The following is a 72,089-nucleotide window of genomic DNA, read 5'->3' as shown; positions in this document are numbered from 1 at the left end:
CTACTTCTATTATATTCACATTCTTACAATTGATGAAGTAGAGGTTGCCATCTCTAAGGCCTTTGACAATATATTATCTATCCAATGTCTTCATAAAATATCCATTCTTATCAAATTGAGCCTTGCAAGCATGTAATTTAAGTTTATTCACCAAAAGAACGTTTTTCTTCATCTTTGGCACATGTAAGACTTCTTTCAACTTAATTCTCTTAATTTGGTCCTTCACAATGATTTCCACAATAATGGATCTAATTCCAATAGCTTGTATCATGCCATTGTCTCCCAACCAAACTTTGGTTGCTGAAATTTCTTCATAAGTGGCAAATAAACACTTATAGATTGTCATATACTTAGTAGCAATAAAATCTATAATCCACTTAGACATAGCAACTAAGGAAGCTCCTTCACTTGCCATGAAAGCATAGTCATCTCCATTTAAGTTATCACAAGCAGTGTTTGCATTCTCCTTATTTTCTTTCTTAGCTTTGTATCAATTCCTAATAAAGTAACTTGATTTCCCACAAATATAATAATTTTTCATGTTACTTTTTGAATTATCACGTTGGTGAGAATAGCTACTTTTGCCTTGTCTTAAAAATAGAGCTGAATCATTACTTTGATGCTCTTTTTTCTTTTCTCTTTATTACTTCATAGGCAAGCCTTGATGTGACATAATTCATGGTAAACTCCTTCATATTGATTGACTCTAATTCCACAATGAGGTGGTTGTAAGATTTGAAAAGACTCATGAGCAATGTCAACACAATGTCCTTATCATCAATTGCTCTATCAACAACTACTACTCTATTTGCAAGTACTTTTATCTCATTGTCATGAGCCATGAAGTCATCTCCTTCTTTCATTTTTACCATTAAGAACTTTTTCCTTGTCCATAGAATATTATGAAGGTTTCTACTCTCTTAGATATTGCAAAGAATCTTCCATGCTTTTGTTAATTCATTGTAAATAATTATATGTAAAAAATTGTTATCATCCAAATTTGATGCAATCATGCCAAAAGCCTTTCTTTTACAATATTTGTATTCTTTTTTCACCTTGATATTAGTATCATCACTTGGAAGCTCTTCACTTTCATCCATAGTATTCCAAAGATCCAATGAAGCCAACGAAAGCTCCATTTTCTTCTTCCAATTATAGAAGTTTTTACTCCTAAACTTCTTAATCACTCTCAAATTCTCACCCTCACTTGAAACCATGTCTAAGAAAAGAATGTATTAAAGAAAAAAAATAAGAAATAACTCTCAAAATCAACAAGAAGGTGTTATTGCCTTAGAAATCCAAAATGCCTTCTCTGTGAATAAACAAGTGTTTTCACTCTTTAATAACTCTCAACTTCACTTATAAAACTTTCCACAAGTCTTATATTCTATTTTAACCTCATATATAAGCTTTTCTACTCTACAATCATCTTTCTTTTCTTATGAAATATTTCTAACCTCAAAAAATACTTCTTATTATTATAAGAGGATCTCAAGGGAAGTATATCATCTTTAAATGATTTTCTAGTCTTTTTGAGTAACATAAGAGTGTATTGATTTTTTAGTTCACTGAGATTCATATTCTTAATAAGTTAGCATAATGAATAGCTTTAGTCTATAAGAAAGTTGGTATTTGGCTTACAACCTACATTAAGAATATTATTTCTATTATTGTTCAATTATATATTTTTTTGACTTCATTATGTTATAGAGTGCATACTATTATAAATCGTTGATTCATTCTATAGAACGTTAAGAATCTGTTAAATTCTTGAATTAAATATTATCTTTTTTTTCTTTGTTCTTAGACTTGTTATTTGATTCCATATTTCTTTTTTTACTTGAGTTTTGAATTCTTTGAACTTTCCAAAAGTTTTATTTTTATTTTGCAAGAAATAGATCTAACTCTTACAAGAATAATCATCTATAAATACTACAAAATATTTGGAATTTTTCAAAGATGTTTTTATGGATCCTACTAAGTCAAAATGTATAAGTTAGGATATCTTTTTAGAACAATAAGATGAAATTCTTAAAAAAATTTGTCAATAATGTCATCTTGCTAGATAGACTTTACACATCTTTTAAAGTGTGCCAAATAATGACAATTCTTGTACTCAAAAAAATTATGATAAATATTATAATCCAATATAATATAAGTACCTATAATTTTTGTACCATAGTTGTACTCTTACTTCTACTATTACTAAATTTGCTTTAATGAGTTTTTGATCTATTCTTTTGTTATAAAACTAACAAAGTCCATTCTATTTGTTTCTTGTTTTTATCACTATTAATTTCATAATATATTTATTATCTAATATTAAGCATTATTTTTTTATAAACATAAATAATTTATCATTTTTTATCAATGATCCTACTAAAATCGAATTGTCATTCAAAGTAGGGACATACAAAACATTTTGTAGATTTATTGCATCAAATCTTGAAGTTATATTAGCAAATCTAATAACTTCAATCTTTTAGGATTTAATATCTATGATTTTTATTGTCCTACTTAGGATCTATATATCTATTAGCTAGAGATTTAAGATTTTTCTAATGAAATAATTATTAGCTTTGAAATTGATGTACCAGTTCATATTTTGGCAATCAAGGAAATTAGTCTCACTTGTGTTGTTAGTATATCCACCATAAATATTTCCTTCTATATAAATGATGTTAGAGTTGTAGTGTTGATTTTATAAGAAATTTTGGACAATGTAATTTGGCTCTTTGTATAAGTAGCAATAAAATAATTATATGTTTATAATTGTATGTTTATATATTGTCCAAATCCAAGTACATATAGTTGCAGGCCTACTCTAACAAAGCTCAATGGTCTTTCTAGTCTATTTTGAACTTAATTGATTATATATGATTTTGGTCCTTTAAAGTGTTATAGCATTCCTTGAGCTAAGCTTCTTCTCCTTCTACTTCCTTCTTGTATGAATAAATTATGTCTACATCTTCCAAGATGAATGCATTAGAGTTGTACTAATAATACTTCTTTTTATATGTAATGTATGTGATGCCTTGAATCACTATTTTGTAGCTTTAGAATAATCCACTCAAAATAATATTTATAAACATCTTATCTATGATGACTTTGCCAAATGCCTTCACTTGATTCTATATATCCATTCCTTCTATTAAATAAGTATTAATATCACTTTCTTCTTTCATTGTCATTCCATTCAACTTATTTGTTAATAGAATGATTTGTTATTAGTCCCCTACATTAAACATTCTTTTAAGTATGTCCCATGAATCTGCAAGGTTATTGAATTGAGATATTATATCTATCAAATTATCTTCAAGTGACATGGTAAGATCTAATTGAGCTCTTTGTTTTGATTCTCCTAACTGCATTTCAATATAAAATATCTCTAATATGCTTGCAAAAAATGAAGAAACTAACATCTTTGTTTCTTCCATACCTCAAAGATTTTCTCTCTAAGATTGTAATCATCTTTAGCTTCCAGATATAATAGTTTTAAACTCCTAGAAGCTTGGTCAACTCTCCTACCTCACAATTTGAAGACCTCTTTCTAACTTCTACCATCTTTACTCTAATAGTTTATCTACTAAGATATATTTAGTTTTTATCACTTTCTATTTCTCTTCCTAAATAAGGAGTGAAGTTCGTTTGACTTAATACTATCTTAACTACACTCTAATACCATGTTACAAGGATATACTCAAGTAACTTAAGATTTTTCATTAGATGAGATGTCATTTTATACATTGAGTTAACCTAGTCACAATAACTAATAAAAACCATTCCTCTCATCCTAAATTGGATAAAGGGGAGGTCTTTGTTGTTTTCAACATAAAGTGAGGGAGTGAGCAAAGTTATAGGGGAAAGAATAGTGCATGTTGGATATCCCTAACATACAACTCAAGCACACACATAATTCATTTATTAAGAAGTATACAACCGGTCAACTCTTGAAGCGCCCAAAAACTCTACACAAGAAACTAGACCAGAAGCCAACTAAATTGAAGGTAAATACAAACCAGCAAAAACTGAAAAAACATGGAACAAAAGAAAAAGATGAAATGAACATGATCCAAAACCAGTCCAAACCGATATACCAAAGAACCTCCATCACTAACTCCAACAACCAATACAGAGCATTAACGTGCAAACAACACCAAATAAAGGAGACATGTGCACATATGATCTGACCACCATCCTGGCTCCAATAATGTTGGTTCGATTGCCAATAATGTTGGTTCGATTGCCAATAATGTTGGTTCGATTGCCAATAATGTAAGTGAATTCAGAAACAAACATACTATTCTACAATGGCTGCTGAGACAGATATCGTTGCAAAGAGCATAAAAAACATGCTGATGACCTACAAGAACACGCATATCAAGCTGAAGTACAATCATCGAGTCTGGAATGTCCACAGCACCCGCACTTTCTCTCAATCGTCTTCCACAACCGCACCACCAACTCAGTCCCACCACCCCCACCCCATCCACGATCATGCCTGCCTTCTCCAGACTTCTGTCGCCTGTATATTCTCCATGCTTCGCACAATCAAAATCCCCTTCATCTACGCGCTCCGTCTCCCGAATCCTCACGCACCATGTATCAGGCTACCGTTGACTGTTCTGCGCGCCACGAACCGATTAAAAACAAATCCACCTCTTCATCAACGCCTCAATTCCAAACACAGCAACCCATCCACGATCCAAACTCCCTACCATATCTCAACACCTCAAATCCATCCCCCACTCTCTCCCAGTCCGAAAACCACATCCTCTCCAACCCCACCCACGTACCTTCCACACACAGACAAGCGCTGTGAACTATTTACAGGTTCCTTCGCCATGCTCACCCGCCTCGCCCTCCGTTCCGGATCCTTCTCCACTCTCATCGCCGCCACCTCCTTCTCCATCACCGTCACCTCTCGCCGCATCTTCTTCGCGTCCACCTCCATGGCTTTGCTCAGGGTGTCCACCTTCCGCGACAGCATCTGCATTCACCCCCTCACACACCTCATCATCGCATCCAACCCAAATCACCCCCATCCTTCCCGCACCACCGCTCTCCACCCCCGACCCCACCCATCACGTACCTCTATCGCGTTGTCCTTGTCCTTCAGACTTTGGTCCTTCTCCTGCGACGCTCGTCTTAGCCCGATCACCTCCTTCTGCAACACATCGTACAGCACCCCCGACACCGTATCCTCCCCGCTCTTCGCGCCACCCACCCACTCCCCCCCTGCCTCTGCCTGTGCCCTCGCCCCACCCCCTTCTCCCACCCCACCACATTCCGCTCCCTCGCTACCATCCCCTCCCCCTCCCGCCCTTGCCTCCACACCTTCCCTGCTTCCACCTTCGCCACTCGGACCCGCCTCGCCATCACAACTCTCCCCACCCATCCTAACTCCTGCCCGAACCTCTTCGAATCCGTTCGTAAAAGCCTTCAGCGTCACCGCCTCGCCTCCCGACCCAAATCCCCGCCCACTCTCCGACCCACCTCCGCCGCCATCCAACGACTTCGACGTCAACCTCCCATTCTTCACAACCGCCCCACTCATCGGTCGCAACTGGCTCACGCCGGATCGCCCACCTCGGGACTCATTCGCCACCCCCTTCGCTCCTACTTCGCTCCCCCCCACCTTCCGTGCACTCCCATTGCTCGTCACGCTCGAACTTCGCTTCGCTTCCACGCCGCTCCCTCCACCACGCCGAACCGCACCGCTCCCACCCTTCACCCCTTCCTCCAGCACTTTCAAACGGAGCTGAACCTTCTCCTGTACGTCACCAAACCACCACCATCAGCCTCCGCCCGCCCTCCCTCCCACCCCCCCACACACCGCCTTCACCCACCCACTCCCCAACCGCACCCACCTTCGCTTGCGCTTCGCTCTTGCACGCCCTCTCCGCACACGCCAGCTTCTCCCGCACTTGCTGCATCTCCCCCTGCTCCCACACCCCACACCCCACGCCCTCCATCACCTCCATCACCTCCGCATCCCAATCCACCCTACCATTACTACCACTGCCCCTTCCACCTCACACCGCGTCATTACCTGCATAAACCGCCGCTCTTCCAGCCATTGCTTCACAGGCATCACCTTCTCGTTCTCGTCCTTCCAGTCGTTCGCAACCACGCTAGCCACTCTGTTCGCGCTGATCTTAGCCCGCGCGAGCTCACGCTCCAACGTCCGCTTCACTTCCTACACAGCCCCACCGCCGCGCGTTATTCCACTCCCACTCTCTTACCCTCCACACCCTCTTCTCCTTCCCCTACCGACTACACTTCAAACCAACTTCATCTCCCTCCGCCACACTGCGTCATCACCACCCCCCGCATTCCCCCTCACTCCTCATTTCCTGCGTCCCGCTGCCCCCTTCTCAATCTCCCGCTCCCAAACCATCTCTTCCCTACATTCCCCAACCAACTCCGCCCACCATCTTCCCTCTTCCTCCTACCACAAAACCCACGTCACCACTGTCGCGCTTCCCCGTTCTCACCATCAACTCCTGCACTTGCCGTTGGAAGTCGCGCGCTGCATTCACCGCAGCTCCCCCCGCCAGTACCGCCTCCTCCAGCTCGCGAATCGTGCCGCTCAGCTTCTCCACCTCGTTCACTTTGCTCCTGTGCATCTTATCCAGGATTTTATTCTCTTCCTGCCACCACACTCACTCTTACTCTTACTCTTACTCTTTCACGTCCCTCCACTTGCTGTCCACAACAACCCCACACTTGCTGCCCAAACATCACCCACCACCAACGCACCCACGCCATCCGCCCCCATATCCTCATGTACCTGACATATCTCGATCTGCTTCAACAGCTCCTGATTCCGGTTCTGCAGGTCCTCCACCATCGCGGCCTTCGCGTCCGCACTTCTGATCCTCCTCTCCGCCTCCACCAGTGCCGCCTCCTTCGACTTCGTCAACCGCTCCAGAGCTCTGTTCGTGTCCTGTAGCTTCGATATCTGCCACCACACCACTTCCCCACTGCACTCACCACCCCGCACATTCTCTCCTCACAACCGTCCCACACCACACACACCTCCGCGTTTCCCATCGCTCCACAACTCAATTTCCTCATCTGCCTCCTCCCTTCCATGACCCGCTCGCGTCTTCCTCAACACAACCCCTCCCAGACATATCACCACACCCACTCACACCTACCTCTTGACGCGCCACCTTCACCTCCGCCTCCACCGGAGCCAGGATCACCTCCAGCGACGGCACCTCATTGTCCTTCTGAGACGCCTGAACCCTTCGCACTGTTGCCTCCGCTGCACTCTGTGCCGCCACCGCTGCTTTCCTCTCATCATTCAGTCTCTTCACTTCCAGGTTCTGCCAAACCATCCATTCCACAAAAACTTTCAGACCCCACTCTCATTCCAACCCCTGCATTGCAAAACGCAACCAACCGCCTCAACACCACATCACTACCTTCTTCTCCACTACAACCACCGTGGCTTTCAGCTTCTCCTCCACTTTCTCCAGCTCCTCAGACAGCTGCACACCACCATCCACAAACAACCTCAATCCTTCGTCTGCGCGTCTGCGCGTCTGCGCGTCTGCTTCATCCCTGTCTACCTCCTACTGCACCCTCCTGCACCCGTGTCATCGTACGCCGTTGCCTTCGTTCGCCGCCGATCACTTCCATAACTCGCTCACCCAGGACCACCATATCTCACATTGCACACAAAATCAACATCACAACACAAAAACGAAGCAACAAAAAAAAAACAATCCACGCACACATGCCAACAGGTACCTCGTCCACTGCCTTCTGCTTCTGACGATCCGACTGGCGGAGGGATTTGATCTCTGTTTGTGCTTCCGCCAAAACGCGATTCTTATCTAAAACAATGACACCACGTGATTACCATCCTCATTCGGGGCAAACCAAACTCTCAACTAACATGGTTTCTTTGAGAACTGGGCGCAAGGTCACCATAGACTCTCCCGAACTGCTGGCTTGGGTGAGGTCGCGTACTAGAGTGACTCGAATGGGTTTGGTACACCGCTCACTAGGACAAAGCTTTTCTGTCAAGAAGATGTGGAACGGATTGTTGGTGAGAGGGTTAAGGACGTCAAGAGGACATGCTATTCAGTGATGATGTGGTGAGTTAGTTGAATGCAGGGTGACTGTTCCAATTGTATTAGATGATCCTAGTGTATTGTGCTGGTTAAGTTAGAATGCTTAGCTTGTTGTGCTGGCCTAAGTTTTTAATACGATCGCCCAGTTGCCTTACCCTTAAGTTCGTTTTCTAATCGTGCCAATTCCAATCGCACGGGATCGGAGCCTGTGAAATGATTTACAGAGTCTCCACTGACATAGGTGGGGCGCGAGCTTCGGCGCCTGGGTTTCTCCTCTGTCTTCGGAACAGTAGGGAAGAGATGCACCTGGGAGGTATCAATGCTTCGGCTCCTGTCACCTTGTGAGCTGTTACGGCCATCGAGTGAGTTGTCGTCATCATCTACGCTGCTACTCATCGAATCCGCCATGCCCTTGCCTACGAACTTCTTAGGCACACTAGAAGTCATTGTGCCTTCTTTTGACCTCCCACCCGCCGGCCCCAAATTCTGCTCTTGCTGTCACAGCTCATAACATTTAACGCACCGTTGGAGGGCATGGATGGGCGTGCAAGTACAGCAATCCCACCCTGATGCGCAAGAATTCATTTTTTCTTGTTTCTATTCTATCTGTTCCCCCTTTACATATTATACTGGCATTAGCCTCCCATCTCCCTCCTACTAGCTCCACTTCTCGCTTCGCATCACCCGTCCATCAAGCGTCTCCTGACCGACAATATCACCTGCATCGGGGAGTACAGACTCCTGTCTGGTTCGCTGCAAATCGAACTCCTCCTCCTGGAATAATCCCCAAGACTGCCGCTTCTCCTTCAACATGCCACTAATTTTTCCCATTCACACCCCGCTACTTCAGCTCGTTTCCCAACTAAACCCAGCACATTTCGTCTCACTTCCCCTGTGTCTGCTGCGATAATCGCTACAGCAGCATCAACAATGATGTCAGGTAGGGTGCGATGCTAATGAGGTGCCGTGATGAGTGCCTGCCAGCCAGCCACGCCGCAATAGTGAGCGAGTGAGTGGGAATCAGCAGCAGAGGGCTCATCAGGGAATGCCCTCCAGTGCGCGATAGTAAAATTCCACGTCTGTTCCCACACATCTCTCCCTCCCACTCTCTCTCTCTCTCTCTCTCTCTCGCTTGCTCGCGCTGTGTGCTGTGCTTGACGCTGGCGAGAAGCGATGGAATGGGTTGCGGTGCATGGAGAGCGCCGCTCCTGGCTCTAGCCCACCAGTAGCTCTGCTACAGTATTCTTTCTGACACTCGCAAACAGAGCCTCTTCTGTAACTTTTCATCCTGGTATACTCATCCGGCAGTACTGATCGCGAAAGGCGATGCGTGCTCTGTTCTATTATGTGAGCGGCTCTTAGTGGGACCAATCTCACAGTCCACAGGTCATGTTCTACCTCCTTGGTCCCATCTCCTTTGCACCATGTGGGTGCCATTTGCATACCCTCTCCCATGGCTTGGTTTCACAGAGAGTTTGCAGTGATGGAGCCCTTGCAAGTTGTTGAGGTTTACTGGCCCCAGTCCAGCAAGCACATTGACTGGTTTCCAGATCACTCCTCAGGTTGCTCATCACAAGGCCTTCTGCAAAATTGTCTGCTTTGATCTTTGCTTCACCAACTTCACTTGGTTCCATTCAAAGCAAAGCCAAGTCTAGCCAGGGCAGAATTTAGATCACTCTAACTCAAGGAAAGCTATAAAAGGTGATGGATTTCATGCTGACAGTGGTACTACTCTGTTGGTTGAAAGCTAGGAGCAGCAAGATTGCATGCCAAACAGTCATGAAAATGTGCCATTGAACTCTTTTTCTCCTCCCCTGCCTTAGCTAAGCAGATTGTGAATTTTATACAAAATGTTGGATTAAGCTTTTGTCCACCATCCTCACTCTCATCCCCTATCATGGTCAAATGTACTTGGCCCATCTCCCCATATGAAAGAACCTATTATTTGTACAGGCAATGCCTATACTGGTACAATTCTTAACTTGCCCCTACTCACAGGGAGTTTATGACACATCATTGTCATGGGAAGTAACTGTGGACTCATAATCACATAGAGTATGTGTGACCTTGACTTGGCTGAATTTGGGTATAAAAAAGGGTTTGTTCCTTTGTGTGGCATAAAACTAAGGGTGCTGAATAAAGTCTCGTTTACCCCATGGAAACAAAAATGCCCCAATGCTTTGTAGTATTTGTGGGCACTTGAAGATAAATTGAATTTGAAAATTAATCTACAAGTGCTCTTATTTGTCTAAACTATAAAAAGATGATAAGAATGTTATCTAAAATGTTCAAAAGTGTGGTGGAAAATTTAAAGAGTCCACAAGAATTGGAAGGAAAAAGAAAAAAAAGTCAGAATATTTGTTTGTTCAGTAGCCTTGGTTACTATAGTGAAAATGCAAAGAGTGCATATGAGTTGCTGTGATTTGTCAACATGTTTTACATTATCGGAAAGGCCCAAATGAAGAAAGGAAGCAGAATGCACGTTTTTTTAATCTCAAGCACGTCTGTGCAAGTTGAAATTATAAACTGTAGAGGTAGTTCTCCATTTCAATAAAATAATAATACTTGCCAAAGAAATAAATACATAAACTATTAAATTCAGAAATTTACAATTCAGAAAATCTTTAAGATATTTTCAAAACAATAATTATTGATTAATCTGTGAGATAGCTTTTCAATCTTTTAATTATTATGCATATTTTTAATTTTCATATGATTGCTTGTAAATAATTGATGAATCATTTAATATCATTATATATATGCATGTGTATATGTTTATATATGTATACATAGCATATTGTTATTGTCATCACAATTTTGCTATTGCCACCATAATTTGTCATCTACCACATGTCACCAAAAAAAATGTTATTGCCATTACCATTTATTCTTTTTTATATTTTTGATTTTTTGATAGTAAATTTAATTTTCTATCAATATAAATTGACATCGAAAACATATTAAAAATATTAATATTTTTGTTATATATATATATATATATAATGAGTGGCAAATCATGATGGTAATAGCAAAAACTGTGATGACATGTAGTGCATGGCAAATTGTGGTGACATTTGCAAAAATTGTGTTGACATTAACAACACTCTCTCTAAAATGTTTAAAATAGTCACCCACAAAAAATCAAATTTCATCCATGTATCCACATGCTGGTCATGTCAGCTTTTGTGAATATGCAAATGCATGATTCTACACATAATAAGTCCAAAACCAAATGAGAATTTGGACATGAAACACATGAAGTGTCATCTTGTATATGAGTTGTATATAGATACTACCTTGTCTCATGTTCTAGTATTTGAGTCTTTTATTTGTGGGTGGAGTATGGCCAAGTTGTGATTGCTCAATCTGAGTATTAAAGTGCAAACATTCAGTGTCTTGAGCAGTGTGCCAACTTGAATTAGGGACTCCACCTCCAAAAAAATATATATATTGCCTTTTTCTGCCACTGAGCTGAACACTTTACTTTGAAAACAGTGGATGGCAACAAATAGGTTACATGAAAGCCCTCCACGTTTCCAAAAGCTAAAGATGTTGGCTTTCTTTTCTCCCCAAACACAAGTCAGATTTCCATTCATTGCTCATGCACAGCATGAAACAAGCTTTATTGGGTGGAGGGCACTATAAAAGTTTATTTCATATTTTTCTAAAACAACAAAGTTGAATCCAAAAAAGCACATGTCATTGTGCAATAGGCACAAAGCCTTTTTTTAGGTTAGAAGCAAAGGACACTGTGGCATCAAAACCTGATTCTCTGCCATATCAGTCTTAGGCCACAGAAAATGTTTTTGGCTCTGAGCAATCACAGAAACAAAAACAGCTTTCAAAATTTAAAACTAAGATTGGCATTGGCAAAGCGGCACCCCTCCCAATGAGGCCAGTTTTTGATCACCGACACAGAACACCACAACATTAAAAAAACTACATATATATATATATATATATATATGTATATATAAATTGAACAAAACCAATGAGATGAACAGTGACTTGGGCCTCATGGAACTTACATAATTCCAGAGCAAAGATGACAAGGGTGGTAACATAGCTTTTTCATTCTTTGATTTAATCAAGGAATCAGCATCTATGTAGCATTCATTTCATAGAAGGAGAAGTTCCCAGATAATGTGAGTTACTGGATAAGCAGCAGTAAAAGCAGCCTGTGGCATGCTTTGCAATTCAGTGGCCCTTTAAAGTGAAAAGGAAATGGATGCTTGGAACTTACCCACACAATATTCCATACCATGCTATAATAGTAGTAATAAAAAAGTTTTGTGTAAAGGATAAAATAATAGGGATTACTGGGTTTGATGAACACTACAATTCTTAATTGAAGTGAATTCCAGGTTATGATTGTGGGTTTGTTGACTAGTCTTGTGTGCCCTGGCAGCATCACACTGTGTGAGGATATAGGTTTCAGTGTAGCCTGGCTCTGAGATGCTCCTATTTCTACAGCCGTGTGTACTGCCAAGTGGATCATAAGATTTGGGATATAATCAATTTCAAAATTGTCTGACATTTATCCCAATAGTTGACAATTTTCTTATTAAAAGGATATATATATATATATTTATATTTATATATGTATATATTGGTTTGACTTAAACTAATAGAACAAATATTGGTAATAAATTTTATTGTTTTTGTGGCAAATAGCAAGGCATTCCATGCATCATGGTGGATTTAACTTTCTTGATCTAAAGAAAACTCTCAAAGCACTATGATAAATGTTCTGAGACTTCACACTAGCTTATGACTTCTTAGAGAACATCATTCAATATACAACTATTTTAACACAATCTTTCAAAAGCATTAGTAGATAGGCACCAAATAAAAATATGTTGGTAAAATCTTTGTTAATTTGCTCTACTTTATCATAGATTTAGTTAAGAGTATGTGAGGAGTAGACACTAATGAAAAAAGACCTCAAAAATAAAAAAATAAAAAAATAAAATTCTATATAACTTACAAATTAATAAATAATGTAAATTTAAGAACCAAAAAATTCATGTGCACAAGGTATATATGCACCAAATTTAAAAAAAAATGGAAATATTTGTTAATAGGTTTAAACTTCTTCTTTCAAAATGACATATATAGAAAATTGTATATTTTTTTCCAATTCTTCAATAAAGATCACGTTACAACAAGGTTCTTTGAAATCAAAGCTACAGATAAAATTTGAATATTTTATCATATTAGTTTATACTAGCTAATACTTATATTTTAAGTTTCTCAAGCAAAATCATGGACTATGAATTTAAATACAGATCATTTCATAATGTATAGTAATATAATCTTAAAAACATTCTAGGCAAGCAAAGCAACCTACATACTAAAGAATGTTGGACACATTAATTGAATTTTAATCAATACTCAATCCAATCCACATACAAACATCTTACATGCATATGTGCATGATAATATCCACAAAAGGTTCTACACCCAATGCAAAACAATCCTCTACTTGTTTTTTTAGATCTAGTAGACATGCTAGGGTTTTATCCCAATGGTTTTATATAGAAAACGATTTGTTCTCTTGCAATATATAAACACAATAATGTTATAATAGAATAGAAAAAAGAAAATAACAATCTCACAGACATCAATGTTTTAATTAAACAGGAACTTCTTAAAGCTAAACATATCTGAAGTGAAAACTAGCTTCCTCATAGCAGTGGCCTTTTATAGTGGAAAGTACAGGATTTCTAAATTGGGAACTTAGTTTAGCATGTGCCTTATATGATTTCCTTTCTAAACCTACAAACAAGGAGTCATTTAAAAACAGAAACTAGGGTTTCCAGGATCTAAGCCATGTGAACAACTGTGGTTTGGAACTTTGATATTTTAAATTGGTATTTTGAGAAGAAGTTAGCCCCACCCTTGTGCTGAAATTATGATGTGCAGATGCACTTTGTTTTAAATTTCGAGCATTCACATCTCACAGATTTCATACGGCCAAATTGAAATGAGTGTTGTCACATGTAAGGTAGATGACCCATTTCCAATAACTTAAGCATTTTAACATATTTTCAGTGCACATTAAAAATAAAATAAAAATGCCCCCATGTAGGGAAATAGAAATGAGGAGCATTTCAAGTGTTTTCACACAATTTTGCTCAAGAATGGAATTTACATAAATGTTTTAGCTGAAGATTCTCTTTGATCCATTTCCAACATATAGGCAAACATAATTTCAATTAGTGGTGGTTTACAAAACTAAGAATCCAACTTTTACAAAACCAAGAAGTGTGGCACTTAACTATGTTGTCAAGAGAAGTGTATTACCAAATTATACTATTATTCCACCTCAACCAATCAACAATTGCCACCTATTGATAATTCATGAGTATCCATTCCAAGTATAATTAGTTTTTATTTATTGCTTGGATCTTAACATCATTTTAACCAATCCCTGACCTATTTCCAATCAATGTGGATATCAAACTTAGTTGTCAAACTAATGGAATTAGGTAGGTCCTTATGTTGGAAATGGGAAGGTGGTCGACAATGAGTTGGCTATCTTACTATGGATCAACAACTTATGATCTATTTTCAGTGAAATGTAACCATTGGAAGGGCGGTCAATCATGTCTCCAAAGAAGAGAGAAAGCCCCAAGTGATGAAGAAACAAAGAAAACATTGAAAGAGAGAGGAGAACAAGCGGAATTGATGAACAAGCAAAAGCAAGAGATATAAGAGCGAGTTCCAACGAACATCACAAAAGACAATAAATATGTGATGCCATTGATTGAGCCTTAGTAGTAGGCCCCAAGGCTCTTTGATTCATGATCCTCTTAATGCCAGTGGGTTTGGCCATAGCCCACGTTTGAGTTGCCCTCTCTTAACTCATTCCCATCTCCATCCACAAAATCCAATTTCACAGTATTTGAATTGAAATATGATACTTAAAAAAAAATGTGTATACTGAAATAGTATATCAAAAGGAAGAAATGACAACACTCATTTTATTTGGTAATGAATGGCCTTCTTCTTCCCTTAGGAAGAAGTCAACATTGCCTTGTGTGGCAGAGGCAAGTTCCAATCAGAAAAGGTTCCACCTGAGCACTGGAGGTAAATAATAAAATAAAAATAATAACAGAAAAAACAAACAAAACAAAACATGAAGAGGACCATCACTTTTGTGGCAATCTTGAGGGACATGCCATTGTTTTGTTGCCCTGGTCGAAACCCTAATTGTGGTGTTGAGATGAATGAGTGCAACATTGAGAGGGAATGTATGAATATTCCTTCATCAGTGAGGTGCAATTACTTTGAAGCTTTTTTCCTTCTTATTCTACTATTCATCTGATTGAAACCTATGCAGAAATAAGTTTATATCTTTCTTTGAATCTCTCTCTCTCTATACAGACATGAATATCTATCTATCCGTGTGTATGTTGTCCATTTCAATTTTGTTATAGTTAATAATAATAATAATAATAATTCATTATTATTATTAATAATTTAGTTTTCTAGTGAAAAGACAATGAATTTGGCCTTTTTCTATCTGTGTTACAAAAAATAAAATAAAATAAAATGCATGTAATAATCCCTTGTGAAGAATCATTGTAAGAATCATGCTTGTTGTAAATCAAATCAACTACCTCAAGCAAGTTACTATCCTCTTTCTTGCAACGAGAAACATTGCACAAACTATAAGTACCTGAAGATATAGAAAGCTACACAAAATAACACATTGCTGGATTATATGATAAAACATTCATAGTAATGGATGCTTAGACCAATCATCTTTTTTATATATAAAATTTTTTGGCCCACCATCTTCAAACACTTCGAAAACAACTATGAGAAAGAGAATAAATAAATAAATCATTACAATAATTGAAATGTTTCAATGTTTACAATAATGTCATTTAGTACTTAGTGTCAAATTTAGTGGCACTTGACAAGACACACAACATATATTCTTGCCAACTTTCATTTTATTTCTGTTTGTTTTATTTCTAAACTGTATTACTTATCGGAAATTTCTTAATCTAAGTATCTCAATCCGAAAGCTCATTTTAAAAGTCACAACACTTGTTACTGTTGATTAAGTAACACTTAGATTGTGGTTCTAACAAAAAACCTTGATACTAAAATTTTATGAGCTTCCAATTTTAATGTGCTTATATTATATTTTGATAAAATTTGATACTCTTTAGAACCACTTCTTTTGAATCCATGCTTTTTAAATATTTCCTTAATTCTTTTGAAAAAAACAATAAGATATTGAAGAATGTGTTCCTTTCTATAGAACCTCTAAAGTCTAAGCAAAAGCTTCTTTCTAGTGATTGATATATATATATATATAAAAAAAAAAGAGAATTCACTAACAGATACACTATTTTATTTATTTATTTATTTAGTTTGATTTATGTGCTTTCTTGAATGAAATTTTATCTAGCTTTTGCAAAACTAGGAGAAAAATTTATATTACTAAACTTTTTTTATTAATTTAAGAATCTTATATATATATATATATATATATATATCATCTAAATTTAGAGAATATGGTAATCTTATTTTAAGTGAGTAGAAATAAATCTTGCTGATTTTTTGAATTTTTTCCTTTGTTATTTGCAGATTGAGATCTTTGATTATATTGATAATGTTTAATAATTGTTCTTAAAGTATTTTGAGATATCCTTTACATAGTTTCTTTGGTCTTACCACAAGTATACCTTAAAATCATGCCACAAGCTATTGGTTTGGCACAAGAAGACATGGACTCAGAAAGTATTAATAAGACTTCACTACAAGATCAAACACAAGACAATTGGAAGGGTTCAACACAATCAAGCTTTGGCAAGACCTACAACCACCAAAAATCTTTAAAAACTTGTATAATTCTACTCCTTGAAGAACTAGATTTATTACAAGAGTAGAAAGGCTAAGACATCCTTTGTGTGTATAATCTTTTGTGAGAGTTTGAAGGTTATCTTATTTCACTGTATTGTAAAGACATGGTTTCATGAACAATATCTACACAGCCTCAAAGAAGTCTTCTAGACTTTCTTTTTTATTGCATTTACATTTACAAGAGTTTTATTACTATACATATGGTATTCTAGTCGTCTACATTTTGTTATAATAATAGTAGATGCTTCATTTGTCTCATTTAAATAAGTTTTAAAACAAATCTAGTTTTAAAGTTTGAGTCTTTCAAGAGCCTTTGTGCATCTTTGCTATTCTCTACAAGGTGATTTATTGAGTTTTATTGTTACCTCCAAATGATGTATTGTTTAGCATTTTCAACTGAAAAACTTATGCTACTTATTCTTACACTTTATACCAAGGTCTAAAAGTTCCAGTTATTGATTGACAGACCTTAATGTCATAACACTTTCTAAAAGAATTACACAACATTTACCTTGATTGGAGACTATACATATAAATTTGTATGCATAATATGAGGGCATTCTTTTCAAAATTTGTTTAAGATTTAAATCAAGATTCTAAAACATAATATCCGTACACAAAAAAGAATTAAAAAGAAAATTTAATGGTATTATAAGTACGTATATTTTTACCACATAAATACGAGTTTGACTTTATGGGTCTTTTTGGATTTTACTCAAAGGTGAATCTTTTGCAGTAGGGGAGAGATATTTGTTCAATTATTAACTTAATCCAAAGATTTAAATGGTAAGCATATTTCATATAATCAATTAAATATGTAAACCTTTACTCCAATTAAGTAGTTCAATTGCACTGTTGGCACACACATGTGTATACATGTAGAATGTTTTATTTCTAATTGCTTTTCTGAATTTATTTTGATAACAATCACAGTTCTGCACACTCATTTTTCCTTACAAGCATGTTACAGACACATGAAAGTGAATACATATATATATATATATATATATATATTAAAAACTTTTAACATAGTTCTATTCATTGAAATCTAACCAAGCTTCCTACTTTTGATTTTAATCCCTCAAGATTTAAAGAGCATATTTTAATTTACTTTGCACCATATTCCACCACACTTTTGCTTTCAAATAAATAAATAAATAAAAAAAGACTTTGTATCTAAACTTATTATTGTTCCTCAAATCTCTAAACTTCCACACATGTGTACCCCATGGGATTTGTTCATGTGGTTTATTTAGAGTTGTTCTTCAATATTCTCTCTTTACTTATCTATCCAATATATACATACATACATACATACATACATACATACATACATACACACACACACACACACACACACACATATATATATATATATATAACCAAGAAATCTATGTCTTGTCTTATGGCTTTGACAACCAACAAGGAATTGACTCCTATTGGAGGGTGCTGACTTTGTGAGGGAGCCACGGTGAAAGGGAGAGGGGAAGCCAATTTTATTTATTTATTTTATCAATGGTGTTTAAGTGAACCTTGCTGTTGCTGTGGTGAGATTGTGGAGCCTTTGACACTGATAGCTGTGCACAATTATTTGTGCAGGCATCCAAGTGTTGGGAGAGTTGTATGTCCACATGAGAAAAGGAGATGGCCTTTCCCCACTCTTAAAAATCCAAAAACAAGGCAAAATATTAAAAACAGTTGGTAACAGGTTATCTTCTTTGTGCAGTGCTCTCTGTGGGTCACCAATTAAAAGGTCCAAGATGTGAAGAGAAATCCAATTGATAAAGGTTATGTTGCACTCATGCTGAAGCTTGCGTTATGTTTTAAATTTTAAATATCTGATTTCTTCTTCTAAAGTATTTCATAAAGTTAGACGTGCAACCAGAAAGTGGATGTGTGAGAAAAGAGAATGGACACAAACGCACATCATGCATATGAAAGCATGATCAGTCTCAATTTTTCAAAAGTAACAGTTGCTCATTGCGTTGGGTTGAGTAGTGGGTTCCCTTTCAAACCTACAGCCATGAAGAATATCAATATTTCTAGGGAAAGGCAAAAGAGAATGTAATACAAAGGTTCAATGCTTTGACCATTCAAGTTGTGTGATCATTTTCCTCTAAGAGCATGATTGGCAATGAGAAGCTGTGAGCTTTACAACTGTAAACAGACTAGACTAAAATACAATACTGATTCATATATGAAACTGCCTTAACTGAACAACTCAGTGACATGAGACACCTGTCATGAAAATCATCTGAATACATAGGTATGCAGCTGCAGAGTCATTACTACTTTGTAGTTCTTCATGGAATTGTGTTGAGTATTGTGATTCCACCTCTCTAGTGGTGGAAGGCTTGGAAGAAAAATAGAAAAATAGAAAAAGAACTGTAGGAATGTTTAACACATTCAGCTTGAAGCCTTGAACATGGAATGAAGTTAGAAACTTGCATTAAGGGTCCCAATCTTAAGTGAGTTGGTTGTGTACATGGTGGCCACTTGCTGGAACATTCTTCTTTGGGCTAGCAATGTTTCTGGCAGCACTGTTGTAACAATTAGTGGGTGCTAGTTGTGAGCCCCAGTTGTATTTGTTTGCACTAGCAACCCTAGGATGATGGGGCCCTATTATGGTACTTGAGTGTGAATTGGTTCATACAAGAACAATGCAAATACAAGGTTTACAACATGATTCGTGTCATATCAAACACCTCCACTTGTAAGAAAAACTGAGAAATGAGATATGTGCCATCTGAAGAGGAAAGAAAGAAAAAAAGGATTCTAATCAATTGGTATCAGTTAGCAATCCACCTCAACTGCCAATATCAAACCAATCTCAAGAGACTATCTGACATCAACTCGCACTAGAACACACCATCAAACTTCATTTGTTTTGATTTTTTTTTTTCCACACTAGGATTTTAGTGAGGATGGATTCAACAAAATCTGATTAGGGTGATCTAGTAGAACATTCCGCCTTACTCATGAGTTGCCTTATGCACACTATGTGGGTAGCTTTTGCTATCCAATGTGCTTAGCACAACTCAATTGTCTATTGTATTGCAATAACTCTATTGTCTATTGTACTGCAATAATTCTATTGCAAAGTTCCCTCCAAAGATACATAATTTTTTAAAATCAAAGGAGAACCAAAGAGTGGTGAAATTATAGTTGAGAGTCCATGGCTATATAGATTACATTTTTTGATTATTTTATTGTGACTTATGTATTATAGATGTGTGTGTTTGTACATTTATAATGACAATTTACGTGGACCTTATTAGAGATGAATCGTGGACAAAGTGCTATGATCAAATGCACTTGAAGTCTTGATGGGTGAGACAGTTGGACTATGCAACAAATACATAAGCATGGAGGAGGCATTCTTTAATGTAGCTGCACAATATCTAAGACCAAATAAAGCATTCCATGCAACTAAGATGCAATCCATCAAGATGCTACCAAAAGGGTATTTCCCAAAGCTATGCAAGATTCATGTTGAGAGAGACCAACTATGTCATATAAATGGATCAAGCAGTGGTTAAATAGAAAATGGATTTTCTCTCAACTTTCATAGCCATTGCGTACTTTGTGGGAGATAAACTTTCCAACTTTCAACTTTAATAATGGATAATATTATTGTAAATACAAGTACAAAGAATATTCATCCTTAGTTGTAACTTAAGCAAAGGTTAATTCTTAGTTAAAACAAATAATACAAACACCTTGAGAAACTTTATATTAGCAACTTCTCATAGGTTACTACAAGAACTTTGCATCTTTAAAAAGTAGGTCCCTAGCTTTGATCTAGTTGTAAATCATAGTGGCTCTACTATGAAATAGTCTTCTAGACTAAAAATTCCTAAATAGATTATGTCGTGTCATATCCTTAATAAATTTTGTGGTATCATCTAACAAATTACAAAAAGTATTGAGAAACTCCTACGAGCTCCTAAGAACAGATACAACTACAAATTTTTTTGATGATTCTAGATTTTGTCTAGTACTAAACTCTAGACTAGGATAGAAGCCTTCACTTATAATTTATAATGAACAAATTGATACTAGTGGATAGAGGAGGATAATATCAACTTTAAGAGCACCAAACTAATATTGCTCCTTTTGTAAATGATGTCCTCTAATTCAAAAAAAAACATAGAATTTTAATAGTTGTGTAATGAAGATGGATTGTAGCTTGTCATCTAAATCTGTAGTTCATCCCAGCAAACACTTGTTCTATCTCCATTCTTTCTTTGGCCATGAAATTATGACTAATTAAATACAATACTTAAGAGTTCAACAATGCGGTCGCAACCAAAAAAGTCCACAATTACTTTCAACATCACCTTCGAGTTTTAGACATCTTTTGTTTATAAAAATATAAATTTAATAGGCACAAGTTATCTGAGTTAATTCCAAACTTTAGAGACATACTATATTCTGTACATAAAGCATCCTGAGAATACAACTTTGTAGACACCTAAGAAAGAATGGATAGAGGGAGAATTAATATGTTCATTTTTTCTATGTATTTATCACATGATTATCAACCATAGAATGATAGATAATAATCTAGTCCAGTGGATGGTTCTCAATGGCTACTAAAGTGGAAATCTAGTAGTTCTTATTACATATGCTCGTCACACCTCAAATGAGTAGATCATCTTATGGTAGATACTAACCCAAATGCTATCGCAAGGGTGCCAATGGTTGAAATTTGGTGATTAGAACATAGTAGAGGCAACAAAAAAATAAATTGTTCATATGCAATAAATTTCTATTTGAGAGAAAGAAAGTCAAATTCTAATTATTCAAGTCTTATTTATAAATTTTAGAATAATTTAATTATATTGACTCTCTTTTCTTCACTTAAGACAATTTACAAAGTGATGTTTAAAGGGTGCTAGCTTGTGTAGATTGGATGTACTCTTTCATGCACATATAAAGATCTATGAATCACTTGGTGATCAAATACAAGATCCTAGGTGACTACAATTTTTTGAATCACTTGCATAAAAAAAATTCCATTGAGTTTCAAGTGGTCTAAGCAATAAGAAGCCAATACAAAATAAATAGTCTATACTTGAACGACCCATGCATCCATAAGTAGATGATCACATTTTGGCATAGATTTCAAGTAAATCTATTATTTTTTATAAGCTTAAATGCTTCTTTAGATAATACAAGGAGATATATATTTACAAGATTGAAGAAAACTGGTCTTAACAAGCTAATCTCAAAACTTGGCTTCAACAAATCCAAGAATCCTTCTAATATAACCTTGATTGCTTCCATATACAAAATCTCTTCTTTGAATTATTGGACACAACATCTACATTTGAGACTACTCAAGTTAAGGATTAGGAGCCTTGATCTAGGCTATAGTAGAAAGAAAAAAGGATGTTGGCACCCTTGATTTTTATAAGGCAATGAAGTACCATGCCTCGCTTCCCTTCTTTTATCTCTACTTTTTTCAAAACTAAAAAATGAAGATGGATTAATGTAACATCATCAAGAATAATTGAAAGATATTTATTATAAATTTTATAGGAACCTTTACTTAAGGCATCTTTGTAATTCGTACATCACCACAACTTAAAATAAAGTATTATAATGATCCAACCTTACATTATTCTAACAATTTACTCCAATCTCTAATAACTATTCATATTCTCCAAACTATTACAAGCATTAGAAGAGATAAAAAATAAAAAATCTCTCAATCAAGACAATACTATCAAATAATTCTTTAAATACCTTTGGCCAACTATTGGACCAAAATTTCTTTAGATAATAAATGAATTTCTTCTTTAAGGTTGCTTTTCCTAGAAGATCATTTATTATTTTGCTTTATATAAATGAAGGGAGAAGCTCACTCAATAATTAGTACCCTATTATCCTCTTAAATATCTTGTACAAGTTGGTAATCAAAGCTCTCTAATTAAAATTACAACTAGTACTTATAGAATTAGTGAGTCCAAACTAGTTGGTTTTCTTTTTGAGATAATTTATTTTAGATAATATATTTTTTATGTATGAAACCATATTTAATGTCAAGTGGTCCAATCAATCCTTCAAGTTCTTGAAATTGGACTTCTCCAAAACATATGATAAGGTAGACTTATTATTTTTCTTTCAAATCATTGAGAAGCTTAGTTTCTTACTTCAAATTCCTTACAATCATCTTTCTCCTCTTCACAGATGCAATAACAAGGGTGTCAATTAACAACCACCTCACTTATCTATTTCTTATCAAGTAAGGTATCTAGCAAGGATGCTTGTTGGTATTCTAATTGTTTCTATTAGTAAAGAAAATTTTCAATCAGTGTATGAAGAAAATGATTACTATGAGATGGGTTTGAAGGATTATTCTTCTTAGGTTGTCAAAGCTTCAAAATTTGATATTATTTGCTAATGATATGTTGCAAACTCTATATAGTGAAGAAAATAAAATAAAATAAGCCATAGCCACTCTAAACATATTTAATACTAAATTTGGTCTTTATATAAATTAGACAAAGTTTATAGCATATCAATAGAATCTTAGCTTGGAACCATGCCATGAGTAGCTAGATATGATTGAATAGTAATAAACATAAGAGGATGAAGCTTTAAAACTACTCTGCACTCCATTTGGTCTCTTCTTAGCAACACTATAGGTTGATCAATTCTTCATACATTGCATTAAATTCAAAGTCATGTATTAGGTTACAATTCTCTTTTATTCTATTAATATATCAATTATCTTAAATGACATATTTCTCTCAATTACTCTATATTTTTTATCCATCTTAAGAGGGTCTAAAGCTGACATTTGTAAAGTCATTGGCTTAGCTAAGAATCTTATGTGAGATAAAACTATTCAACCATCTTGCACCTAAATGGCATAGAAGACTTGTTGTAAAAATAAGAAATAAAAAAATGGATAGATTCAACTTCATCAATTTGGAAGAGGTAGTCACTACCTTTATGTACAAGTCGGTGATCACTACATATAAACTAAAGGAGTTTAATTTCAAAATTTTTATTCATAAGTGACTAGTCAGTTTTCAAGCCTATGCATTGGAAAAATGGAGTGCATCATTGCAATCATTCAGGCCCCTTAATCACAAAGCTTCTAAAAGATTCAAACTATGGCATTGGATTGTCTAGGTATGAAAGACCATAATTAAAATAACCACTATACTTTCACCTAATTTTCTCAAAGAATAGCTCAATTTATTGTTTTGGTGGTATCCAAATATACAAACTATAAGCCTAATTTTTTCAAAGGAAAGAATAATGGTCTTGTTCAATAGTAGCTTTTAGTTGTTTGGCCATACTTAATACTTGGCAAAATCAAGACTTCTAATTAGAAGAGAGGTCCATTAATATTTCAGCTTCATGTTAGCAATAGTTTTAGAATAGAATCAAATTTGTATCCAAATAAGCCAAGAGGACAATTGATTGATCATCCAAGAGTCTTTCCAATGGCAATCTTGAGACTAATATGACATCTATTGGCATGAAAACTTTGATCTACTAATGGTAATGTATTGCAAAGAAATAATTTTAGAGTTATGTCTATAGTACCAATGAATAGATCATCATTCTCTCTTTCTAATAAAACATGTTTGAGGTGATGCCCACATTTAGAACACTTTCCACATCTCTTCATCCCTCTTCTTCTTCCTTCTACCACTCATGTAATTAGAGGCCTAATTCAAAAGAATAGAATTCAATACATCATTCAAAGATCATAACAATGTTCTATCTTGCTTTTCTATGATCAAATTAGTAAATTCTAATAGGACCCATATTACATCCAATGGATATATTAGATGGAATTTATATAATATACTACCCAGTTAGGAAGACACCTCTTTTGTAAATGCCATCCACCTCTCATTCTAGCAAGAGACAAACGACAATCACTACTCTCGATGAACTTCAAATTTAAGTGAAATATTGTATAGAACCATAAGTGATCACAAAAAGAAGCAAGCCTCTTATAGCAACTTTAGTACAAGGCAATGGTAGTAAATTAGTCACAAAGATGCATTGTAGGATAAGTAGATTTATTATACCTCATATATATCAAAAGAGTAGAAGAAACCATTGTGTACCATTTTTGGGAATGCCCAATTTGTCAACATACATAGAAATATGTTAGTATTATATTTAGGCAATTAGTTCAGCTCCATGGTATAGTATCTTGGCCCTTGCTAGATTAAAAACAATCATTGTTCATCCACTACATTCCAAGATGCTTCCATCGAGTGGATAAATTTTAGTTATTACTATATGGTATAATGCTTTTGAACCTTAAGGGTAATAAAAAATGATAGAGTTTTTAACATAGAGATGTGGAGCCATGTAATATTAGAGCATACTATTTGACAAGGCCTTTGCAAATATGATAGAATTGCTTAGCATGAGACCTTGCAAAAATACAATAAAAATCTTAAATTGTTGCTTGAAGCACTTACTAACTTTGATAGGAGATGGAATAATTACAAGTCTTTATGTACCAAAACAATTTTTCAAGTAAATTAGGCTCACATTAGTCCGACCAAGTAGTGGCAACTTTATAATACTATAATAGATATGGTAGATCTCTTTTCTCCTATGCTCTATTAGTATTGATATAAGTAATCTATAGAATATAATTGAACAAAGTTTGATTTGTGCCAAAAACTAAAATAAAATAAAATGAAATAAACTTCATTTGCTGACTTTGGTTGTTGCAAAATAAGTAACAGATAAACTTATGGATAAGATACTACTTAATAGTACAAATGCACAAAAAGACACCTCTTAGTAGTATATAAAACTCCCAAACGTTGTACGACAAAGCTATCAAGACATTAGTTCATATCTTGAAAATGGACATTCACGTGTAGACTAACTCGGAACTTACAAAACAATAAGAAAAGGCAATATCATCTCACCTCTCCAACGTCGATATCTCGACAGACCAAAGCCAAGCCAGCAACTACAATCATAAGTAACGACACCAAATATGAAGATCTTCAACTGGCGACTAAGAATTCGGGCAAAAATTCAAATCGACGAACGAGCAAATTAGCTAATTTCAGCAAATATTCTGAATTAGGGTGACATGCTCAACGTGCCAGTACAAAGATATCGTTCACTCACGAGTCACACTTGCCCGTTAGTTCATGAGTGAATATGGACTGCACTCACCCGTTACCTATATATTACAACGACGAGTGATAACTTCAACATGGAGGTAGACAGATCAAATTTGACAGGTCTTTAAGCAAAGAGTTTGTTCACTGCATGCCATTTAAATTTTTCTGAGAATTCTTCAATCAATTCCTTTGAATAAAATATTTGTATTTACCAACAACAAAAGTTAAGGACTTAATAAAAGTTAGTTCGGATGAAAAGTAAGTTAAGTATTTGTAAATGAACGAAAAAAATCGGAAAAATCGATATACATACATAAAAATATCGGAACTCCCAAGCAAAAAGGTCTGAAAGGGGAGAAACCAACAGTTGTTTTTCAGCCCCTCTTGGACTATCAACAGCGATCAATCACCAGTTCCCAGGCAGGGGCTTCATGTAACACAAGATCATACTGACGTAGGCCAGTTGAAACTGGTCATTGTCGCTAAAAGCATTCTCGCCACAACTTCCTCATGCTCCAAGTTGTCGGGTCCTCCAATACTCCTTTCAACCCGTCATTGTCACTACCGCAGCGCTTCCCATTCTCCAGCAGATCTTCGCAACTTGTTCCATTATGTAGTTGTCTATTCATTTACCAAAAAGATACTAATAGCTTTATAGCCCCTAACCTACTAATTGGACAAATACCTTAAAACATCTCCCATGGATCTTGGAGAGGGTTCAAGTGCATGAAGATACAACTTGATACGGTCACAGCTTTCTAGGAATCTTGCGTCATCTTTGCTAACCAAAAGAAAATTTCGAAAAATGAACCACATCAAGGAAAGTCAATCAAAATATACCCATAAAAAGGGTGGGCGTTATGAATATGTACTGGCACGAAAAGCCTCAATTTCTTAAACCTGGTCCACACCCTAAACAAGGTCTAGAACATCCTGACACAACACCTACCTGTGCTGTTGAAGATCGCTATACCGACTTCAGTGACATCCTAAATCGCAACCAGAGCCCTGATGCTAGAGAACGCAAGCAAAGCACAATTAAGGTGCTGACATATCTACAAACTTGAAGTGAATGCTTTCCAAATTAGCAGAATACGTCGTTACACATCAACCAAAACCGACAAACCATCAGTGCAGCAAGGGAAGCTAAATCTGAACCAGGAAAATCAAAATTAACTCAAAACTAACCGCTCAAAACGTGCAACAATAACGACATTTCAGAACACAACTAGGTAGAGGTCGGCAGTGTGGTATAAAATTCCGCCCTATCACACCCGCTGACACAGACAAGGCCTCACAAGTACACCTCTGATGAGCCAGCAGCAACGACATACATGATGACACTTCTTTCAGACCCCAGGTACATTTCAACTATAACTCTCCAACCAACGAAAGGCTTATATTCTCTCCTATGGAATTGAGAGCATAAAGTACAACAGAGCATATTTTTAGGTTAAAAACAACACACAAATAAAGTAAGACTGCTTAACTACTACACCTTGAAAAATGCACCGTACACAACCAACTCCGCCATCAGACATGAGCGAGATGTTATAAACTTTAAAAAATTTGAATGTCCATAAAATGATCCAAAGTAGATGTACATGACCCAACTAAAGAAAACATGATCCTCACTACTGGCTCTTGCAAACACCTACACAACTAATGCACCCACTAGAATCCACAAAATCAATGCTTCAAGCCCTTCGAAGCTCAATAATCACACCTCACACTAACAAAATTACAGAAAAACCCTCAACATCCAAACTCCCTAAATGACATGACAGAAGCAACTCCGCTTCCAAATCCGCACCCAACCTTCCGAGATGAGATCCATTCGACCTGCCCAAATACGCACGCTAGAAATAAATGACGCCTCAGGGAGCGAAAAAAATCAACAGACTCAGCAGAACAGAAAAGAAGAACAAGAAGAAGAAGAAGAAGAAGAAGAAGAAGAAGAAGAAGAAGAAGAATAAAAAAAAAAAAAAAAAAAACCTAAAAAGAAGTTGAACGTCATAAAACAACATCTCAAAAAGCTACCTGAACTGCTAACACTCAACCTCAAAGAGTAAACCCCCACTAGAAAGTTGAAGGCCAAGCCGTCAACCAAACACCACGTTCACATCCAAAAAATGCAATGAAAATTGCAATAGAAGCCTAAGCTTACAGTCCCCGACCAAGAAAACATCGTCATGAATTCTAGAAAAATCATGCTGAAGACGTACAGGAACACGCATATCATGATGCTGAATAATCTTAGGGTCTCTGGAATGTCCACAGCACCCGCACTTCCTCTCAATCGTCTTCCACAACCGCACCACCCACTTATTCCCACCACCCCCACCCCATCCACGATCATACCTGCCTTCTCCAGACTTCTGTCGCCTGTACACTCTGCATGCTTCGCACAATCGAAGTCGCCAACCTAAGGAGCTTCGTCACGCCAATCCTCACGTTGCATGTCTCACGCTAACGCTTGCTGTTCTGCGCGCCACAAACCCCTTTCAAACCCGCATCCACCACCTCACCACCACCTCATTCCCAAACACAGCAACCCAACCATAAACCACTGACCCCAACTGTCCGAAAACCACATCCTCTCCAACCCCACCCACGTACCTTCCACACACAGACAAGCGCTGTGAACTATTTACAGGTTCCTTCGCCATGCTCACCCGCCTCGCCCTCCGTTCCGGATCCTTCTCCACTCTCATCGCCGCCACCTCCTTCTCCATCACCGTCACCTCTCGCCGCATCTTCTTCGCTTCCACCCCCATGGCTTTGCTCAGGGTATCCCCCTTCCGCGACAGAATCTGCATTCACCCCCTCACACACCTCATCATCGCATCCAACCCAAATCACCCCCATCCTTCCCGCACCACCGCTCTCCACCCCCGACCCCACCCCTCACGTACCTCTATCGCGTTGTCCTTGTCCTTCAGACTTTGGTCCTTCTCCTGCGATGCTCGTCTTAGCCCGATCACCTCCTTCTGCAACACATCGTACAGCACCCCCGACACCGTATCCTCCCCGCTCTTCGCGCCACCCACCCACTCCCCCCCTGCCTCTGCCTGTGCCCTCGCCCCACCCCCTTCTCCCACCCCACCACATTCCGCTCCCTCGCTACCATCCCCTCCCCCTCCCGCCCTTGCCTCCACACCTTCCCTGCTTCCACCTTCGCCACTCGGACCCGCCTCGCCATCACAACTCTCCCCACCCATCCTAACTCCTGCCCGAACCTCTTCGAATCCGTTCGTAAAAGCCTTCAGCGTCACCGCCTCGCCTCCCGACCCAAATCCCCGCCCACTCTCCGACCCACCTCCGCCGCCATCCAACGACTTCGACGTCAACCTCCCATTCTTCACAACCGCCCCACTCATCGGTCGCAACTGGCTCACGCCGGATCGCCCACCTCGGGACTCATTCGCCACCCCCTTCGCTCCTACTTCGCTCCCCCCCACCTTCCGTGCACTCCCATTGCTCGTCACGCTCGAACTTCGCTTCGCTTCCACGCCGCTCCCTCCACCACGCCGAACCGCACCGCTCCCACCCTTCACCCCTTCCTCCAGCACTTTCAAACGGAGCTGAACCTTCTCCTGTACGTCACCAAACCACCACCATCAGCCTCCGCCCGCCCTCCCTCCCACCCCCCCACACACCGCCTTCACCCACCCACTCCCCAACCGCACCCACCTTCGCTTGCGCTTCGCTCTTGCACGCCCTCTCCGCACACGCCAGCTTCTCCCGCACTTGCTGCATCTCCCCCTGCTCCCACACCCCACACCCCACGCCCTCCATCACCTCCGCATCCCAATCCACCCTACCATTACCACCACTGCCCCTTCCACCTCACACCGCGTCATTACCTGCATAAACCGCCGCTCTTCCAGCCATTGCTTCACAGGCATCACCTTCTCGTTCTCGTCCTTCCAGTCGTTCGCAACCACGCTAGCCACTCTGTTCGCGCTGATCTTGGCCCGCGCGAGCTCACGCTCCAACGTCCGCTTCACTTCCTATACAGCCCCACCGCCGCGCGTTATTCCACTCCCACTCTCTTACCCTCCACTCCCTCTTCTCCTTCCCCTACCGACTACACTTCAAACCAACTTCATCTCCCTCCGCCACACTGCGTCATCACCACCCCCCGCATTCCCCCTCACTCCTCATTTCCTGCGTCCCGCTGCCCCCTTCTCAATCTCCCGCTCCCAAACCATCTCTTCCCTACATTCCCCAACCAACTCCGCCCACCATCTTCCCTCTTCCTCCTACCACAAAACCCACGTCACCACTGTCGCGCTTCCCCGTTCTCACCATCAACTCCTGCACTTGCCGTTGGAAGTCGCGCGCTGCATTCACCGCAGCTCCCCCCGCCAGTACCGCCTCCTCCAGCTCGCGAATCGTGCCGCTCAGCTTCTCCACCTCGTTCACTTTGCTCCTGTGCATCTTATCCAGGATTTTATTCTCTTCCTGCCACCACACTCACTCTTACTCTTACTCTTACTCTTTCACGTCCCTCCACTTGCTGTCCACAACAACCCCACACTTGCTGCCCAAACATCACCCACCACCAACGCACCCACGCCATCCGCCCCCATATCCCCATGTACCTGACATATCTCGATCTGCTTCAACAGCTCCTGATTCCGGTTCTGCAGGTCCTCCACCATCGCGGCCTTCGCGTCCGCACTTCTGATCCTCCTCTCCGCCTCCACCAGTGCCGCCTCCTTCGACTTCGTCAACCGCTCCAGAGCTCTGTTCGTGTCCTGTAGCTTCGATATCTGCCACCACACCACTTCCCCACTGCACTCACCACCCCGCACATTCTCTCCTCACAACCGTCCCACACCACACACACCTCCGCGTTTCCCATCGCTCCACAACTCAATTTCCTCATCTGCCTCCTCCCTTCCATTACCCGCTCGCGTCTTCCTCAACACAACCCCTCCCAGACATATCACCACACCCACTCACACCTACCTCTTGACGCGCCACCTTCACCTCCGCCTCCACCGGAGCCAGGATCACCTCCAGCGACGGCACCTCATTGTCCTTCTGAGACGCCTGAACCCTTCGCACTGTTGCCTCCGCTGCACTCTGTGCCGCCACCGCTGCTTTCCTCTCATCATTCAGTCTCTTCACTTCCAGGTTCTGCCAAACCATCCATTCCACAAAAACTTTCAGACCCCACTCTCATTCCAACCCCTGCATTGCAAAACGCAACCAACCGCCTCAACACCACATCACTACCTTCTTCTCCACTACAACCACCGTGGCTTTCAGCTTCTCCTCCACTTTCTCCAGCTCCTCAGACAGCTGCACACCACCATCCACAAACAACCTCAATCCTTCGTCTGCGCGTCTGCGCGTCTGCGCGTCTGCTTCATCCCTGTCTACCTCCTACTGCACCCTCCTGCACCCGTGTCATCGTACGCCGTTGCCTTCGTTCGCCGCCGATCACTTCCATAACTCGCTCACCCAGGACCACCATATCTCACATTGCACACAAAATCAACATCACAACACAAAAACGAAGCAACAAAAAAAAAACAATCCACGCACACATGCCAACAGGTACCTCGTCCACTGCCTTCTGCTTCTGACGATCCGACTGGCGGAGGGATTTGATCTCTGTTTGTGCTTCCGCCAAAACGCGATTCTTATCTAAAACAATGACACCACGTGATTACCATCCTCATTCGGGGCAAACCAAACTCTCAACTAACATGGTTTCTTTGAGAACTGGGCGCAAGGTCACCATAGACTCTCCCGAACTGCTGGCTTGGGTGAGGTCGCGTACTAGAGTGACTCGAATGGGTTTGGTACACCGCTCACTAGGACAAAGCTTTTCTGTCAAGAAGAAGTTGAAGCGCGAGTTTTGAGGTTAGATTAACATGAGGAAGCACGCTTGCATTCAACACGTTGCGCAAGAACGAGATGTTTGGTTAAGTCTGTTGTAGTGGGGTTTAGTTTTCTTCCGATTGCTTTGCCAACTCTTTAGAAGATGCTGCCATAGATCGGCTGCAAGTGATCGAGCACAGAGCTTGGTTGGTCACGCAGCCGTGGATAGGTGAAGGATGGTGCTGGTGCCTCACCTCTAATCTCGTTTTCTAGGCGCATTAGCTCCAATCGCACTGGATCCAATCCGCTGTAATTATTCATCAAGCTTCGAGTGATGTGCCCTGTCGTCGATGCTCTGCGTCCAGGTTTCTCCTTCGGCAGGGTGGAAGTATGATACGCTTGTGGAGAGTCAACGCTCTGTCCCCTATTGCCATATGAGCTACTCCGCCTATCCAGGGAATTGTCCTCATCCCCTATGCTACTACTACTCGTGGAATCGACTTTTAGCTTTCCTACTAAATTCCTAGACACCCTAGAAGTCATCGTTACCCGCCGTCACTGCCTCCGACCGCAGAGTCCGTGACGACGCTGCTTACACGACACAGCAATCGAGGCAGCCACGGCGGACATGGCTGCACCTTATATCACCCCAACGGCATACCGAAACCCAAAAGTCCTTCATCATGTCTTCCACGTCTGCTTACCCTGCACCTCTGGTTCAAGCACAGGCCTCCAAAACTCGCTCCACTTCTGCTAAACGTGTTCATCTCTGCTCATCGTCGCGTGCCCAAGCACAGTCCACTGGACAATGCAACATGAATTAATAACCCCACCCTCTTTCCTGCTTGTTCCTCGTCTTCCTCTCCTCCAAGCTCAAGCCCGTCATACTTCATCTGCCCCTAATTATGCCTTCTCCTAATGCGCCTTCCCTGTACCGTGATGCGACGGACGAGTAACTACTCAAGCAACACCGCATCTAGTCATCATCGGGGGAGCTTCCACCTCTAATGCAGCTATTTCCACTCCAAACCCTCATCTCAGATGCCACACCGACGTCGGCAACGATACCAAGGTAACGCCACACTCCCGTCACGCTCATCACCAACATAACATCCCCATCCCCGCCCTCGCTCCCGCCCAAGCGATCTCCCCCTGCCCCCGACCAAATCGAATCAAGCGCACCTCGCTCCTCCATGCTAACACGGACCACAGCAAGACCACTACCCCGACACGCTATGAATTCACGCACTGTCACAGCAGCCACACTTGCGGGGCCATGTCGCTCCGAGCACTCGCTCACACCTCAAGGTAGCGCCGCTGCTGATGTCAGAGGGTGATGCCGCAATAGTGAGCGTTAGAACATAAAACAGTGGGTTTGTGTGTGTGTGTGTGTGTCGCTCTCGGTCTTCTTCCCCGCGCAAAGCGACAGAGAATTGAGGGGCGTGAGGGGGGCGATGGCGTGCACCAGATCGGCGTTGCGACGGGGTCGCGTGCTAGTTAGTGAGTGAGTGAGCGCCTTGTCGCGTCGCGGCGTGGCTGACTGGCTGACTGGCTGGCTGGCTGGCTGCGCGGGCCGCGTTGGATGGGAGCGCTTGGCCTGGAGTGGGAGCAAAAAACAACACCATCACGCTCAGTGCCTACGTGGACCACCATCCCGCGATTTTGTATGATCTTCCCTCCGCAATGTGCCTAGGTGGACCACCATCCCGCCCTTTTGTGTGATCCTCCGTCCGCAATGTACCCCCATCCATCGACCACGTTGGGATTTAAGGCATATTTTTGTTTTGTTTTGTTTGTTTGTTTGTTTGTTTGTTTTTTTTTTTTTTTTTTTTTTTTAACTTGCCATGTGTGTGAGAATCTCGAGGAATGTGTGTGACTCATTAAATTTAATTCATTAATAAATTAAAATTTGTCATTTATACCTTTATTTTATTTCTTGATATTAGGAGATTTTTATGTTTCTAGAAACTCATTGTAAAAGAATGATACAAGAAATCTAATGAAGGTCTTTGTTTGGTGAAAACCATTCTTTTTAAAAGTCTTGGTTTTTTGTTATGATGTAAAGTGAGAAGAGGTTATGAAATTGATCAAGTTGTTATTTTTATATTATAGATCTAAATATGTCATTTCATATTTAAATTCAAATAGTTAAAATATTTAGTGTCTATTTTTAGTATCTTGACATCATTTTTTTGTGAAAAAAACAGCTAGAGGTAGGTATATTGCAACTTCTATTTATATGATGTAGGAAAAAACTATATTCTATATATCTTTGCTTCTGAAGACTTTTGGGCTATTTTTTCTAATATAAAGTAAGCTAAGTGAAGCTTCTTGATTTTAAAATATTTCAAACTTGTGGCATCTTATCTTCTCTTTTAAACTATAAAGATTTTTTAAAACTTTTTTAGACAATATCTCACATGTGTAGATGATTGGTAGTTATAAGAATTTACAAATTTCATGAATGTAATTCATTGTACATCTAAATGCTTAGTAATCTTAAAATTATAAAACCATCCATGACAATAAGTTTATAATATTTGATTTATTTTGATTTAAATTACAATGGTGATAAGATAGAACTTGAAGACAAAATATTTCAAAAAAAAAAATCCAATTTAGATTAATTAGATTTTTAATTTTATTTTTTTTTATTTTTTTATCTCATCTTAATTGATTGGAACTATTCATGGTTATCAAGGCTATTACATATGCACATGTGTGCAAGTATATATATATATATATATATATATTCTCATTCAATATTTATCAAAATTCAGAATCAAGAGATGTTAGTTTTGTGACAAGGAATCAAACATAAAATAGTATAACTAAATGATTTTGACAATAAGAACTTATATTATGTATAGTTAAATAAATCATATGAAATTATTTTTACATAATGTAGTAAATTCTGGTGTGCTGTTTTACATTCATTCGTAAACAAATAAGAAAAATGATGAAGATGGTGTTTTCCATTGTGTTCGTGTATTGAACCAACGAATTTTTTTTAATCTACGGTGATTATTATTTACCAACTCAACAATTACGCTTTAGTAAAAATAAATAAATAAATAAATAAATAACATTTCTTTTGCAGCATTGCTTTATTTGAGATGTTGAATTTCTACATAACAAATATAAGTATCAAGTTGTAATTAGAAAAAGGCAACCTCAAACTTAATTTATTATTGACATTGTGTATATTATAACTTTAAATAAATAAATAATTTTTATTTTTAGTAAAAAAAATTATATTAATTTTCAATACTTTTAGCACTTTAGAAGATATGTCATCTATACTTTTAAAGTTATAATTAATATTTTATATTTTTTGTTCTGACTTATTCAAATTCTATAATAGGATTGAAGTTTATCATCTCTGAGTTACAATTATATGTTTCTAACTTTAGAAGATATGCTTAATTTTTCTTACAAGCAATATAATTTATTTTAATTATTATAATATTTCTAAGTCCTTGATATTACAATTCTATTCCTGAAAGTAGGAAGACTAAGGGAGTTGTGATTGATAAGCGTTGGAATGGGCTTACATAAATACTGTATTTTTTTTAATAAATGTAGCACATTATTTTGATTATTTCGATTCTTTCTTTACTAATTTGCATGTATTTCATTATCCGTCAAATCCTGTCCTTTTAATGGGTGTCAACAAATAACTGTCTCCTTTGTCTTATATTGTCCTGCTCTCCAATGTTTTCCTCATTCTACTTAATATATTCATTCCTTTATTTTATTATTGCAATCAAAATTGTATTTCATTATAGTACTAGTAGGCTTCAAACTAGCTCTCTTAGTTTATATGTACACTTAAATTTGTCCTCAACAACATTGTCTTCTTTTGCTTGCATAAATGATCTTTCCAATATATGATATGAACAACATAAAATTTGTATAAATAAGTAGCCTTCTTAGGTTTACTCTCTTAACAATGTTAATTTCTCATCTTTTGCAACCTTGTAATATTACCTTCCTCAACTTTGCTTGATTGCCCTTTAAATTCTTAAATATGGTCAAATTTCAAATTGATATAATATGCTAAGTCATGTATTTGTTTGCATTTTTTTTTATTTTGCATCCAACTTATTGTATGGATTGCTTCTAGTTTTTCTTTTAAACAAGTCAATTTTCAAGATTGTTATTATCCCATTGATTATTTATTTGTGTGTGTGTATATATATACATATATATAAATATATTTACACATAAACACATATACACACAACCTTTATATTCATTTTCACATATTATCTACAAATGGGAATTTTTAAACCTTATTCTACTCATTTTATAAAATAAATAAATGCATGCATAAAATTTTTTGGAATTGTTGTCCAATGATTTTTATCCAACTTGGCTATGTTTGCAATCATAAAGCATTGCTAATTTCGAAACACCACTTGGATTCTCAACATCCATCCAGCTCTCATTTCTCTTGTCACTTTAGAGTGACTTGTTTGTTTGTTTGTTTGTGTGTGTGTATATATATATATATATATATGTGTGTGTGTGTGTATATATATTTAAAATTTGATTATGATGGTGTTCATATATTTAATATAAATCAACATGACTAAATTAATAAAATAATTCAGATGGTGCTAATCAATATCTTAGTTTCAAGATTAAAAAATATTGTTATACGCATTACATATGACACTATAAGTTCTTATAAGATACAATATATTATGGTAATATCTCTATGTATAAGTTAAATTTATGAATGTCAACCCACAGTTAAGTTGGTTGTAACTCACATTGATATTGAATTTAAAATTGACACCATGGTATTTAGTATTGATGTAATGTGCTTTATCATTTTAATATATTTTTAAAAATTCTAATAATTGCTAATGTACGATACAATAGAAGAAAAAAATTGGAGTTTGGATTTAATTATAAACCTCTCAGACATATATAAATCACAAACTTAATTATTGAATGTTTCATCAGCAATTCGCTAAACAATTTCATGTCAATACATATTGTACATGGTACATCAAACTTATGCATATTCTTTAATAAGTTAATTGCGCAAAAAGACTGAAATTGTAATGAATTAAAGCATGCAAGTGTATGTTGTGTAAAATACACAATTTTAATTTTAAAAGGTTTCGTCTTTAATCAATTCACGATGATCCACAATTTCTCGGATGTGTTTTGAGTAAATGATGGAGTATAACAAACTGAATTTGTTAATGCAATTTAATTTTACTGCAAAAAAAATAAAAATGCTTTAACTATTTATTGAATGATTTTCAAGTAGGCTCATAACATAACTTACTTGCCTATTTATTACTAGATTCATAACTATTATGTTCTGCTCATTTACAGCTTTGTTGAATTTGATTATATTTACAATTTGTCAAATGGTGGATTTTTTTTTAATTTTTCCCCAAACAAGCATTTAAAGTGTGATTCCGCAACAAATTCACATTGCAAAAACACTCAAAACTAATCAATCTGATATACTTACTGAAAAAAATGGAAAATGTTTAGTTTAGTGCATTCTGTATTTCTTGTCATCAATATTATGAACTATATATACTTAAGTTTAGTTTTTCTTTCCTTTCTTTTCCAGTTTCTATTTTGAACTTAATTTTTAATTTTTTCTTGATAAAACTCATAGCTTATGGAAGGCAAGTACAGACGCAAGTCTACAAGGTTGTGTTTATTTTTTTACAGTTGAATATTTTTGTCATTCACAAATTTTGAAATCACTAATTTCTATGTTATTTTCTTCCAAACAAAGTTTTTGATTCTCCCAATTCAAATGCACTAAAGAAATTAAATTTCTAATGCATTGGTTTTACATTTGTGTCACAACTCTTGGATTACCATTGTTTAATCCTCATCTTGCTCTCTATACCAACTGTGTTTTACTTATGGTCAACTGCCTCCTAATTTCAACATCAATTTGATTGATTGCTCATTTATCTCTTTGGTTTCACATAAGTCTTCCAATTATTACAGTTTTAATATGTAATTCTTATCATTTTCTTTCGGTTTTGGTGTTTATATGTATATTTAAATTCGCGTGATTTCTTGTATTTATATATGAAGTAACACAGGAATATTGGCAAACTATGAAGATTGACAATTTCATCCCATTTACTTCCTCTATCTTTGTAATTGAGGGACTTAAAAGGTTCAGAGGAGTAGAGTGATTTAAAATTCAAACATTCATTGTCTTTCTTTACCTCAATCACGTTTTTAATGCATTTTTTTTACAAACAAAGATAGCTTATTTCATGATGAAGATTATTTTAAACCAATATGTACAAGATATAAATTACTTTCTTGTTGTGAAAAAGTCGTAGATTAGCTTTGTAATCTTCCCATCTTATTTTAATGCGGTTATTGCAATGGAATTTTTCTTTTTCTTTTTTACTCAACTTGTTTAAAATTAAAAGTCAAGTTGATTTTGTTTCCATCAAGAAAGAAAACCATCGCAAATTTCTACTCACTGGTAACTATTATTTATTTATTTATTTTGAAGATTTGTGCTAGTAATTTGTACACCACAGTTTTTTTTTTTAATTTGAACAAATGTTGTTGGATAGGACAATCCATATTCTCTTGCACAAAGTTTTTAAAATTCTGAATCAAAACAACAAATGCAAAGATATGTAACGTGATGTACCATATGTACTAACTTCAGATGATTTCTAGGTATGATATCTAGTGCTCAAGTGATATAAGTGATTGTAGCAACATACCAACATGTGAGCAAAAATACCCAAGATTACAAAGAGTTTTATTAGGTTGATTAGAATTGGATAGAAATTATATTTTGTGCCAGAATATTAGAAAAGAAAAGAAAAGAAAAGAAGACAATTTGTTTATGTATGTCAATTAAATAAATTTAATTATCTAAAAATAGAAATAACCAAGGTCTTATTTAAAGTCTCAATCAAAAATAAAAAGTTGAACAAATTTGATATAATATAATGATCTTTTAGTAAGGAATTGGTAAAGGTTTGGACTTGAGAATCTAAAATAGATATAGAATAAATGTAGAAGAAGACAATCATAATAAAAATTCATTTTTGAAGAAGTTATTAATTATTCTTATTCTATAAAACAATATTGTCATAACTTTGTTACTAAAAAAATAATATTTCTATTATCCATTCCAAATATGATTTTTGTACATGCTGATAAAGCTCCATTTCTATACAAATCTAATTGGTACAACACAACAATTAATTGGAACTTCATTGGTGTTTGTCTTGAATTACTTGATCTGTATGTTAAAAATTAAAAAATCCAAAAATATATGTAATTTTTTTATTAAAAAGACGTAAAAAATTTAAAAAAACTTTCATTTAACCAGTGATCTATAATGAAAAAAAAAAAAACACCAACTATAAAATACTATTTATAAAAATATGATACATGTGATTAAACATCACATAAACACCAAAGAGAAAAACATCAGTTTTATTACCCTCATCATTTGAATTGGTGCTTGGAGTTTAATTAAGGGATTCATGTAAAATAAAATCCAATCCACAAAATAATGAGTGCTTAGTGTTCATTTTGAAATCAATGTTTCCATTCTTACTCCATCACCATTTCACATGCATTATTGCCATTGAAATTTTCTATACATAAACTATCATTTGTATCATTTGGAATCAAAGTCCATTTGTACTGAATCATGTCTCAAGTCAGGTGCAACATTGTTTTATTTTGTTTGTTTGGATTTTATTTTTTCATTTCTTTCTCTGTTAAATGGCAAGATTTATTATAGTAAAATTTTCTCCAAAAGCTTAAGCATGCGAGTTGGTCCTCGCACAATACATTAACTTATGTTTGCTCTTGTGTGAAGCATTTCGAGTGAAGCATTTTGGCTTTGAAATGTAGAGGTATCCACTCAGTTGACAAGGAACAGTGCACTGCAGGTATGATGTAAAGTCCACTTTGGATTGTGAAACAATGCATATAAGAGTGCAACTCATTGCATTCGGTGTGGCAGTAACTCAGGAATCCATGTGTCAACAGTACTTGTGCTGCATAACGTCTGTGTAATAAAAAATGGCACAAACAGACAAACCCATAAGCCACTGCTGAAACAGTCAAAACTGGTATTGTTTTCAATTGCTATGACTATAGAATCATCAAGTTCAACTTATAGAATGGTGTGAAGGATAACAGGGGCAACGTGAAATCGAGGATGCACAAATCAAGTCATGACTTATTTTGTCGCTGATTGGTGGAGACAGACCGCAATATTAACAGAAGCATGTACAGATTGATAAGCCGTAGAGCGAACAAAGAGTACCTTTTCACACTATGTTCAGATCATTAGAAATATCACAGCAAATATAGCAAATCAGTCACGGAGATCTGAGTTTGACATTGCAGAGAACGCACTGAATTTCAACGGTGTGTACAATTGTGAATTCAGACCGGATACGGAGGACTTCAAATTTGAAGTGCTCGGCACAAATGTTGTAGGGTACCAGGCGGTATACACGAGACTAGCCGATTTCACAACGTCCACTCAAACTCATGGCGTTTCCAAAGAAAACCAATCATTGTACATCTGACGCATTGAATGCACTTTGTAAGAACGTCATCGACATTCGACACAAGTCACAGCAGCAACATAGATCATCAATAATGACGAATTTTTCACCAGTAAACCGATTACTACTTCAAACTGAAGTCCGGATGGAGGCCATGCGAAATAGATGGAATGATTGCATTGCAGCCATAGAGCGAATCGCCGTCCGGAACCCTGCAGAGGTGTTCGTCGACCACGTCTACCAACCGGATGCTGTGTGGCTTAAATGACACCCTTGCCTTCGGTTGTAGTTAATCTTACCTCCTCGTCCTGACTTGCGTCTCCACCCGCTTCCCAACAGTTGCCCTCCCCTTCAGTTTGGTTTCTATTGTCGCCCTATCTTGTCTAACTTGGGTGTCAAAACTGCACAAATTCACCGGCTGTAAATTGAGCCACGCGGATTCGCCCACGATAAGTCATCTACTTTGACGCTCCTGCATGTAGATGTAAAGCATGGAAGAGTAAAATCCCTGTGTCGGAGTCTGGTCCGCGCCGAACACATCCATAGTGACAAACTCGCAGTGACACCAGACTTCGCGCAACGCCCCATGGAGGCCGAGGCTGCTTGCCGCCCCGAAGCATCCCAGTCTAGAAGCTTGGCTCTCCCGTGCAGGGTTAAGGGTAGATAAAATGACGATGATCATGCCCGGAGTCACAGTTTGCGTTTGGCTCACCTTCTGACCATGAAAGTTGTGTAGCAAAGAGGGGTTGCGACTTAGCCTGTAGAGTGCTGGAGGTGACTGAAGTTTTCCTGCAGTGGATTCTAGATGGGGTGCTCCGCTCACGCTGCGAATCCACCGTTGGTTTTGGACCCATACTTCGAATTGCAGTCGCAGCCTCGATGTTTTAGCTGTGTTTTGTAGCTCCAGTACTCTTAGACTTCAAACTTGGTGTCATGAAGTGCACCCAAGCTCGACTGTTACTCTTGACGAGCTCGTTGTTTCAACGAAGGTTTCTTACCTTCTGTCAGTTCCTTCGAATTCATTGTGACTGGATTGTGTTCAGTTGCTTGGAACTCGTGGCACAGATTTGTACGCAAGACCTGGTCAGTCCTTGTGATCCCAACAGTCTTCGCCGTTGAAGAAAAACGGACTTTTAATGTTTTGCTTATTTCATTTATAAGTATGGCTCATTTCTTATCACATCCTTGTTTTGAAGATGCAACCATAATGCTGAATTTTAAAAATGCATGATTTTTTTTGTAATATTGAAGACTGAATCTAGAATTTATTGAGATAATGTCGATGTATGTTTGAACCACCATCACAATTTTGATGACACTTGATCTAAATTCTGTTTAATTTTTTTATACAAATTATTGCAATGATTGATGTTCATATTCTCTTTTCAAGGAATGTCATCACATCAAAATAAAACATAAAAAATGTAAAAAGTTAATACTCATAAAATTAAGAATATTGTGCATGAAAGATGCAAAAACAAAACAGCTTCTAGTTTATTGATTACAAATTTCTGCAAAAAAGACCATGTCTGAAGGTGTGATAGGTAAAGAGGAACTAAAGTATCTGCAAAAATACTAAATATTTTAAGGAAGCATATTCTCCTTATAACTTATTGACTTGGAACACATGGAAACTCTAATATGTTTGCGGCACAGAAATGATAAGACACCTCTTTTGCCACCAATAATATATATATATATATATATATATATATATTTGACAAAAAAAATGCGAAAAACTTCCACAATAAGCAATGATACAATGACACTAGTATTCAGAATTGCTAGGGCTACTGGAAGGTTTGCAAGGGGTTTGTTTAATGTGACTGTTGGAGAATAAAAAGGGGTATTATTGAGGAAGATAGACAACTGGGTGATGGAGCTACGCTTTTTCTATCACTCACAATGTCATGTTCTAATGCAGGCTGCTTCGAAACTGAGCAGCGAGGCTGACTCATTTTTTACACTTCCAAAACAGGTGATGATTTTGGTAAGTAACATCTTGCAGTTGGCATTCAATTCAAACGTCTCCCTTTGTTTCGCAGTGCACAGCAGCTGCTAACCTTCACTGTGGAACCACCACGAAATTCGTGTAACAGAAATATTCCGGCACAAATTAAGTCGAGGATTAGTTGCATATACCTTTACTATTGACCAGTAGTCTGCACTCTGGTAGTGGCGATTACAAATTTCCAACTGTGTGTTTGATGTCGACAGCTCCATGTTGTGGCGAAATGACACGGCGACGTGTTTGTTTCTTGACCGTGTGCACGCATCGATTGTGTTGGAGGCGCTGGTGAAGCATTGGCGGAGTTGGTGCGTGACCACTATCACGTGGCGCCATGATAGGAGCCCTTGTTGAAGTAATCGATTGTACTGAGTTGTGTGGCAGATTCATGTGTGATGACTGGTTAGTTGTGCATGTTCGGCAGTGATTTTCTGCAGCCAGCTTGCATGCTCATCAGGTCTCCCTCAAGTCCGGGCCAGTCGGCTACTTTACCTCTGTCCCGTATGCCCGACACTGTTCCTCTTGTACTTTTTCTCAGGAGGACCAAGTTGGCACTGATTGAGGTTCATCCCTGAACTTGGCAGTCACGATATCTAACTTTTGTGCGAGTATTGCTGCGTGCGAATTTTAGTTTCCGGACTTTCAATCGGAAACCGGCACCAACTCCGAGCCCCACATACATGTAGGACAGGTCTCATCAGCAGCACCTAGGTGCTCTCTTTCCTGCAGGAAGCTGCAAAAGGATCAGAACAACAGATTCTACTGGTGAAGAGCAGTTGTCACGGCTTTCCGGATTCAAAAGTGGAATATTGTGATTCATCCAATAGGGACTTTGTGGGGGATGCGTGATTTTCAAGAAAGTGTAGACAAGGGCCTGTCCAGACTGTTCAGCCTGCCTTAGTCGAGGTAATTTCGTTTCAGTGATGTCATGGCACTTTAATGACTTCGCAGCATGTTGGTGGCTTTCAGTTGCCGAGTACGTTGAGTCATTTCGCACACTTGCAGTAAATTTCTTAGAATATACTCAAGCATCTCAGTAAGAAAGCTGGAGGTTGTCTGGTGAGACTGTCAAATGTGCTCTTTGTTGAATTCATCGATCATGAGCAAGGGAGCTGATTTGGCTGGTGGATAGCAGTGATTGAGGGCTTGTGCTGCGCTCTTTGCACGCGCATTAGGGTACCTTCACATCTGCTGTTTCCTATTACGGTAAAGAAGTTGCTCACACTTCGCATCAAGAGATGCTACAATTTGTCAGTTTAATCTCTATTCTAGACACTGGGTTGCAGGGTACCACATAAATCAGTCCAACCACAACATTCAGGATGTCAAATGCAACACTCAAGAGATGCTTCTCAGCAAACAAACAAAAAAGTCGCAAAGTGTTTCTCCCGTTGTTCTTCGTCGAAGGGTTTAGTAGTACCTGTCTCTTTTGCCCACTTGAGAACATCTGCATCCCACAGCATAAAACTCACACGACTATTCGCATGATGACGGCAATTATGTGACAATGGGTCGATTAGATTGGGTAAGGAGAGGCTGCTGTGGATCCATTCCTTGTGCATGTGTTGATCTGAAGCTGTATCTGTATTGTATTTGGCCCTGTTTGTGGTTTGCAAGATCTGTCGTCACGGCGTCGAGGACCGAGTAACTCATCTTCTGTGCTTCGGAAACTTTCAACGTAGTTTTCTAGATGTTGTCGGTAATTCCAGAGCACGTTCTAACTTGATGATTGCTTTGAAAAATTGACCTACTCAATATTGAATGACATCTCAGGCAATGGCGTATCCCCACTGTGCTCCGCTAGGGCTTCCACTAGTTATTCTTCGTACGTATTGGGCACATTTTGCTGCACACCCGTTTTGATTCATAACCTCTTCTTCACGGATACTTAGGAAAATTAGGGAAATTCGACTGTGGTTGTGTAATCAGGTTTGAACATCCACTGATCACTGGATCTAAGTTAGGATTATAATTTTAGTGGTTAGGGGAGAAACTAATTTAAGTTGCTCCTCTAAAAATTGATGGAATTAGTGGCACTAGTAAGTGATATAATTTTCTTAGAAAGGAAATACATAAATTTGATGTTAAAAGAAAGAAGTATGCAAATAAATCATACAAATCTTAATGAAATCTTGAATCTTAAACCTTAAAACTAAATATACTTAATAGAACAAATTTTCTCAAAGTAATACTAATAGATAAACTTTCAAGCAATTTTTTAGAAAATTTTAGAGATTTATTACTTTAAAGCCAAAAGAAGATAATTATAGTTAATAATAATAAAAATGAGTGTCATAATTAATTTTTTTCTATAAGAATTAAGTTCAAAGACCAAATCTTTAAAGCTTTATTTAAAATTTTAATTTTTTTAATTACAAATAAAATAATTTTACTTTAATAATAAATAAAATATTAATGATAATAATTTTTTAATATAATTTTTTTCAAATGAGAATTTTAACTATCTATGTTAGGATCTTAATAAGAATCTTAGTAAAAATTTGAATCTTTCAAAAATAGATTCTAAATTTTAGCTATTTTTGAATTTGCATTAATTTAAAATCAAGTATTAAAGATAACAACTCAAAGATTGTAAATAAACAAGTGAGATATATAAAAGAGAGATGAAAAAAAAATTCAAAAGAAAAAATGAATATTACTAGAGATTAGAAAAATTAGATATTCTTAAGGCTAAATTAGAAGCAAGAAAAGAATTGATAAGAGTAAGAAAGGCCTTATGCTTGCTTTTGTATATATTATTTAATTAGGGGCTATGTCACAATGTTCTATAAGACCTTCAATACATGTCCAACTTATAAAGTACATATCTAATTTGCTATGCAAGTTTCTTATATATACCTCATATGGCCAATTTGTATCACAAGTGGCCAATATGTGTAATATATAGCCAACTTATATTACAAGTAGCCAACATGTGTAATATATAGTTAACTTGTATGACAAAAAAATATATTTACATAAATTAAAGTAGTATATATAAATAAATAAATTTAATGATATCTTATAAAGTAGCTTCTTAAAAACTTCATAGATACAAATTTCACTTTATATGTGTTTTTTGGTGATAGATAAGTTGAATCTTAGTCAACAAGTTGGTCACGTGTTATATATATTGGCGACTTGTGATACAAGTAGGTTTTGTGGTGTACATGTAAAAAATTTGTCTTGCAAATTAGATATGTGTTCCGCAAGTTAGACGTGTATTAGAGATCCTGTAGAACATCACTTGATACATAACTTGTAGTTAAATAATATATATGGATAGAAGAGTGAGGCCTTTTTTATTCTTATCAATATATATATATATATTTTTTTTTGTTAATCTTATTTCAAGAAACTCTTGTCTTCTTTTCTTTAGCAATATTATACCACCTTTGAGTGATTATCTATTTTTTTTAATGATACAAGAGTGTATTTATCCTTTGATTCTTTGTGATTCATATCCTTGATATATTTCTAAGAATACTATTTTCTTATTATTACTTTTTTTTTTATAGAAATTAATAAATTATTTCACTTTTTTTTATTGTGGTTTAAAAATAGTGAAGTATTTATCTTTAAACTAATATTTTTTATTTTTTATTATTGATTATTTTCTTAAGAGGAATAAAATATCTCTCTTTGTGGAAAATTTTATTTAATATTAGAGGTTGTGGATTATTATCTTTTAATTCAACTTGTAGATTTATTAAAGCTGTATATTAAAAAAATCAAAGAAAAAAATATAGATGCTACAATTAGCAAAAGTAATAATAGATTTATAACTATTATAAATCTGTACAAGCTTTTCAATATTTTTAGGATGAAAAATTTATATAATACCAATGCCAACCATAGAAGTATTATTCCTATAATTATGGAAGAAATTAAAAATGAGGTCTAATATCTATGCTAAGAAGTTATGCAACTAAGAGAAACAAGTAAATCAACCTTAAAATTGAATCTAAAAAGACTTGCAACTACAAGTATAAGAAAATTAAAGATTAATATACTAGAGAAGTTTGATAGAATTAGATTAAAATTCCTATAAGTTAAATTCTATTTAAATTAATATTCTTCTCAACATCTTGATGAATTTATTCATATAAGATTTATAGATCTATTTATATTTTAAAATATTCTTTCTTAATTTATTTCTTTGATGAAAAAGATTCAGGGCTTACATATGAACTAAATTCATTCTTAAAAGTATTTTTTTGATTATCATTTCTAAATGTGATCTATTTTTAATCTAATTATTTTATATTTATTCTAACTAAAAAAATATAAGTTTTAAATAGATTCAATTTCTTATAATTCCAATATTTTTATAATATAATTCAATTTTTTTTTATCCAAGTAAAAAGTTATAAGTCTAATACATATAAATTCTTGTTGGCAGGTGCAAAATTTTCATGCATATTGCAAAAGAAATGCTACCTTACATTATTTATGCTACTTCCAATGATGTCAATGTAAAATACAAACTTAAATCAAATATTATCAAAGATATAAGATTATCCAACTCCTATAATAAGGATGTTAGGATATACTACTAACTTATAGCTTAGATTATCACAGAAATAAAATTAGCGAATCCTTTGGCAATGATGTCAAATTCTTGCAACAACTCATATCAAATATTGTCAAAGATGTAAGGTTGCCCAACTCCTTTGGCAATGATGTCAAGTTCTTACAACGAATCATATCAAATGTTGTCAAAGATGTAAAGTTGCCCAACTCCTTTGGCAATGATGTCAAGTTCTCACACCTTTCTATATAAAATGATGTCAAAGATGTAAGGTTGCCCAACACCTTTGGCAATGATGTCAAGTTCTCACACCTTTCTATATAAAATGATGTCAAAGATGTTAGGTTGTCCAACTCCTTTGGCAATGATGTCAAGTTCTCATACCCACTTATATTAAATGATGTCAAAGATGTAAGGTTGCCCAACTCCTTTGGCAATGATGTCAAGTTCTCACACCCACTTATATGAAATGATGTCAAAGATGTAAGGTTGCCCAACTCCTTTGGCAATGATGTCAAGTTCTTGCAACGATTCATATAAAATGTTGTCAAAGATGTAAGGTTGCCCAACTCCTTTGGCAATGATGTCAAGTTCGCACACCCACTTATATATAATGATGTTAAAGTTGTAAGGTTGCCCAACTCCTTTGGCAATGATGTCAAGTTCTTGCAACAAATCATATAAAATGTTGTAAAAGATGTAAGGTTGTCCAACTCCTTTGGCAATGATGTCAAGTTCTCACACCCACTTATATTAAATGATGTCAAAGATGTAAGGTTGCCCAACTCCTTTGGCAATGATGTCAAGTTCTCACACCATCTCATAACAAATGTTTTCTAAGATATAAGGTTGCCTAATTCCTTTGGCAATGATGTCAAGTTCTCACACCCACTTATATGAAATGATGTCAAAGATGTAAGGTTGCCCAACTCCTTTGACAATAATGTCAAGTTCTTGCAACGACTCATATTAAATTTTGTCAAAGATGTAAGGTTGCCCAACTCCTTTGGCAATGATGTCAAGTTCTCACACCTTTCTATATCAAATGTCGTCAAAGATGTAAGGTTGCTTAACTCCTTTGGCAATAATGTCAAGTTCACACATCCACTCATATATAATGATGTCAAAGTTGTAAGGTTGCCCAACTCCTTTGGCAATGATGTCAAGTTCTCACACCAGCTCATATCAAATATTTTCAAAGATGTAAGGTTGCCCAACTCCTTTGGCAATGATGTCAAGTTCGCACACCCACTCATATATAATGATATCAAAGATGTAAGGTTGCCCAACTCCTTTGGCAATGATGTCAAGTTCGCACACCTACTCATATATAATGATGTCAAAGATGTAAGGTTGCCCAACTCCTTTGGCAATGATGTCAAGTTCTCACACCAGCTCATATCAAATATTTTCAAAGATGTAAGGTTGCCCAACTCCTTTGGCAATGATGTCAAGTTCGCACACCCACTCATATATAATGATATCAAAGATGTAAGGTTGCCCAACTCCTTTGGCAATGATGTCAAGTTCGCACACCCACTCATACATAATAATGTCAAAGATGTAATGTTGTCCAACTCCTTTGGCAATGATGTCAAGTTCTCACACCTTTCAATATAAAATTTTGTCAAAGATGTAAGGTTGCCCAACTCCTCTGGCAATGATGTTAAGTTCTTGCAACGACTCATATTAAATATTGTCAAAGATGTAAGGTTGCCCAACTCCTTTGGTAATGATGTCAAGTTCTCACACCTTTCTATATCAAATGTTGTCAAAGATGTAAGGTTGCCTAATTCCTTTGGCAATGATGTCAAGTTCTCACACCCACTTATATGAAATGATGTCAAAGATGTAAGGTTGACCAACTCCTTTGGCAATGATGTCAAGTTCTTGCAACGATTCATATAAAATGTTGTCAAAGATGTAAGGTTGCCCAACTCCTTTGGCAATGATGTCATGTTCTTGCAATAACTCATATTAAATGATGTCAAAGATGTAAGGTTGCCCAACCCCTTTGGCAATGATGTCAAGTTCTTGCAATAACTCATATAAAATATTGTCAAAGATGTAAGGTTGCCCAACTCCTTTGGCAATGATGTCATGTTCTTGCAATAACTCATATTAAATGATGTCAAAGATGTAAGGTTGCCCAACTCCTTTGGCAATGATGTCAAGTTCTTGCAATAACTCATATAAAATATTGTCAAAGATGTAAGGTTGCCCAACTCCTTTGGCAATGATGTCAAGTTCTCACACCCACTTATATATAATGATGTCAAAGTTGTAAGGTTGCCCAACTCCTTTGGCAATGATGTCAAGTTCTCACACCCACTCATATATAATACTGTCAAAGTTGTAAGGTTGCCCAACTCCTTTGGCAATGATGTCAAGTTCTTGCAACGACTCATATTAAATTTTGTCAAAGATGTAAGGTTGCCCAACTCCTTTGGCAATGATGTCAAGTTCTCACACCTTTCTATATCAAATGTTGTCAAAGATGTAAGGTTGCCCAACTCCTTTGGCAATGATGTCAAGTTCGCACATCCACTCATATATAATGATGTCAAAGTTGTAAGGTTGCCCAACTCCTTTGGCAATGATGTCAAGTTCATGCATCCACTTATATCAAATGTTGTCAAAGATTTAAGGTTGTTCAACTCCTTTGGCAATGATGTCAACCTATCACATCCTTTAATACTTAACCATTGCATAGAAATCAAGTTTCCTATTGAGATTGGTAGTGTCTTTAACTTTGTACAGCTTTTTAAGTTCAAGACCCTTAATAATGTTAAGTTATGCATACTTTTTGGTAATGTTTCTAAATTCGAGCAACCTTCTAAATCAAGTTCCAATAATATATTTGGTAAAAAGATTGAGTTTGGAAATGTTTCTATGAACTTACAATTCTTTAATTGTAAAACAGTTAGATTTTGCAACTTTTCCAAAGCTTCTTTGTCAAAGATTTGATAGTATAAATTGCCCACTATGTCATTAGACATAGCTCTTGGAAAGTCTATACATAGCATAAGTGATTTTAGTTTACATGATTGCTTCAATAATATAATTAATGTATTCCATACCGATATAAAATCTTTCAATTTATATTCCTTAATTGTATAGCTCAATAGTCTTAATGAAGAATAATTCACATCTCCAATGTTACTTTGCATGATATTCTCTTTTTTGCTGTAACATAAACCTTCCAACTATCACACAATGAAATACAATCAAATTAAGTATTTCAACTTATTTATTTATTTATTTTAATAATCTCATAACAATATAAACTCAACATCAATACAAAATATCTTATAATTACCTATATTCTATCATATCTCCTCACAAAATAATGATACAATATCATATCCACAAATATTGCATGCAAACTATTTATCATTATTCCTAGTTGTATGCATCTCATTGATACGTGTGTCAAGTCAAGTACCTTTGTTGAGAATCCATTTGTTTGTACCATGCTCATTTTCCATATTCTTGTGTCTTTATATGCATTGTTTGTTTCAACAATCATTCGACCCATGTCTCGTAAATGATCATGCATTCTTATGATTCTATTTTCATCTATTTTCACCAAAGAATGATTAATCAATGTGTCCAATGTATCCTCCACATCTTGCTCCAAACCCAATTTCTCATTATTTGTCCATATTCGCAATGCTCTTTCTTTTGACATCCCATGTGGATATACATCACTAGTAAAGAAACAACAAATGTCTAAAAATATGTCTTTTTCTTTAACTTTTAATTGGTCAAAGCTTATCCTCAATATTGTCCAAATCTTATGGTCACTATTTTCTTCATCTCCATCCACATTTCTTGCTCTTTTTAACCTTTGTAAAGCTCGCTCCCAACATCGTACTCTCTTTTGTCCTCTCAAAAATGCTCCCATAACTTTCAAACTCAAAGGTAGGCCATTACAAGCTTTTACAATCTTTTTACCTACATCATCAAGTTCTCTTGGCAATTCAACTTGCTTTCCATGAGAATAACTAATAAATAACTCTAAACTTGCACCTTCTTCAAGTTCTGCAATATCCACTCTATGAGTCTTTATAGAACAATCTTTCATGCAATTCCAACTTCGTGTAGTTACAATCAAAGTGCTTCCATTACTTGTACAAAACTCATCCATAGGCACAATGTCTCTAATTTTACTTTGCTCTTTCACATCATCAAACACCAAGATGGTTTTCTTTGACCTCAAGTGTGATTTCAATAACACTTGAGCATCTTCTAAAGTCTCTGGTATTTGATTAACCTTGAGTTCTTTCAAAATGTAGCAACAAATGGTGTAGCTATTCTCACTACGTTGCATGTTTTCAACAAAGCATGAGGCATCATACATACCCTTCACATCATTATACATAAACTTTGCCATTGTTGTCTTGCCTATTCCACCCATGCCAATAAGACATATTGCTTTCACACCATTTTTGCATAGCTCTAACAACTTGTTTGAGTATTCTTGTCTGCCTAGTAGCTGATCTTCTTGCAAACAAACCTACATAAACAACCACAATTGTTATGCCAAAACATACACATTGCATGTGTTTTCTTATAATGTTGTTATATACATACATGTCCCCTTCACGTATACCATTCAACCACTTGAATCTATTTTATGTCTACACCAACCAATCAAATAAACAAAATATAAATAATCACAAACTTTACCATTTCATCATCACTACGTGTTTCTTTCTTTCTCATAATTTGGTCATATTTCCTCTTTGAACCACTAAATAAAGGACCATTATCTTTATAAAATCCAATCAAAAACTTTGTCTTCAAACTTGCAAGTCTTTCACAAATATCTCCAAACTTTGGACGTTGTGAAGGATTCAAACTCCAACATTCTTCAATCAACTCAATCAACTCATCACAATTTGAAGGTAACTCTGGTCTTTCTCCTTCTTTTATCTTTTTCCATAACTCTTTTTGTTTATGAATATTAGAAAATGGTTTTTTTCTTGAAAGAATCTCTGAACATGTCATTGCAAATGAAAATACATCTGCTTCAAAAGCACATGTTTTCATTGCCTTATCTTCATTCTCAAATACTTCTGGAGCCATATACCTTGGTGTGCCATAAATAAAGTCACAACTTTTACTTTTTGGAGTCCTTCCAACATTGCTTTTAGAGGTCCCAAAATCACTTATTTTGACAAATACCCATTCTTCACCATTGTTCTTGACTTCCTCCATTTTAAAGTTCACAAGTATGTTGTCTGGCTTGAGATCCCGATGTGCAATTTGCATGTCATGCAAATAACACATTCCTTTTGCAACTTGATACATAATATCAATGAGAAATCCAAATGCCATTGATTTTTTTTTTTTCAACATATCAACCAAACTCATGTCCATCAATTCTGTCACTAAATACAAAGTTTCATTTCTCCCCTCCATAGAGCACCTCTCACCAAATTTGTTAGTGTCCACTTTTGCAGCAAAAAAATACTTCACAAGGTTGGGATGGCTTAGAGCTGCTAAAATTCCCACTTCAATAGGAACATCTTCTTTGAAGATACCAACTATTTTCTTTGTGGCACTCAATATTCCAAACCACCTCGATCTATAAACAACTCCATTTGCACCTTCACCTATGCAATCACCAATTTTTAAGCTTTCAATATTGTTTGAAAGCTCCAAAGCATCCAAATCTCCACCTTCAATGCGACCCAAGTCTTTCCATCTTTGCAACAAATATTTAATTAATCCACATTCTTCAAAACAATCATCTTGGCTTCCATCAACCAACCTCTTGTAGAGACTTGCATCATCTTCTTCAACTTTATCAAATATAAAATTACACATAATACGTGCAATGCCTTCAAATTCTTTAGAATAGTGCATTGTCATGACTTTACTTCCCGCATTGCAACAAAGAACCAAATCTAAAAGGATTTCTCTAAAACTTTCTTTGTTCTTCATTTGAAAGATAGTTGCTTCACACCATTTTTTATCTCCACAATTTTCTAATAATAAAAAACTTTTTTTCACCACAACATGCAACTCAACAAATATGAGCCATATCTTTCCAATGTTGTCTTCATAAGTCAATACTTTGTCAAATACTTTCATCACTTGGACAAGTTGCATGTACAAATTAGTACATTGGTTTCTATTCAACATGTATTTTATCGTCAATAAATCCTCCATTCTTTTCATCAAGGTTTCACATTGCAAATAAATACTTTGCACCTTCTTGTCTTCTTTTCTTGATGAAGATGTAAGTCCTTGCATACAACCAAATGCACAATTGGCCATAGTAGATCACTTGTAAATATTCAAGTCTAATCCTTTAATTGCACAATCAAGACACCTAAACATGACAAACAAAAGAATCAAGATTTGTACATCTTACATCAATGCATATTTTGATTAGATCCAAACCTTCATCCTCAAATATGTCAAAGTACCATACCTATTCAATGATGTTCAAAATCCACTTTTCTAATATATTAAAACTCATAATTCTAAATACTTCAAGTATTTGTGAGAAGGATATTCAATCCTACAAATTGCACTAAAAATCATACAATAATTTTCTACTATTCATCATTATCATACTCTCTAAACCAAGACCTCTCATGCACATACTTTGAGCTCCATAAACCTAGCCAGAAGTTACAAGTTCATATAACGAAGACTACGACATGAAGTACAACCCCACTAACTCCTGGGCACACAAAAGCTGGCAATTCTACAACCTCACATGCCACGCTAGACCACTGTCATTGACTGCTTGAAACAACAGATTAGGGAAATCATTGTAGTTGAGCGTCGGCATAAACTGATCAACTCGGAGAAGAATTCAGAGGTTGACAGTGCAGAAATAAGTGTCATATAAAAGAATGGACAGGACAGAAGAGAGGCAGGCACAGTCCTAAAAGGTTCGACAACATCCAATGGGGTTTGGCTTGTTCCAACAGAGGAACTCAGGGACTACGGAACACGAGACGAGGGAGGAAGTTGGCTGACCTCAAATAGTAATGTGAACCGACAGACTCGACGGCTTAGCGTTGTACTTCCGCGACCTGGACCTCACTGCACAGGTGCATGTGGATAGGAGCGAAGTATCCACAGGTAAACGTCGATAGATTGAAGCTTGACAGAAAAGAGTGATCACAAGGGACAGCTCACTGTCCCAGCTTACCGCGCAGGCTGAAGCTTTTCACGGGGAAAAAGTGTAGATCTTGTTGGAAAGAGGTTGGCCACGGCCTTCAATCTCTCTGGTATGCAGCAGCCCGGAAGCGCTGTCATAACAGTGAAGAGAGAGAGCACGTTTGAAGAGTTTGAGAGTGGGCACAGCTGCGTACGTACGCTTACAAATCAGCCACAGAAGTGTGCAGTGTCGAAGGACCAATGCCGTGTAAACACTCAGAAGAGCAAATCTTGGCGCTGTCGGAAAAGTAAATCATCGCCAAGGGGGTGACGCGCTCCTGATGTGGGTTTGAAGGATTCGCAGACCCTGCACACAGTGACCAGAGTATCGAAACAGTCAGTGGGACCAACTACCACCGATGGCGATTCCAACCACGTGGGAGGGAAAGAAACTGAAACCACACTTGGAAGCAGAAACATATTCACAGCAACGCAGAAACCAGAATGTCGATCTTACGTACCCCAGCACAACTTACTTAGCTGATACCACCAGGGGGAACATGAAAACGAAGACTATTATCTGGCTATCACACCTTAACTCCACCACCACGACACTCAAGCTACCATGCAGAATAAGCCCAGATTGTATGCATATATCAGATGGCTGGAACAATGCCTTCATCACCCAAGGAAGAGTCAAACACAGCCTCCGGTGCACTCGAACGGTTAATGTTTAGCTAGCGTGACGAGGAGAGCGGAATATAGAGTTGCCGCTGCAAGAGCTGCTGCAACAGCGGCAGATCACGCAGGACAGGTTGTCCACCGCCATACACAAAATCCAAAAATAAGTGCAAAAACAGGAATCCGAACTTCTGCTTCAATCTCCAAATCCTTCAAATCAAACAACGATCCTTCCTCCGCAAGCTATCTGAAACCACGACCTCCGTCACCAAAAAGGAAACCCTCTCAGAGGAGAACCTAACAGGCAAACCGACAGCGCACCATAACGCTCACAGCTCTGACAAGCATACCGTACAAAGCCTTCCAAGTTCTTTTTATTCCTTCTTCCGGCGCTTATCTTTGCCCGACAATTTCGAAATAACTCCACCACAACATAAAAACACCACACCTGCACGCGCACAAACAATATTTTGAGGGCGCGCTTGTAAGCCGGAAAAATGAAGGATGACGCACCTCAGTTGAAAGCCTTGCTCGTCAGATGATTTTCCTGAAGGAGTACACGGCGAAACCCTGCACCCTTGAAGAGTGAGGCGGTGAAGAGGGAGATGGAGCTCTGTATCACTGAACCGAAGACGGAGGAAGCAGCAGACGACGAAGACCGAGGGAGCAGAAAGCTCGAGCAATGACCCCATTCCTCCTGCGGCTTAGCAAACCCCCCCCCCCCCCCCCCCCCCCCCCCGAGTCTCGGACGCGGTTTTCGGTCGCTGAGTCCCATCTTCAACCGTGCCTTTGTCTTCTGCAGAAACTAACATCTTGGGCATGATCCTAAAATCTACATTTGATGAAGATTGCTTGGTCAATTTCCGTCACATAGTTAGTTGCTAAATCCAGGACTAATCTAAACGCCTATGCGTGTAGAATAATGCCTAATACAACAAAAAAATAAAATAAAATAAAATAAAAATACTTTTGTTTTCTTTTTTTTGTCTCTTTCTTTAAAAAAATGGATAAACAAAAAGAAGTTCTAGTTTTGTATATGGATTAAATCTATTTATTAAAATTATGTGCATAAAAGAGTTTGTAATGATAGTAACAATTGTAGCTACAACCTATTCATTTTTAGTAGAATCAAAACTATCCAAATAAATATTTTTATCCAAACGAGTACATAAGCAATTCTAATTTCAAATCTTAATATTATTGTTATAATTCACCTAATCAATAAACTTGATTTACTTTATTATATATATATATATATATATATATATGTTTAAATTTTATTATTATGATAAAATATTCTTTGTAATCCAAAAAAAATAGACTTAAGTATCAAATAGGTGAAAGTGAAATTAACATCTTAAAATAATAAAATATAGTAATAAAATTTATTATTCTTTTATAAAATTTATTATTTTTTACTAAAATATAAATTACATGTTATTAATATTTTTTAATAAAATACACATATATAAAAATAAATAATTTTATATGTTTTATATTTTAATTTAGTGATTAATTATATATAAATAGTTAAATATTTATTTTTGATTATATGTACTTATAATAAATTGAAGACGAGTGAAATCAAGACATGGAGTGGAATTGGAGAAGATAAAAACAAATGTGGAATCAAGATAAGGTGGTGGGATTGAGGATAGGGACTATGGTTGGAAATGGGAGATGTGGAATAAGAACGGGGTTGAATGTCACGGACATACATATTTATCTTAATAATTATCTAGATAATAAATATAGGTAGAAGTAAGTCAAAGTAGATAAATATGATAATATCTTGTAGAAAGCTTCCTAGAAGCTTCATAGACATTGTTTTGCTTTTATACATGTCTATAGGTGATTGGTAGGTTGAAACTTGGCCAACAAGGAGGCAATGTGTCAACATGTTGACCACTTGTAGTACAAATTGGACATATGGTGCACACTTAAAAAACTTGCTTTGCAAATTAGACATGTGTCTTATAAGTTGGATGCGTATTATGTCTTATAGAGGTTGTATAGCATATTACCACATATTCCTTAATTAAGTAGTATATATAGAGGCAAGAATGAGGCCTTCCTCACTCTTGTCAATTCCTTACTTGTTTTTTAGTCTAGTTTCAAGAGTCTTATGTTTTCTAATCTTTGATAATAGTCATTCTAGTTCATCCTTGAATATACATACTTTCTTCCATTTTGTCAATTTTTTCTTGATAGAGATTTCAAGACTTTATGCATCTTCTTCCAGTTTGACAAGAGTACACATACAATATCAGAGCTTTGTCTTTTCTTGATTAAAAATTGATTACTCCATTCTCTTCATAAAACATAAGTATATTAGAAGTTGCAGATTACCCTCTTCTAAATTGATATTATTTCTAGTAATTTTTTTCTTGATTTTTAAGTATTATATTTTGTGAGAATAGACACCTTTCTTTTTATTGTGCTAGCATGGCAGAGCTTGCTGAAATGAAGAGTGCAATAGCTCAAATGCAAGAAAAAATGAGAGAATTAATGCTTGCAATGCATCAACTCACTCTACAACTACAAGGAACAATAAGATTATCAAGCAATGAAGATATAGAGATGATTGGAGTTGCTTCAACATCTACACTAAACCATATTATTGCTTCTACAACGAAATATTGTTTAAGTTTCAAAGAACCAAAAATTGAATTCCATAAGAAGTTTGATAGCAAAAGATCTAAATTTTGAGGATTCATAAATCAGGTACAATTGGTGATTGAACTACAACCTCAATGTTATCCAACTCAAGGATCATAAGTCAAGTTTATTGAAATATTACTTTTAGGTTCTACTTTATTATGGTTTTTATTATTTTTTGAATGACGTGATCCAATATTGGATAATTTAGAAGCATTCTTAGTAGAGTTTTAATCTATGTATGGAGAATATGATACAATCCGTATTGTAACCAATAAGATTTGTGTCTTATGATAAAGCAATCGATCAGTGATATTATATGCTTTCTAATTTTGATAATTAGTGATAAATACCAAGTAGGATGATGTACCACTCATCAGCCAATTTCTCTATAGATTATAATATGAAGTAAAGAAATTGATGCTCCATTTACTTAATCCTCAAATATTGAGTCAAGCAATTGACTTTATTATAAAATGTGACAATCGACTTTTTATGTTTTGATATGAGAATTGTACAAGAGAACCTCAATGTTATTAAAATTCAATGATGATATCAATGACTTTTCAATCTAAGCATTTGAAAGTAGAAGAGATGCAAATTGATGTAGTGCATTTTAAACCTCTTATCAAACAAGAAAAGACTAATTGTCATGAAGAAGGACTATATTTTATATTGTAGAAAAACTAACTATACTATTCAATATTATCCAAAGAAATGATGCAACTACAAAATGAGAAGTACTACTATCAAAGATGAAAATATATTGGAAAATAAATTTAGCTAGCTATAATAGGGACCCTTCGGTTAGGATCTTGTATAATTTCTAATGAAGGTCCTATTCTCTCCTAAAAATCCTCTCCTTGTTTTACAATAGATATACGTTTAGGATCTAATAACCACAAAGCCTTTGTCTTAATAAATTCAAGAGTCTCTGCTTGTTTTTTAGATGAAGAATTTGTTAAAAGCCATAATATATAATTAATACAAAAAATTAAACGCATACATGTAGAAGTCATAGGCAATCATCTACTATCTTTTAGAGATGTTACTCATGAAACACTTCCTATAGATATAATAATTAATCGTCATAATAGTCACGTTGTCGTTTTACATGCTTTCCTGCTCGAGAATGCGTCGGGCGTTTGGCTATAGAAGGTAGTATGGAGATTCGTTAATATTCAAGCAGTCTATCGATTTTTGACTGTTGGAATATAAACGACTGCAAGAATATATCGTAAATCTATAAGGATGTCCTTCGACTGCTCGCCAAAGTCTCTTTTGTCCCAGCCGGTAGGACTCTAGATGCTACAGAGAACCCTGAACAACCCAATCTGCTAATCTCCAATAACGCTTTATACTCACAACCTTGTATCTACTGACTGTCTTGTTAGATTAACTCAAAAATTTTCTTTCACTCCGCATACTCAATCCTATAGACACCCTTTTAATTCTTCAATCACAGACGTAACTTCGATTTCACAAAACAGTCAAGAATAATCACACCCACTTCATTAAAACCCCGATTCACCAGTACAACACTCACTTCAGTAACGCTTGCCTTTGTCTTCCCAAAACCCTATGAAAAAAAACCCCAATTCTCTGTCTTTTTTTTCCACCCCAAAGCATGAAGCTAGCTCTCCGATCCTTCAAGAAAAACCTTATTCCTCCCCTTCATTTCTTAACCTATGCTCTCTTTTAATTCTAATTCTCTCCTCTTTCAAACCCTAACCTCTGAATTTCTTCAATCTTCCATCTTACATTTGGAATTGGCTCCGCCGTCAGAGCTTTCTCCTCCATTTTTACCTGTAAGAGATCCTTTTACTAAAAGGACATTCTCGAAATGGTACAAAGAACAGAACAACCTGAAACGGAATCGAAACCCTCATAATCGGGACCACATTGAGTCGCCCGACCAATTCAGGTCTCATATTGGCTAAGAGGCCCGTAGTAAGACCTGGATATTCTCGTAATTGGATCAAATTGGTCCTTCGCGTCAGATTGGCTGAGGCCCGTAGTAAGACCTGGATGGTCTCATAATTGGACCGCATTGGGTTGCCCGACCAAGTCAGGTCTTATATTGGATAAGAAGCCTGTAATAGGACCTGGATTGGATGTCTTGAAATTGGATCCAATTGGCTCTTCGAACCAGGCTCACCCGTCTTTGAATTGGTCCTTTCCCTTTCTGCTGACTCCCATTATTGGAATCGAACGGAGCATTTCAATATGCCCCTGCTAATTGTAACGGGGTGACTGAACCTAGCCTCTCAGTATTTGCACTGGAATTGGTCGTTGCTCCCAATATTCGAGGTAACTAAACATTAATAAAAGTCTCCTTTCTTTATATTTTCATGGTGTACTTGTGTTACAACACGACAGCATAATTTTTAATATAATTAGATCTCCTTCTAATCCAGTCATTTTAGATTTATCGTGGCTAGAAAAGTATAATCCTGTGATAGATTGGATTTCTTGTAAACTTGACTTTTTTTCAAACATCATTAAGAGTTTTTCTAATCCAATAAAAAGACATGAGTCTAATATAACCAAACTTGTACTTGTAGGTGTAAAAGTTTTTTTGCATGCTACTAAAGAAGGATCGTCTTTTGTTATTTATGCGTCACGGACATAATCATGTAAGCTAGTAATTACATATATAAATAGGTAGAAGTAAGTAAAAATAGGTAAAAATAAGTAAATTCTATAGTATTTAATATGAAAGCTTCCTAGAAGCTTCAAAAATGTTGCTTTGACTTCATAGGTGTCTTTAATTGACTTTTTGGATTAGAAACGTGGTCAACAAGTTGGCCATGTGCCACACATGTTGTTAGCTCGAAGATCAAGCTAACTATGTGGCCCACACGTAGAAGAACTTACCTTGTAAGTCAAGGCATGTGTCTTACAAAGTCAACACATATTGGAGGTCCTATAGAACGTCGCCACGTAGCCCCTAGTTAGATAGTATATATAGAGACAAGAGTGAAGGCTTCTTCACTCTTGTTAATTCCTTTCTTGCTTCTAGTCTAGTTTCAAGGGTCTTTAGTTTTCTTGTCTTTTGGCAATAGCCATTCCAGTTTCTCTTTCAATATATATCCTTGTTTATATATATTTTGTTACCTCTCTTTGAGTAAAGGCTCCTTTGTCTGAATTATTTTTTCATCGAGTTCTTGTCCCTGATAGATTGACAAGAGTACACCTACAATATCAAAGCTTTGTCTAATCTTGATTAAGAGTGGATTACCCCTTTTTCTTGATAAGATATAAGCATATTAGAAGTTACGGATTACCCTCTTTTAAACTGATATTGTCCTTAGTATTTTCTTTGTTCTCAAGTCCTCTCTTCTATTTGTCTTGAGCGATATTAAACATCTTCTCTCTTCTAAGTGTTATCATGGCAGAATTTGTTGAAATGAAGAATGCAATGGCACAAATGCAATAGCAATTGAGGAAGTTAATGCTTGCGATGCATCAATTCAATTTACCACCACAAAGAGCAACAAGATTGGCAAGAAGTGAAGATATAAAAATGGTTGGAGTTGCTTCAACATCTGCACCAAACCATGTCCTTTCTCCTATGGTGGAACGACCTTCAAATGTTAAAGAACCGAGAATTGCCCTACCCGAGAAGTTTGATGGCACCAGATCTAAGTTTCGAGGATTTATCAATGAAGTGCAACTTGTGATTGAACTTCAACCCCAAAGCTATCCAACTCCAAGATCGCAAGTTAGATTCATTGATACACTTCTTTCAGGTTCAGCACTATCGTGGTTTTCATCTTTTCTTGAACAACAAGATCTAATATTGGATAATCTAGAGGCTTTTTTGGCAGAGTTTCGATCCATGTATGGAGAACATGATGCAATTCGTATTGCAACCAATAAGATCTATATTTTACGACAAGGCAATCAATTAGTATCGTTACATGCTTCACAATTTTGACAACTTGCAACTGATATCAAGTGAGATGATGCTGCACTTATTAGTCAATTTTTCTATGGATTATAATATGAGGTAAAAAAATTAATGCTCAACTTACCTGATCCTCAAACATTAAGTCAAGCAATTGACTTTGCTGTGAAGTGTGACAATCGCCTTTTTGAATTTTGATCTGAGAATCGTACAAGTGGACCTCAACCTTACTATAATTCAATGGCAATACCAACACCTCTTCAACACATACATTCGAAAGTAGAGGATATGCAAATTGATGCAGTACGTTTCAAACCTCTTACTGAGCAAGAAAAGACTCGTCATCGTCAAGAAGGATTATGTTTATATTGTGGAGAATCAAAGCACACTGCTCAACATTGTCCAAAGAAACAATGCAATCACAAAATGAGGAGTATGGCTGTTAAAGAAGACAATATGTCAAAAAACGAGTTTGTCCAGCTATAATAGGGACCGTACGGCTGGAACCTTGCACAACATCTAGTAAAGGTCTTATTTTCTCCTCATAGCCCTCTCTTTGTTTTACATTAAATGTTATTTTAGGACCTAAACATTACAAAGTCTCTGCCTTGTGAGATTCAGGAGCCTCAACGTGTTTTTTAGATGAAGAATTTACTAAAAGATATAGTATATCTTTAGTAAAGAAAACTAAACCTGTTCATGTAGAAGTCATAGATGGTCGTCCATTGTCTTCTGGAGATATTACTCATGAAACCCTTCCTATAGAAGTAATAATCAATGGTCATAACAGTTTTGTAGTATTTAATATCATTAGATCTCCCTCTAATCCAGTCATTTTAGGTTTATCGTGGTTAGAAAAATACAACCCTCAAATAGATTGGATTTCTTGAACTCTTACTTTTTCTAAAAGTATAACTAACACTATAGTTAATCAAGTAGAGAGTCATAAGTTAAGTTCAATTAAACTCGTATTTATAGGTGCAAAAGCTTTCTTGCATGCTGCTATGAAAAAATCACCATATATTATTTATGCCACACCCGTTTCTACTGGTGAAAAGACTTCAAGTGGCATTCCAAGCCAATATCAAGAATTTCAAGATGTATTTAAAAAAAAAAATGCCGATACACTCTCGGAACATCATCCCTATGATTACTCAATTGACCTTCAAGAAGGAGCACAACCGCCATTCGGACCAATCTACAGTTTATCACAAAATGAGTTGGCTGAATTCAAGGAGTATATTGAGGAAAATCTAGCCAAGAATTTCATACGCCATTCTAAATATCCGGCAGGAGCTCCAATTCTATTTGTAAAGAAAAAAGATGAATCATTGCAGATGTGTATTGATTATAGAGGACTCAATAAGATTACCATCAAGAACAGGTATCCACTACCTTTAATATCTGGACTTCTTGATCAGCTGAATCAAGCTAAGATCTATATAAAATAGATCTTCGGGGAGCATACAATCTAGTACGCATCAAAGAAGGAGATGAATGGAAGACTGCGTTTCGAACTAGGTATGGACATTTTGAATACAACGTCATGCCTTTTGGACTTACAAATGCACCAGTAGCTTTTCAACATCTAATGAATGATGTTTTTCGAGAGTTTTTGGACGATTTTGTGGTCTGTTATCTAGACGACATCTTGATCTATTTTAAGAATCCAGAAGAACATAAATTTCATGTTCGTCATGTGTTACAAAAATTAAGAGATGCAAGACTCCATGCCAAGATAGAAAAGTGTGTATTCCACACTACTCAAGTCGATTTCTTAGGTTATATCATTTCAAATGATGGACTTATAATAGATTTTAAGAAAGTTCAAACTATTATAGATTGGAAGATGCCAAAATGGTAAGAGATGTCCAATATTTTTTGGGATTTGCCAACTACTATCGGATCTTCATCAAAGATTTCTCTTGAGTTGCAGCTCTCCTTACACGTTTGACTTGTAATGACAAACTCCAATGGAATCAAGAAGCAGAAGTTACTTTTGAATCTTTGAAGACAGCGTTTGTTTCTGCACCAATCTTGTATCATGTTGATTTTTCCAAAGTATTCTTTATGGAAACAGATGCATCGGACTTTGCTTTAGGTGTGGTTTTATCACAAATGGGAACAGATGACAAACTTCATCCAATAGCCTTTCATTCAAGAAAATTCTCAGCAACAGAAATCAATTATGAGATCCACGACAAAGAACTTCTTGCAATTGTGGATTCTTTTCAAGAATGGCGTCATTATCTAGAAGGCGCTTCCAGTCCATTCACCGTGTATATGGATCACAAGAACCTCGAATATTTTATGTCAGCACGCGTATTAAATCATCGCCAAGCTTGTTGGAGCATGTCTTTATCAAGATTCGAGTTGATCATTACTTATCGGCCAGAAAAACAACAAGGTTTGTTCGATGCCTTGTCTAGACATTCTTATCTTGTACCAAAAGAAGGAGATGCAGCTTTTGAGCAACAAAGAATAGTTCTCTTGAAGCCACAGCAATTTCATCTTCGAGCAATAAAATCAACATTGACTGTTGATTTAACTTTTCTTAAGCAAGTCTAGTTAAGTATGTCTTTAGACCCTTTTGTTCATGATATCAAGAATGATTCTTCTAAATCTCATGATTCCTCTAAATTTAAATTCAAGAACAACCTACTCTATTTCGAAGGACGCCTATATGTTCCAGAAAGAAAAGTACGTTTATGTGTTCTTCAAGCTCGTCACGACTTTCCAGCAATAGGACATTTTGAATATAATAAGACTTTAGAGCTGATATCTAGGGATTTTTGGCGGCCTCAAATATAGAAGGAAGTTAAAGATTTTGTACAATCTTGTGATGTTTGCTCAAGATCGAAAACTCCTTATCATCGACCTTTTGGACTTCTTCAGCCATTATCCATTCTAGAACAACCATGGTCTTCTATTTCTATGGACTTCATCACGGTGTCATATTACGTGCTTTCCTGCTCGAGAACGTGCCGGACGTCTGGCTGTAGAAGGTAGTATGGAGATTCGCCAATAGTTAAGCAGTCTATTAATTTTTGACCGCTGGAATATAAACGATTGTAAGAATATACCGTAAATCTATACGGATGCCCTTCGACTGCTTGTCAAAGTCTTTTTTGCCCCAGCCGGTAGGCCTCTAGACGTTACAGAGAACCCCGAACAATCCAATCTGCTAATCTTCGATACCGCTTTATACTCACGAGCTTATATCCATTGACTGTTTTGTTAGATTAATCCAATAAATTTCATTCACTCCGCATACTCAATCCTACAGACACCCTTTTAATTCTACAATCACAGACGTAACTCGATTTCACAAAACAATCAAGAGTATTCAAACCCACTTCATTAAAAATCCCGATTCACCATTACAACAGTGACTTCAGCAACGATTGCCTCAGTCTTCACAAAACCTTTGAAGAAGAAAAATCCAATTCTCCGTCTTTTCTTCCCTGACCCGAAGCATGAAGCTCCTCTCCAATCCCTGATCTTCAAAAACCTCTAATGAAAACCGAACTAGTAACCTTGAAAAAAACTTGAAGCTCGCTCTTTCTTCAAAAAAAACCCCCCCCCCCCCAAAACTTATTCTTCTCCTAACCTTATCCTCTGAATTTCTTCAATCTTCCATCTTGGATCTGGAATTGGCTCCCATCGTCAAAGCTTAGATCCGAAATTGGCTCCCGCCGTCAGAGCTTCCTCCTCCGTTTTTACCTTTAAGAGATCCATTTATCGAAAACAATGTTCCCTGAAACGGCACAGAGAATAGGGCAGCCTGAAACAGAATCGAAACCCCGTACTTGGGTCCACATTGAGTCGCCCGACCAGTTCAGGTCTCATATTGGATAAGATGCCCGTAGTAACTTGGATGTTCCTGTAATTGGATCAAATTGGTCCTTCGCGTCAGACTGGCTGAGGCCCGTAGTAAGACCTGGATTTTCCTGTAATTAGACTGCATTGTGTTGCCCGACCAATACAAGTCTCATATTAAGTAAGAGGACCCAGATTGGATTCTCAAAATTGGATCCAATTGGCTCTTCAAACCAAGCTCACCCGTCGTATGAATTAGTTCTTTCCCTTCTTGCTGACTCTCGTTATTGGAATCGAACGAAGCATTTCAGTATCCCCCAGCTGACTGTAACAGGGTGACTGAACCTGACCACTCAGTATTTGCACTGGAGTTGGTCATTGCTCCCAATATTCGAGGTAACTGAATATTAATAAAAGTCCCCTTTCTTTATATTTTCACAGTATACTGGTGTTACAACACGACATCCACCCCCTCTGAACCTGTGCATCCTCCGGTATGCACCAATTTACCCAATTGCTGTTTGATTCAAAATATATCCTCTACGTCTTTGCCCAATTTGTCTTCGTCACCTTCGTTATCCAAGTCACTTTCATCTTCTTGTTGCGGAATCTCTATACCTTCATTAAGGTCTTCCATATTCATCTCCGCGTGTCTTCGTTTCAATATTTTTACTCGCTTCCCTGTAATTGGTATTTTCAATTTTGTACCATCTAACTCCCGTAACGAGTAAGTCGCATTATCATGAACAGTTGTTACTACATATGGTCCAAACAAACTTTTTGAAAATTTCCGCAAAGTACTATGTTGATTATCCAGACTATTGTCATAAACTAGTACCCAGTCACCTTCCTCGATTCCTTTTGGTCTCTATCGATGTTGCTTATCGAATCGCGCCTTGTTTTATAACCTTGCTCTTTTTAACCTTCCCAATGCTATCTGGACATCTTCCGTTCTTTGCTCCAATTGTCGAATCCTAATAGCCAGAAGTTCTTCTCTTGTCAATCCATCTTCCCATGGTAGCATACTCCAAGTAAGTACCTTTTCTTCAATCGGCATAATTGGTTTTTGACCTCTCATAAGTTCTACTGGTATATATCCTATCACCGAACTATGTGTTGTTCGATCAACCCATAATACAAATGACAAAAGCCGTGGCCACTCTTTAACTTTCCCATTACAAGCTTTAACTAATGCTTTCACAATTGGTGGGTGACCACGTTCACTTTTTGCATTCCCTTCCGGATTATAAGCAATAGTCAGTGACAGTTTAACTCTACATCTTTCAAAGAACTTACGAGCTTCTTGTGCATTTAATTCTCCACGATCTATAGTGATTTTTTCTACGCATCCGTAGTGGCAAATGACATCTTCAAGCAAAAACCTACAAATCCCCTCTGTAGATTTTGTCCTCAATACTCTTCCTTCTACTTGATTTGATAAATCTTCACGAGCTAAAACCAAATATCTCATCTGCCATAACTCAACCGGCATAATAACCAAATCAACAACCCATTTAAAATGAATAGCTAAACGATACGTAGGATGAAGACGATCTCGATGTCGGATATTAGAATACGATTGACAGATTTCACATGACTCTATAAATGAGAGCACATCTCGATACATATTTTTCCACCAATATCGTTCCTTGAGTTTAGCAAAAGTAGCCCAGATTCCTCTATGCCCTGTCCATAAACTATCATGGAACTCTTTTAATAATTTTAGTTTTTCTTTTTTTTTGCCTATCACTCGTTGTGGTATCCCAATTCCTTTCTTCGGTCTCTTCCATAAGAACCCATCTTGAAGTAAAAATCCATATGCTTTTTTTCTTATTTGTTAGAATTTTTCTTTAGATCAATTTTCCTGCTTAGTCAAGGTATTCAAATAATGACCAATATCCAATAATTCTCCTTCATAAGATTCTTCAAGAAATAGCTTGTCTTCCCTGTTGAGATTTGATATTGAATAGAATTTCAATCCGACATCATCAATGTCTTCAACCATTTCGTCCTCCCTCTCATATCTTGCTCGAGATAGCATGTCTGCTACTAAATTGTCCTTCCCAGTAACATGCTTAAATTCTGGATTTAGTGACTTAATATAAGCAATCCATCTCAACATTGCAATATTTGGCGTTGAACAGTTAATAATCATTCCAAGCAATGGCAAGCAATCTGTTTCAATTACTACTACTGCCCCAATCAAATAGTCCTTTTCAGCTTTCATAGCCGAAACAAGTCCCCAAAGTTCTCTTTTGACTTGTGAATATGCACGCTGACGAATACTTAAAACTTTAGCTCCAAATCGAACTGCAAATCTACTCCCATTTGAATCATCTTGATCCACAGCCCATCCAATGGCAATTGGACTAGCGTCCACAGTAAGAATCACTGGTCTATTGCACTTATAATCAACCTTCCGTAATATTGGAGGTGACGTCAATAATTTCTTCAATCTTTGTATTGCCTGAATATGCCTTTCTTTCCATTTAAATCGGTAGCCCTTGCGTAACAGTTCATATAATGGATCCGCTATGTGAGCATAATGAGGGATCCAGATTCGATAAAATACACATGCACCCAAAAACTTGCGAACCTCTGTTAAAGAATCACAATCTTCTTTCATCCTTCCAATTGCATCAACTTTAGTCGGATCTGGTTTTCTTCCATAAGATCTACACAAATGTCCAACAATTACAACCTCTCGTACTCCAAATACAGACTTCATACTCGATAATGTAAGATGAACTTCTCCAAGCCGAGTTAAAATCTTTTCACAATCTTGTATATGATCAACAACATATTTGCGACACCCTTCTTATTTAAAGTTTCATCCTTGTCTCCTTCTCTGCACCCTTTTATAGGAACATCATCCAGAAAAGATATAGTCTTTCCCGGAATAGAATCTCTCAATACCTTATTCATCCCATTCATCATATGCTCAACTAAGTTGGTCGCGCCTTGAAGAAGAGTGCACATTCTAACCAATCAAAGTGGTGTCCTCATTGTTGTCATACCTCTACTTCCTTCGACAAGTTGAAATTGATCATAACTTGAATACAAGTCACCCATTGAATAGATCACCCTTCCAGCAAACGCCTCCGCAAATTCATCCACAATAGGTCCAATTCCTGCATTCTTGACAGTTACTGCATTCATCGGTTGCATATCTTGAATAAACCGTAGTGACCCATTCTTCTTAGGTACCGTTGTCGTGTTGTAACACGAGTATACAGTGAAAATAAAAAGAAAAGGGAATTTTATTAATATTCAGTTATCTCGAATATTGGGAGCATCAACCAACTCCAGTGCAAATACTGAGTGGTCAGGTTCAGTCACTCCGTTACAGTCAGCCGGGGCATACTGAAATGCTCCATTTGATTCCAATAACGGGAGTTAGTAGGAAGAGAAGGACCAATTCACACGACGGGTTTGAAGAGCCAATTGGATCCAATTTCGAGAATCCAATCCGGATCCTCTTAACCAATATGAGACCTGAATTGGCCGATCAACCCAATGCAGTCTAATTACGAGAAATCCAGGTCTTACTACGCGTCTTAGTCAATTTGACGCAAGGACCAATTTGACCCAATTACGGGAACATCCAGTTTACTACTGGACTCTTATCCAATATGAGGCCTGAATTGGTCGGGCGACTCAATGTGGTCTCGATTACGGGGTTCGATTCTATTTTAGGCTGTCCTGTTGTCTCTGCCGTTTCAGGGAACGTTGTTTTCGGTAAATGGATTTCTTAAAGGTAAAAACGGAGGAGAAAGCTCTGATGGCGAGAGCCAATTTTAGATCCAAGCTTGACGGTGGGAGCCAATTCCGGATCTAAGACGGAAGATTGAAGAAATTCAGAGGATAAGGTTAGGGGGGATAAAGTTTTGAGGGGGGAAGTTTTTGAAGGTGAGGAGGGGAGAGGAGCTTCATGCTTCGGGTCGGAGAAGGAAAGACATAGAATTTGGATTTTTCTTCTTCATAGGGTTTTGGGAAGATTGAGGCAATCGTTGCTGAAGTCAGTATTGTAATGGTGAATCGGGATTTTTAATGAAGTGGGTTTAAATACTCTTGACTGTTTTGTGAAATCGAGTTACGTCTGTGATTGAAGGATTAAAAGGGTGTCTATTGGATTGAGTATGCGGAGTGAATGAAATTTATTGGGTTAATCTAACAAGACAGTCAGTGGATACAAGATTGTGAGTATAAAGCGGTATCGAAGATTAGTAGTTTTGAGTTGTTCGGGGATCTCTGTAACGTCTAGAGACCTACCGGTTGGGGCAAAAAAGACTTCGACAAGAAGTCGAAGAGCATCCGTATAGATTTGCGGTACATTGTTGCAGTTGTTTGTATTCCAACAGTCAAAAACAGACAAATTGCTTGACTATCGGCGAATCTCCATACTACCTTCTACAGCCAGACGCCTGGCGCGTTCTCGAGCAGGAGAGCACGTAATACAACATAAGTGGTGAAACCGACGTGAAGCTTGAGGTGGAATGTATTGGATTTCGGTTGATTTTATCTTTATTTTATGGAAAACGAAAATAAAAATTTTGAAGGATTTCTGGGAGGAGTTTCTGGTGGAGATTCTTCTAAAGGACAAGGTATGCACATGGATCCGTCTATTGCTAGTATGTTTCAAGCCTTCTCATTATCAATGCAGCAACAGCAAAGCAGTGATCGAAAGGAAGCTTTGGCAACCAAAGCATTGCAAGAAGTGGTCAATAAAATTAATCAATTTGATGGGAGGAATATTTCAAGGTATTTAAGGTGCTATGTTCGTGAAATGGAATTAAATCGGGTTTCTGAGAAGAAAATGGTTGAATTATTTGGACTTGCCACGATACCGGAGATAAGAAACCACATTACATCGATTACGGATCGTTATGGGAATTCATGGGAGGTTTTTTCACATGCATTGAAAAATGAATATTTCTTGGAAGATGCTGATCGCGTTACTAAGAAGCTGTTTTTGGAATGGATTGAACGGCCCAATAAGAATTTGCAAGCAACAGAGCTACTAAGGGAATTTAGGAGGCAGTACTCTCAATTATCCAAGGTAGAAAAATTGACATTGGAGCCGAACAAAGTTGATCTATTTCTTCAAGTTGCTGATGGAGAATTGCAAGAGAAATTAGAACCCCTTCTTGAAGACAAAGAAGAAGATGAAGGATTGACAACGAAGTGGAAGAACGTTGAAGATGCGGTGGAGTTGCTTACAAAAAAAAGAAAAGGAGGAAGGATAGGAGTAATATTCCGAAAACAGTACAAGCACCCAAAGCTCCAGTACGTACAACACCACCAACAATGCCTACAGTTCAACCTTCGACATCCTTGTCAGAGAAAGCAGATATGGGTATAGAAGAAATTATACGAGGAATGCGAGATCTTCAAATCAAATTGGCAAGACTTGAAGAGAATACTTCTATAAATAATTCAAAGAATGTTTCAAAACAAAGATATGTACAAAGATGCATTTGGTGTGATGATGCTTCACATACTAGAAAAGATTGCAATGAATTTAATAATATGATACGGCAGGGAATTATTTGCTGGAAAGATGGAAAGATAGCATTGAAAGATAGGGAGGATCTTCTTCAAACCAATTTTGGCAAGAGAGGAATGAGAGCATTGGTTCAAGATTACTTAAAAGAGCATGAAACAGCAGCACGAGAAAGTGCAAGTTATGGTGCTAGAGTAGATGATGAAATTGGTGGAAGTACGGAAACTAGTGAGTTTTGGGCTTCTGCCGTTTCTACAATGCAAGAAGGGAAATTACCTCGAGAAGCGTTATTAAGGACTGCAGCTACAATACGAGGTAGAACATGTTGTGAGGATGCTGTTGAGTCTCTTTCAGTTCATGCATATATTGCTAAGAGCCAACATGAAGCTTTGATGGAAGAAAAGAGACGAGGAAATTTTGATGATACTAGAGAAGGAAATTCTTCTAAGAGGCAAACTCGAGGAGACAAAGCTCGGGAGGAAACTTCACAAGAATTGCCTATAAAGGATACCTCAGCATCATTGGGAGAAAAAACAAGGGAGACAAAAGATAATGGTAAATCAATTGCTTATAAGCTACTTTCTGACATTGAAGTGGCAACAAATTTGAAAGGAGTATTGGAAGAACGTATATTAAACGCTAAGGTGGAATTCACATTGAAAGAAGTCTTAAGAATTGCAAAGAAGGAGTTTCATGATGTTATCATTGACAACATTAAGCAAAAGAGGTAATTAATGGGTGAAACTGGAATGAGTCATGCTATTGATGCAAGAATATACAAAGATGAAGAAGAGGTTGATATTGGTTACAAGCAACCAACAAATGAAAAGAATGGGTATAATCAACGAGTACATTTCGAAGATTATACTAATAAGGAAATGGAAACTTTGAGCCATTATACTCGAAAGCATTGGGCAAGGGCAACTACAGAGGTATTGGTGAAAGTAGGAGATATAGAAGAACCAATTGTTACTTTAGTCGACCATGGTTCTGAAATAAATCTCATGTCTAAAGATCTTTATAAGAAACAAAAATGGCCAATTGATATGGAACATGGATGGGCAATACAAGCAGCTAATAATACACGGGGTGAATTATATGGAGCTTGTCCAGATATCAAAGTTCAGATTGGGGATGTTGCGACTGAGCAACATTTCTTTGTTCAAGATACAACGTCTTATCCGTTGATTTTAGGACAACCTTATATCACGGCAACACGGATGGAAACAAAAGTACTTGACGATGGTTCTGCTTATGCAAGGGTACGTAGCGAAGATGGGAGGAAAGCTGTACAATTTCTAACAGTACCTCCTAACCATGAACGGAATCGAGATAGGTTGAGGGAGAAACCATTGCCAAAGAC

The 72,089-nt window shown here is 37.0% G+C and overlaps 4 protein-coding genes across 20 annotated transcripts; all 4 read right to left on the bottom strand.

Moving 5' to 3' along the window:
• Window positions 1-4,199: 4,199 nt before the first annotated feature.
• On the bottom strand, window positions 4,200-9,317 carry LOC112295535 (microtubule-associated protein 70-2). 3 transcript variants are annotated; one of them, XM_073540912.2, is made up of 11 exons: window positions 8,243-9,305; window positions 7,762-7,847; window positions 7,434-7,499; window positions 7,164-7,334; window positions 6,794-6,964; window positions 6,498-6,653; window positions 6,053-6,199; window positions 5,871-5,942; window positions 5,093-5,773; window positions 4,797-4,990; window positions 4,200-4,625 (listed from the first exon to the last, which is right to left on the bottom strand). In XM_073540912.2, the coding sequence occupies exons 1-11, from the start codon at window positions 8,532-8,534 to the stop codon at window positions 4,592-4,594; spliced, it is 2,070 nt and encodes a 689-aa protein (XP_073397013.1). In that variant the 5' UTR covers window positions 8,535-9,305; the 3' UTR covers window positions 4,200-4,591. The 3 variants fall into 3 exon arrangements, with proteins under 3 accessions (XP_073397013.1, XP_073397014.1, XP_073397015.1); XM_073540913.2 differs by having other exon boundaries at window positions 4,200-4,620; window positions 8,243-9,300; XM_073540914.2 differs by lacking the exon at window positions 6,498-6,653 and having other exon boundaries at window positions 8,243-9,317.
• An 18,332-nt stretch (window positions 9,318-27,649) lies between these two features.
• Window positions 27,650-33,132, bottom strand: LOC149987428 (microtubule-associated protein 70-2-like). Its single transcript, XM_090244535.1, has 11 exons — window positions 32,191-33,132; window positions 31,674-31,759; window positions 31,346-31,411; window positions 31,076-31,246; window positions 30,706-30,876; window positions 30,410-30,565; window positions 29,965-30,111; window positions 29,792-29,863; window positions 29,014-29,694; window positions 28,718-28,911; window positions 27,650-28,582 (listed from the first exon to the last, which is right to left on the bottom strand). Exons 1-11 carry the CDS (start codon window positions 32,477-32,479, stop codon window positions 28,549-28,551), a joined length of 2,067 nt encoding a protein of 688 aa, XP_090100661.1. The 5' UTR covers window positions 32,480-33,132; the 3' UTR covers window positions 27,650-28,548.
• Window positions 33,133-46,888: 13,756 nt separating this feature from the next.
• On the bottom strand, window positions 46,889-47,854 carry LOC149987427 (uncharacterized). Its single transcript, XM_090244181.1, has one exon. The coding sequence runs from the start codon at window positions 47,852-47,854 to the stop codon at window positions 47,075-47,077; it is 780 nt and encodes a 259-aa protein (XP_090100307.1). The 3' UTR covers window positions 46,889-47,074.
• On the bottom strand, window positions 46,889-55,539 carry LOC112295415 (uncharacterized). Of its 15 annotated transcripts, XM_073540842.2 has the most exons (6): window positions 55,350-55,532; window positions 54,832-55,083; window positions 54,033-54,522; window positions 51,723-53,373; window positions 50,476-51,549; window positions 46,889-50,236 (listed from the first exon to the last, which is right to left on the bottom strand). In XM_073540842.2, exons 4-6 carry the CDS (start codon window positions 53,316-53,318, stop codon window positions 47,867-47,869), a joined length of 5,040 nt encoding a protein of 1,679 aa, XP_073396943.2. In that variant the 5' UTR covers window positions 53,319-53,373; window positions 54,033-54,522; window positions 54,832-55,083; window positions 55,350-55,532; the 3' UTR covers window positions 46,889-47,866. The 15 variants fall into 15 exon arrangements, 10 of the variants coding, with proteins under 10 accessions (XP_073396943.2, XP_090100301.1, XP_090100300.1 ...); XM_090244175.1 differs by having other exon boundaries at window positions 51,723-54,522; window positions 54,677-54,940; window positions 55,350-55,531; XM_090244174.1 differs by having other exon boundaries at window positions 51,723-54,522; window positions 54,677-54,937; window positions 55,350-55,531.
• Window positions 55,540-72,089: the final 16,550 nt, after the last annotated feature.

Source organism: Physcomitrium patens, chromosome 18, assembly GCF_059467195.1.
Source record: "Physcomitrium patens ecotype Gransden chromosome 18, ASM5946719v1, whole genome shotgun sequence".
Lineage (NCBI taxonomy): Eukaryota > Viridiplantae > Streptophyta > Bryopsida > Funariales > Funariaceae > Physcomitrium > Physcomitrium patens.
The sequence above is the reverse complement of the archived record's forward strand: the minus strand, read 5'-3'. Positions and strand labels throughout refer to the sequence as shown.

Excerpts from the sequence above, each read along its gene's own strand:
- LOC112295535 (XM_073540912.2), bottom strand. The coding sequence starts at position 8,534 with ATGACTTCTAGTGTGCCTAAGAAGTTCGTAGGCAAGGGCATGGCGGAT. Across the intron at positions 6,200-6,497 it reads GGCAAGTGCAGGAGTTGATG|GAAGTGAAGCGGACGTTGGA; the intron begins GTGAGAACGGGG and ends GGGGCTGTGTAG. Across the intron at positions 5,774-5,870 it reads AGAGCGAAGCGCAAGCGAAG|GAGAAGGTTCAGCTCCGTTT; the intron begins GTGGGTGCGGTT and ends GGTGACGTACAG.
- LOC149987428 (XM_090244535.1), bottom strand. The coding sequence starts at position 32,479 with ATGACTTCTAGGGTGTCTAGGAATTTAGTAGGAAAGCTAAAAGTCGAT. Across the intron at positions 29,864-29,964 it reads AAGAGCGGCGGTTTATGCAG|GGGGAGATGCAGCAAGTGCG; the intron begins GTAATGACGCGG and ends GTGTGGGAGCAG. Across the intron at positions 29,695-29,791 it reads AGAGCGAAGCGCAAGCGAAG|GAGAAGGTTCAGCTCCGTTT; the intron begins GTGGGTGCGGTT and ends GGTGACGTACAG.
- LOC112295415 (XM_073540842.2), bottom strand. The coding sequence starts at position 53,318 with ATGGCCAATTGTGCATTTGGTTGTATGCAAGGACTTACATCTTCATCA. Across the intron at positions 51,550-51,722 it reads CACGTAGTGATGATGAAATG|GTTTGTTTGCAAGAAGATCA; the intron begins GTAAAGTTTGTG and ends TTGTTTATGTAG. Across the intron at positions 50,237-50,475 it reads CAAATGGATTCTCAACAAAG|TTGGAAGGTTTATGTTACAG; the intron begins GTACTTGACTTG and ends ATTGTGTGATAG.
- LOC149987427 (XM_090244181.1), bottom strand. The coding sequence starts at position 47,854 with ATGAGATGGTGTGAGAACTTGACATCATTGCCAAAGGAGTTGGGCAAC.